General features: G+C 47.6%; 1 protein-coding gene across 1 annotated transcript; it reads left to right on the forward strand.

Annotated features, from left to right (window-relative positions):
- Positions 1-17,532: 17,532 nt before the first annotated feature.
- Positions 17,533-54,133, forward strand: LOC135907149 (tryptase-like). Its single transcript, XM_065438801.1, has 8 exons — positions 17,533-17,704; positions 20,726-20,858; positions 23,690-23,936; positions 26,390-26,811; positions 30,569-30,731; positions 39,626-39,906; positions 46,690-46,847; positions 53,201-54,133. Exons 2-8 carry the CDS (start codon positions 20,756-20,758, stop codon positions 53,354-53,356), a joined length of 1,530 nt encoding a protein of 509 aa, XP_065294873.1. The 5' UTR covers positions 17,533-17,704; positions 20,726-20,755; the 3' UTR covers positions 53,357-54,133.
- Positions 54,134-72,089: the final 17,956 nt, after the last annotated feature.

Genomic DNA, 72,089 nt, shown 5'->3' on the forward strand with positions numbered 1-72,089 from the left:
ATTTACTGGACAGTCGTCACGTGGTTCTTGTTGGCGATTTTAACTGCGTTTTAGACACGCGAGCAGATGCGCAAGGCACGGGCTGGGGTCGCCCTGATTGGAACGCATGGGAGCTACATCGCCTAGTACAGCAGTTTTCGATGCTGGATACATATAGACTTTTTCATGCTTCTTCATTTGTCTGAACGAGGTCATGAGGCGCGTCGTTAAGCAGGTTATACCATGCATATGTGCCAAGGAATTTAGCTATGTCTCCCAATCTGATGTGAAAACTTTACCTTGATCTCCTGTTTACATTTCTAATCACAGACCTGTCATGCTTGAAGTTTTGCTTCCCTGCTTCCTCATCACTAAAAGCATGGCGTCTATACAACCGCCTTCTACATGATGCCCGCTCGCGCTCTTGTTTGTCAAGAGACTTGCACGCCTCTCTTTCTAGATCTAACCCAGAGTCATGGGTGCGCTCAAGGTACAGTGGCGTCTGCATTGTTCAGTTGAAAGTCGTGCACTCAGGCAAACATGCTAAGCAAGATCTACCCCACGCAGTACGAGAGCAAGTGCCCATGGTGTGGAGACAAACCAACCCTATACCATACCACATGGGCTTGCCAGAAAACAGAAGGGCTAGCCATAATAAAAAACCCGAGTGCGGAACAGTGGGAGAGGATGCTATCCAGCGACATCCTGAAAGTCCAAGAAGGACTAGTAAGGCGTGCACGCAGGGCAGCTACCCTCAGCGGAGCCCTGGACTAGGGGAACCGACCCTGGAGAGAAGATGGAAGACTCCATCTGATGCCGCAAACATCACTGCAAAATAGAGCAAATAAACATTTTTTTCATCATCAGACGAAGTATGTCAGAAAAACCAGCGGATACTGCCACGAAGGTCCGTATTGCCCTTCGGGACAATCAACTGATTCCGCTGATCATTCATTGCAGCGTGAGCTACAAAAACGTTTCCAACGCCTCATCGCAGCGTCGTTTTTGTCAGCTGCTGCTTGGCGATGCAGACGTAATCCATGTGCATATCCTGAAGTTTTGCGCTTCGCAAGAAACTCGCGTTTTAGACAGCCGAACGCATTCGGTTCGGCGACTCCAAGAGCACTTCCTGTTCCGTCGCTTCCTGCGTGCGATTATTCGCTCTTTCTAACGCCTTTTGAAAACATGGCGCGTACGACTGTACAAATAGACCCTGGTTCTCGAGGATATCGTACAAAGGTTAGTGGGCTACCTCAGGTTCCACCTGAGGTAGGTGACCATCTTTGTGTACGACCACCAGCTGATGAGGTGAAGGCAGCATTATCTTCCATGAAGCGCGGCTCTACCCCAAGGCCGGACGGGTTACCCGTTGAGTTTCACCTAACGTTCTGGGAAGATATTGGTGCCACGTTCCTATCTCTTATCAGCCGCTGCTTTGAGAACTTTGAATTCCCTGCTAGCTTTCGCGACGGTCGTATTGTGCTGATACCAAAGCAAGATCCATGATCAGTTCGTCAAGAGGAATAGAGGCCAATCAGGCTTCTCAGTGCTGACTACAAAATCTTCACAGTTATTGTCCCTTGAGGCTTGGGAAGCCTGATGCCTTCATTAATAGGACACCACCAGGCATGCTCTGTCCCTGGCAGAGACATACACATTCTCTCGTTCTTTTCGCGTGACATAATGACGTACACGCTGAACAGGTCAGCATGAGGTCTTTTGTTTTCAGTAGATATTTAATGTGCTGACCTCGTTCGGCTTTTCATTCAATTTTGTTGAACTTATTAGGAATGTCTATTCAAATATCCGAAGTACATTATTTCTTGATTGTCATGAAAATGCATCATTTTCAGTCACTCTTGGTGTTCGTCGGGGGTACCGTCTGTCCCCAGTACTCTTTGTGCTCAGCCTGGATCCATTTGCACGCTCGGTACTGAGACCCCCTTACGTGCGCGGTCTCCCATTACTCGGATGCGGCGTTGTGAAGGCGACAGCCTCCGCCGATGACATCACATTGTATCTCAGGAACACCTTATACCGTAGCCTTGGAATTTTCACTGATGACGGAAATAATTTAGGTGCTGCGTAGAACTTTTGAAAATGGCGTTGTTTGTTCATTGGTTCCCCACATACACGCCTAAGTCCTCTGTTCCGTCTTCAAAAGAGCGATTCTATTCGCCTTTTAGGCCTCGATTACACCTGTGCGTGCATATCAAACTCTGTGTGGCTCTTAATTCTTTATGTAAGGCGGAACATTCAGGATCTTCAAGGGTATGATTTACCCTTATTAAAAAGGCGGTACTTGGCACAGTCTGTATTTTGCGGCCGTGTGTGGTACGTTTGTCACGTTTTTACAACCACCATAACTGGTTACTAAGTCATTGCAGACCCTTCTTGGTTCCTTCTTCTGGTCGGGCAGTACAGAATTCGTCAGTCGCGCGGCGCTTGGGCAACCACGTTCTCGCGGTGGGTTCGTGTAGCTATCCGTGTCTGTCTGCTGCCGGCTGCTTGCTCTGCGATTTCTGCTCCGCCTGTTACAGCGTGATCAGTGTCCCGCTCGTGAACTCGCCTACTGTTTGCTTGGCACAAAAATTCGGTACATGCTACCGGGCATACACTTAAAGCGTGGACCACAGGTGTAAAAAGCATTTGCATTTTACTCTACGGCCGTGGTATTTTATCGCCACGTACAACAGGTATGTCTTGATGTAGACGTTCTCGTAAACCGTGTTATGGATATAATGTCAGCCTTACTGCTTCCTGTAGTTCACCCAGCGCGCGGCGCACACTCCAATATTGCGTCATGGGGTGCGATAACGACGTCACTTCTGCCTGGCCACTGTTCCGAAGCCGGTTACTCGAACCTCGACCGGCGTTACTATTGGGTAGCGTGGCGTTGTCGGCAGGCTGCAACCGTCCGGCAAACCATGGCGACCAGACTGGGAAGAGACGATTTCTAGTGCGAAACTTGCACCGTTTATTCAGTGGTTGGGGAAGGATACAGAAGAAGAGAATAGAATGAAGGAAAAATACATTGCGGAGCCGCTTAAGTACGCCCGTTAAAATCGTAGGCTGGATCTTGCTCACGTCAGCGTCACACGACATGCACAGAGTCTGGTCGGGGATGGGCGGCTGATCCTTTCTCCTAGGTGACGTTGCACGTGCTTGCCTCCTCTGGCGGCAACCCGCGGGTCCTGTTTCGTTCGCGGAAAGAGTCTCTCCTAGAGTCGGACAGCTCGCAGAAAGGGTGCTCCCATGAGTTGCACAGTTTGTGAAAAGGGTTCTCTCCTAGAGTCGTACAGTTCGTGAAAAGGGTTCTCCCCTAGAGTCGCACACACACAAAGGGGCGACTGCTAGACCGGCAACCACTCGAGACAACCATAGCAAATTAGGGCTCCATCCTCCATTTTGATTAGGTATGGTCTTTGAGCATCCTCTTTGCACGGAATATTACACGCCAATCGTAACACCCCTACGCGACTTCATGTGGCGTCTAGGGTGGCAAGTGCTCCCAACGCGTGCGAGACTAGAGCGGTGGGGCATCGTCTCATCTTCGCTTTGTCCCAATTGCCCCCTTTTAGAATCCAACAAGCATGTGCTGGTGCAATGCGTCGCTTCTAGGGTATTTTGGAGGGCCGTGCATGCTGGTTTCTGTGGCCTTGGAGTTAACCGCTTTATTACATCTGGTCGCTGCTCACGTGGCCGCTTTGCGCGACTATTAATTGCGGCGGGGGCCTTTTGTCTATGGCGTAACCGGTGCGAGGGAATTGCCGCGGGACATCGTCGCCGCGCAGTGTTTAGGCTCCTGGAGAGACTGAATTTTGAGCTACTGTCGCTTCTGTCAGAGTAGTTGTTCTTTCTTGGGGAACACGAGTTCCTTCGACAGCGGTCATGCCGTTTCCTGTCAGCGGACGATGGACGCGTATGGCTTAATTTTCGACAAGCCTGGTTCTTGTAGCCGGGCCATCAAGAGTAATCAATGAATATACATGCATGCAGGTGCCCGTGATTTCTGTGCGCTCTCAGATGCATGATCATCTTTGTATATACAGCGCGCAAAGCATCACTACAATACTATATAAAGACACATCATCATTGTACGTAACCATTGTGTGCACTGTATATATTGAACATCATTTTGTGTAATGTGACAATTAGTTTATGTGTAGCTGTGCGTTTCCTTTAGTCTATGTAGTTATATGTTAGTGAGTGTAGACTCAGACACTTCTTTCAAAACGTGCCATGCATATAGTGCTTCGTACTTTGTGCATGCTATCTTCCCTGTGGAATTGTACCGTGATTGTGACTCAGTGGTCGTATCCTCTCTTGTTGAAATAAGGTTTTTCTAAACAAATTTAAATAGCATAGAAGGAATCGTGCTGTTACTGCAACTTCGTTTATGTCCGTCAAGAAGGCGTAAAAGGTACTGCAGTTCCCTCCATCAATACCCAGGCGAGAGCAGGAATATAATTATAGAAACTGCGTTGTCATCAGAGACATCACAGAGGACATGTAGTGGTGCGTTCAAACTCCTCAGATGGTGCTAAAACTGTACCCGGTAGGAACACGTTGGCATGACGTAGCAGGCACTGTTTGGCGAAATGATCAGTGCCCGTGGCAGCTACAAAGGACACGGTAAGAAACGCCGGCGGCGGCACTGTAGCCATCGCATCTCGATAGCGTACGAGATGAAACCAACGGCAAGTTAACTGTCGGTATTCCCAGCGAAATTTTAGATAACACTTGCTTGACGTTTACTGTGCGTTCCGCTCAGGGCAGCGTGCATACGCAGCAGCTCACTGAGGCCGCTATAGTGTGGCTAAAGTGTGTCTGTGGCGCACCACGGGTGTGCCAGCAGCGGAAGGCAGGACGCTGCTCTGGCTCGACCATTTTCCCGCGGTCGACGGCGTATGCGCCGGTTAGAGGGTCTCTCAAAGACGCGGTATGCGTTTGGCAGTAAAGAGTACGAATCGAAGTGGACGCACCATCCGTCGATGGTGCTCAAACGGCTCGATGCATGGCTGGTGGCTGGTGAGACACTGTGAACTGGTGCGCGTGCAGGCGATAGTGAGACGGCACGACAACGGCGACGGCGCTAATGCGCCTCAAGACTCCGTGTAATTTAGATCGCAATAAAAGAAGGCAAAGAAAATTTGCAGCCATTCCAGTATATGAATGTGGGCTTCCAGCGGAGCTGTAAAATAGACAAAGCACACGACTGAGTGTAAAAGGTTGCCTATTCTGAAGCTTTTCCCTTCCGCCTCTGTAGAATATGCTGTAGAATATGCTGCTGTACAGAATGCCCCTCCAGGAGTCCTCACTACACGTGACCTTCCCATAGGACTGCCACAACACAACTCAGTTGCTAGGCAGGTTCTTCTTTTACATTTACGTACGAAAGTGCAGTTAGGTCACTCCTTGCTTCGTATGCTACAGTTGCCGCTTCCCGGCCACTGCAGATTATGCAACCGTAATCTCTACCGGGAAACGCTTGCGGCGAACGCTATGCGCGAAGGCGAGCTTTCTGGTTCTCTTTTTTCCCTGTCTGCCGCATGGACGGCACCGCGGCTGCCGCAGATGCGCGAAGGCGAGCGCCATCTGCTGGTCACGACCGAGATAGAGGAGTAGAGGCCTGATTGCCTGTCCTCTCACCTCATATTGCACGTGCTTGATCACGTGAGCTCCGAGATTGAATGCGGTGGAAGACAGCAGGCATCAAGCGACTTTTCTCGGCTCACCGTCGCACCCTCAGGATATAGCGTTGAGGGCACGACCTTATTGCACTTGGACTTTATCCAGTATATCACGGTTACATCAACGCCGACGACAAAAATTCGCCTGCAGTGTAAATGAACTTGCTCTCGCAATAAAAGTTAGGCGCACCCCGGTGAGTGCTATCGCGCGGCGCTTTCAATGTGCTCGCTTCTGCAATGCACGCCACAGTGGGGAGCTTTCGCATTGTCAACTCAGAACTTAATTTTCACACTTCGAGTTGCCTTACAAGGTTGGAGCGTACTTCTTCCCTGAACAAAAGTATGTAGGGTACGTATACCGCGTTAAAGACGATTTTAATGCGTAAGCATTCTTCGGCGAGTGCCTGAGCAAAATCTACCTGTCACGCGAGAAGTGCAGTGCCTTGTATCTGCGAAATTAAAACAGTGAATCGTTATAATAGGGCAAATGTAGATGATTGGCAGCTTTATAAGCGATAAGTAACGATTTAAAAAAAAATGCTGTTCAGATAGAATACCCATATTCTCATATATATATATATATATATATATATATATATATATATATATATATATATATATATATATATATATATTAGGCAAAGAGGGTTTCTTCAGGCTACCTTTCAAACGTAAAGAACTTGAGTGGTGCTACAAGGTAAACAGAACAAGTATTTAATTTCGACAGTTTCGATCCGTGGACCGATCTTCGTCAGGGTTATCAGGGTTTGTAAACCCTGACGAAGATCGGTCCACCGATCGAAACTGTCGAAATTAAATACTTGTTCTGTTTACCTTGTAGCACTACTCAAGTTCTTTATATATATATATATATATATATATATATATATATATATATATATATATATATAGTACATAGAAAATACATGGGGGAGCCTGTAGTAGGGGTGGACCAAATGAAATTGGGGGGTGGGCTAAATGCATTTTGGGGTTGGCCAACTGTAATTTGGGGCTAGGCAAACTTTAAATTTGGAGGTGGGCCAACTTGAAACTTGATGGTTAGCCAACTTCTAGTTTTGCGGTGGGCCAAATTGAAATTTGGGCGCGGGCGAACCGAAATTTGAGGGTTAGCCAACTTGAAATTGGGGGGTATGCTTACGAATACTTAGACAACTGCAGTGGAGTCCCTGCATACTTTCTTTTTCTCCTCTGATGAAGTCACTTATGTGTAACAAGCAAGTTTGTTCGATGGCTTGTGTCAAGTTTTGTGCGTCTGCGCGCTTATAGAGGGTGAATTAAATCCGCTTTAAATTTGCGTAGCAGTTCTTTCGAGCTAAATCATGTTATTTGATCTTGGAACACCGCAGCTAGTGCCTTGATCGCAACGAGAGTGCTATCAGCCTTCCTCCGAGACACTGGCTTAAACCAGACGTTTGTTGCCGGTTAAGGTTTGTGCTTGTTGCTTTTGTATGTTGTGAGCGTGTGTCTTTTTTTAGAGGGCGTAATTTCATGCATCGCCTTTGTCGTCCCGGGTGGAATGGTGGGCGTATGTCCAGACAATGGTCTGCAGCACACATTAAATCATATGTCGCTTTCTCTCTCCTGTGTCTTTAAACAAGCCCGTAAATGATAAGCTCATGTGCACCTTATTCTTCTCTCAATCGTGATTCTCTGATAGAGTCATACACTTATTAAACGATGTACTTTGTAAGAGAAGTAAAGATCATCCAGTGACGAGGAGCTCTTCTCTCCTAATAATAAAGGAAACTTCTTTGTGTATACTTATTACGCGTTATTTTTCTCCGAAGACATAACTGTAGGCAAGTTGTCGGTAGTGGCTGACGAGTCGACAAAGTGACTGTGGTCAAAATGTGCTCTGATCTCACTGAAACAAGCAATTACAATTTTTCTTCTTGTTGTTGCTTTTTTTTCAGTGCTATGAGAGGATGACAGAAGCGGCCAGGTATGGATAGACGTCGCAAATGTCGTGAGTATGCTTTACCATCTCGTTTGCGGAAAGCGTAGAGACCAACGCGTTGTGTGTCATTTACCACGGCCGTATTGAGTATTGCGCCGCAGAAACGCCTCTCCTACGAGCCACTCCATTTAAGCTAGTCAAAGAAAGGGGGAAAAAATATGTAGCGGTCGAGTCCCTTTCGCGAGAGGGTACTTTCTGCCTTTTTTTGCTGTTTCTTGCCGTGTAATCACCTACTGTGTTCAGGCAAAATTTTCACTCACGTCAGGAATGAATATCCCTTTCCCTCGCTGAACTAGGGCAACTTTGTTAGCACGTGTACTGGTCAACCTAAAGAGCCACTGCTTTCTTCACCACATAAAAACGAGATACGTTCCAGAAAAAAAAAAGAGAGAAAACTATGAAGCGCGTAACGCACGGATCTAGAGCAGCGAACGCAGCGTCTCGAAGGCGCCCCTTCCAGGCATTTCTACGCGGCAGCATGTGGTTAGCTCACGTGATCACCGAAATAGAAGCCACGCGAAGCCAGAGTAGGCAAATGGCAAGAACAAATCGCCATGAGGTAACAATGCACGCGCTTAAGCGGCGAAGAGCCGGGAAAGGAAAGCCAACGCGCCGGTGCCGTGCCTTTCCGAGGTTCCCGCGCCGGCCAGCCGGGCGGTCCGGCCGGAGAAAACAGAGCGAATGTTACGCGCTGTTATGAAGCACGTCTTCTCGTTCCGACCGCCCGCCCACATGCGAGCGCGCGCGCGTGTAGTCCGGGGGCCAAAGAAGAGCCGACGTTTCGGATGCATGTTCAGCCACCAGAAGAAGGGGGGCGGTGTCACGCTTGAGATGAACGACCTTGTTTCGGCGACAGAAGGAGCACGCCCCCTCCCCCTCCCCTCCCATGCTCGCAGATGCACGTTTCCGTCTTTCCGCATCACAGACCACAATGGCTTGCTTAACGTCGCGTGAGCACCAGAACGCAAGAATAGCAAAACGAGGGCCAAGTTTTCGGGAGCGCTCCTTTACAGAACGTCCTTTACAAACTCTCCTAACGTTGCGTACGCGCAGCGCGCGCGTGCATGCGAAGGATTGTAGTTACGAAGCGTACACATTGCGGTTGGTGGTTCGCACGAGGCTCTAATTTTTTTCGCAGTGGTTTAGATTGGCGATATGTGCCATAAACAGCAGCAGCAGTGACCTTGATCTGATCGGTGCGAGGCCCGAAATGACTTGTGCGTATCTGCTCTGGTTGCTCGGGTGATCAGATCAGTTTGAGAACAAGAACTGGTATCGCATATAGCCCGGACTGGATCGTACGAGCATGCGCTCTTCGTAGGAGATGAGTTACCAACAAGCCGAGATCTTATCGCTTTCAGACAATCACATCATTCATGAATCTGTAGCTACAGTCAGACAATGCCAAGAATCTAGTTTTCTTTCATCAATTCTAAAAATTTCCCCAGCCCTGTTCCCTTTGCTTTCTGACGCGAAGATAGCCGCGTAACTACTGCTTAACCGAAGTTTCCATCAACCGACTTGCAGGATAATTAACCTGCTAAAATTGCTTCTAGTTGCTCATAATATGTGCATTCGGTCATGCTGGATCATATAACGAGGTGCCGCACACTGTTTGACGCTGTAAGAGTGAAAAACGGGACAGGGTGCTCAGGAATTGTAGGCTCATTTTATTAATACACGGACACTCTCAAGGCTGCACTAGCTACGCCGTAGTCAATCGACGTATATTAACCCCACAACTGCTAAAAACCTAAGTGGCTCAACTAAACGCATTGCATTCATTGGCACAGACAGCTTTAACAGAGCTTTTGTCAACCTACATACCACCGATAAACGATCAGCGCCGAATTTATAATGAATCGCTGCTAAGAAATAACTTCGGAAAAGGACATGCTGGAGATGTTGGCTAAGAAGTACCTGCCGCTCAAAACTGTGGCCGATGAGGCGGCATACCCGGTATACAAAGGGAAGCCGAACTCCGCGCTGGACGAGCCTTTCAAAATCAGTGAAATCCGCCGCGCCCTACACGACCTCAATGGTAGGTCAGCACCCGGCCCGGATCACATTAACAACAAGGCTCTCAGAAACCTAGAGGACTCATCGATCGAGTTTCTTACAGATGAGATAAATCGGATTTGGGAGCAGGGAATTGTACCTGAAGAATGGAAGTTGGCGAAGGTCATACTAATCCCAAAGCCCGGTAAACCGCCGAGCCTGGACAACCTCCGCCCAATCTCACTGACGTCATGTGTAGGGAAGGTGGCCGAGCACGCCATCCATAACAGAATTGCCGAGTATATCGAGACCAACGACCTTTTCCCTCACAACATGATAGGTTTCAGGCCAGGCCTCTCCACTCAGGACGCCATGAAGCTTATCAAGATCCAAATCCTGGAACGCTGCACTCGGGACACGAGAGCCATCCTTGGTTTGGACCTGGAGAAGGCCTTTGATAACATCCGTCACGAGTTCATCCTTGACGCCATCTCCAAGCTCGACCTGGGCTCGTCCTTCCATGCCTTCGTCAGGTCTTTCTTGAGCAAACGATGCGCCATCCTCAAGGCTGGAGATTTGGAATCGGACACAATGGAGCTGAGTAGAAGAGGCACCCCCCAGGGGTCAGTCATCTCACCACTCCTCTTCAACATCGCAATGGTTGACCTCTCAAGGTATCTAGGCAAGGTCCAGGGCATCGGTCACACGATCTACGCGGATGACATCACTGTCTGGTGCGCGGGTGGCAGTGACGGACAAGTCGAAGCCGCTCTCCAGGAAGCTGTCGACACTACAGAGCGCTTTTTAACCAACACGGGACTCCGGTGCTCCCCAAAGAAATCGGAGCTCCTTCTCTACAGCCCAAGTAGAAAGGGCCGCAAGCCACAGAACTGGAAACCCCCCCATGAAATTGACATTAATCTCTGCACCAGTTGCGGAGATCCCATTCCCAAAGTCGCGTCCATTCGAATCTTGGGAATGACACTCGAAGGGACAGGCACAAATAGCATAACCATTCACAAATTAGCAAAGAAGACGGATAGCGTCATCGGTCTAATCAGGCGGGTAGCTAACAGAAGGAGAGGCCTGAGCGAAGAGAATCTGTTAAGGCTAGTCCACGCTTTCTTGTTGTGCCATTTTACGTACGTAGCGGCCATGCACGTCTGGAAGAGGGCCGAGCGAGACAAACTAAATGCCATGATAAGGAGGGGGATCAAGAGCGCGCTCGGACTACCAAACTACACACGCACCGACCGACTCCTGCAGTTGGGTATTCATAATACCCTGGAAGAGATCGCAGAAGCACAAGAAAGGGCACAGATTCTCAGGCTCTCCGGCACCAGGGCGGGCAGACGACTCCTAACTGAGATGGGCGTCCCCCCGGCCACTGTCGAAGACGCCTACCAAGGCCTACCGAAAGAGCAGAAAGATAACATCATCATATCGCCCGCCCCGCGCAACATGCATCCCCAGCGCAACGTAGAAAGAAGGAAGGCCAGAGCGGTGGCGCTCCTACGCCGCGCAACAGAACTCCCTGGCGGCAGCTGCTTCGTTGACGCGGCCCAGTATGGCAACAGCGACAATTTCACCGTAGTGTCAATCAACCACAGGGGTTCGACCGTTAACGCGGCTTCGGTACGAAGCACGTCGTCGCGTGCGGCGGAGCAAGTGGCCATTGCCTTGGCCCTCCTGGATGACGGACATGCCAATATCTTCAGCGACTCCAGGGCAGCCATCCGCGCCTTCAGCGTTGGCGCCGTGTGTAAGGAAGCCTGTCGCATCCTTGACGGCAAAACCATCACCACCCACACTCTCACGTGGTTCCCCGCTCACATGGGATCCATCACGGGAGGCCCCGGAAACCTCAACGAGCTGGCCCACTCCAAGGCGCGAGGTCTCACTTTCCGCGACCATGGAGAACTCCAACGCCGGCCCGCAGCGGTGGAGAATAGAGATCAACCGACTACATATAACGAAATTGCGCAGCACTTTTATCTCGGCAGGAGAGAGTTTCCCCTTCCACACAAGAAGTTAAATAGAGCGCAGGCATTGACCCTCAGATTACTGCAAACAGGCTCATATCCCAGCCCGGCTTTATTACACAAAATTTATCCCGACACCTATGCCACTAGTTCTTGCAGGCATTGCAATGACATCGCTAGCCTAGATCATATGCTCTGGCGTTGCCCCTCGTTACGAGGCACAGAAGAAATCAATGAAGACAAGTGGCTCTCCGCTATCAAGAGCCCTGATGCCGGGGTGCAACTATGGGCTGTCCAGAGGGCCCACGATGCGGCGGTCGGGCAAAGCCTGGCTGTCCCAACGTGGGAGCGGCCCGCAGCGCGCTGAGTCGCGTACCTCAGGACCTTGATTAAAGTTTCGCATCCATCCATCCAAGAAATAACTATGGAGTTTTACGCGCCAAAACCACTTTTTCATGATGATGCACGTCGTAGTGGAGGACTCCGAAAATTTCGACCACCTGGGGTTCTTTAATGTGCACCCAAATCTAAGTACAGGGGTATTTTCGCATTTCGCCCCCATCGAAATGCGGCCGCCGTGGCCGGGATTCCATCCCGCGACCTTGTGCTCAGCTGCCCAACACCATAGCCACTGAGCAACCACGGCGGGTACGAATCGCTGCTAACCACTTCTAATTTACCAGATGGTTGCATCAGCACCACCTTTCTTGCCCCCCTCCCTCCAAACCTGCACCTGGGAGTCAAGTGAATCTTTAACTAGAAAGAACTAAGGCCACACATTTCTTCTTCCACCCCCCACCCCCCCTTAATCTTCTGCCATCTTTGAGTGCATTTCCATTCCCTTGGCACCCTTTCTGTAACTCTAATGGTACACCGGTTATCTGCCTACACATTACATGGCCTGACCAGGTCCATTTCTTTCTCCTAATGTCAACTAGAATATCGGCTATCCCCATTTGCCTTCCAATCCACACCGCTCTCTTCCCGTCTCTTAACGTTACGCCTAACATTTTTCGTTCCATCGCTCTTTGCGTCGCCCATAACTTGTTCTCGAGCTTTTTTCTTGACCTCCAAGTTTCTGCCTCATATGTTAGCACCGGTAGGATGCAATGATTATACAGTTTTCTTTTCAACGACAGTGGTAAACTCCCAGTCAGAATTTTGTAATGCCTGCCGTATGCACTCCAACGCATTTTTATTCTTTAGTAAATTTCGTTCACATGATCGGGGTCCCTTGCGAGTAATTGACCTAGATAAATGGATTCCTCTATAAATTGTAGAGGCGCGCTGGCGATCCTGAATTCTTCTTCTCTTGCCAGGCAATGGAACATTGTCTTTGTCGTCCGCATATAATCTTCAACCCCTTTTACACTTTCTCGATTAATGCCATACATCATTTCGTGCAATTCATTCCCATTGTCGCTGTCATCTGCTAACCGAAAGTTGCTGAGAGATTCGCAGTTTATCCTCACTCCTTAACCTTCCCAGTCTCATAGCTTGAATATTTCTTCTAAGCACACAGTGAATAGCATTGGAGACAGATCGTGCCTGCTTTCCTGACCACTTTCATGAAAATTAACTTTCTGCTGTTCTTGTGGAGAACCAAAGTTGCTGTAGAATTTATAGATATTTCCCAAGATATGCACGTGTTCTTCCTGTTCTCCTTCATTACTCAATGTCTCTATGACTGCTTGTATCTCTGCTGAATCACCTCTTCATGATTAATGAAAGCCATATAGAGAGGTTGAGTATACTCCGCAGATTTCTCGATTTCCTGATTAATTACATGGCTGGGATCCATCGTATACACAGTATTCCTTCCTGAAGCCTGAATATCCCTTCCTGAAGAAATTAGGACATTTGCAGGCGCAACAATAAGCTAGCGCAATACAGAGCTAATTGGTGATCGGCGGGAGAGGCCTTTGTCCTGCAGCGGAAATAAAAATAGGCCGCAGCAGCTGCTGCTGCTTATGATTCTCCTGCTGATGATGATCATGACGACGGGCACACATTGAACGGCGTGGACTGACGAATGACAATGCGAGAAAAACTGCACGCGCGGGGGAAGTTGTGCGTTGCACTCCAGTTCTGTATTTAGTCTGTTTGCACTGTTGAGCATTCACCATAATTTATAACCAAACAAACCCACCAACAAGCTACTGGCTACATGCTAAACAATAAGAATCGTGCCCTAGCTCTATGAACACTTCATTTGTATCGGGCAGGTCGCGTTCCATTTCCTTTAGGCTGTCAGCAACGTTTTGGCCGTCCATAGTAAACTGAAACAAAACAGAGCAGCGTATTATGCAAGGGCTCATTAGTTTCCTGCAGTTAAATTCCAAATTACTGTATCGTCAAAATGAGACAATGAAAAGCTCACGAAGCACACAGTGCAACAAATCTAAAACTTTGTGGCAAGCATGAAAACGGAAGCCCGACCGTGAGCTCGCGAAGTCTCTATCTGACCAGTAGACCATGAAAGAGCGCTTTTCAAAGCTGTGTGTAGAATAAATATAAAGAAAAGAATATAGAATTCTCGGTGCAACAAAGATGCAGAGCGTAACGCAGGGTACAGATGGGAGTGACATTTGTTTTTTTTATTTGTTTTTTGATGGACAGAGCAAAAAATGGCTGTGGCTTAGGTAAGGTTAAGCCCAGGATGCGAAGCATACTAGCCTTTATTTTAGTTGTTGAACCACTGTTTAGCCTGGTGAACTGCTGTTGCTTGGCTATATTTGGTTCGGCTAGACGAAGAAACAACTCATGCATTACTTCTTCGCCTTCAAGAGTGGAACGCGACAGCGTTCCCGTCGACCCGCCAAGGGGTGTAAGACAAAATGGGCTACAGGGCAGCGACTACGCGTCCCGCATTGGACGCGGTGAGCGTCGAGCAAAGCAGCGTTCGGCGCGGCAACGAAATGTGCGCCTGAGCAAGAGACGCACGCCTTAGAAACAGCGCGTTTCTAAGGCAACACCGCATTCACTAGAGGCGCTTTTGTACCGCTTTGAAGCGTTGTACGTTGGTCCAAGTAGTCCAACGTGTTTTTATGTACGTCATTTTGTGAATAAAGAAAAAAAAAAAAAAAAAACTCGTGGCTCAGTGGTAGCGTCTCCGTCCCACACTCCGGAGACCCTGGTTCGATTCCCACCCAGCCCGTCTTGCAAGAGTTGAGCCAAAGCCACTTCTCCTCTGTCGTGACGTCACGGTGTCACGTGATTTCATGGTCACCGCCGCGCCTGAGGAGCTGGGTTGAGCCCTCGTAATATGCTTCGCATAAAAAAAAAACAATCGCAAAGTTCTCGCAAATAAAGACGAGAAATGGTGTGTAACGAGTTCCTCTCGTCTGTAGTCAGACATTGATACAGGCGACAAAAACGCAAAAGACAAAACAAGAAAGTGTAACTTTTTCGAACACAAGGTGCGAAGTGAAGGAGAGTCGTTTGTTCCGCTTGAAAGAAGGCCTGGCGCAGTCGCGTGTGCCGGACGGAGGAAGCTTCGAAGGGATAATACTACGCGGCGTGCACCATTACCGGAGCCAGAAACGTGCAAGTGGTGTTCGTTGTGCCACAAATGATCACGTGTTGTGATAGTCAGCGGTGACACCTCCCTGTATATATATATATATATATATATATATATATATATATATATATATATATATATATATATATATATATATATATATATATATATATAGACAGCCGTCAGGCAGGGAGATCCAATCCCTCCAATGCTATTCATATAAATATATATATATATATATATATATTTCCGGTTTGAAAACCGGATTTTCACCCCTGGTTAACCTCCCTACCCTTCACGTTTTTTCTGTCTTTCTCTCTTGCTCCAATATAGAAACACCGAAATTTCTGGTTATGTCCGTAGTATACCGCAACCTCATTTAGCCATTTCTCAATTGCATGCAACTTCAGAGAGAAGGAAAATTTCCCTATTTATTGTTGCCTGTCGTGAAAATATTCTGCTGTGATTCGGTAGTTTTGGCTTGCTGCTGCGAAAGACGAGGTCGCAGGATCGATACCTGGTCGAGGCAGCCGTATTACCATTAATCGGGGTGCAAAAAAAACGTTAGTGTGCCAGGTTTTGGGTGTGCACTTAAAGGAATTATGTAGCCAAAATTATTAAGGGAGTCTCCCCTATGGCGCCTTTTGATTAACTCTCTGTCGCTCCTCAACGTTAAACGCTACCAATCAAGCCAACAGCGTTACACAGATAGTCGTCCGTTCACATACGGCCGTATTCAAACCACATTAATTTGGCAGCCATACCGCCTGCCTGATTATGCAGATAATGAATACGGATTATCTGTAAGCCAGAAGTGGACTATCTAGGATTATCATAGACTGGTTGTTATGATCGTAGAAATAATACAAACGGTGTGTATATGGAAGTCGCGAGCAAGTCTATTCAGTGCGGTCTTTTATGGTTCACATGCTTGCAAGTTGAATTTCGCTGGAAGTATTTTTGCCGTAGTTGCAAGAAAGTGCAACTCTATATGTCCGTGGGCAGTTTAAAGCATTGTATAAGATTCGGAGTAAAGCCGTCATAAAAGTTTAGCAGACAGTGGAAACTTCGCTCCTATTTACAGGAATACTCTTGAGTGCATTGCCATGGCTGCGCTCGCTCTAAGATTACGTATATTGTTTGAAGAGGCATCGGATACTGAACATACAAAGCGAGCAAGCACGCTGAGCGTTTGTTTCTCGTTTACTAAGGTAGTGTAGTTATATATAAATGGTCGACTTCGGTGAATTCGACCTATCGCATGATTCTAATGCACTCGAAAGTCTCGAGGCGAGACCATATATTACTATAGATGCAAAACTAGCTAAGTTGGATTCTGAAAGTGCGTCGCTTCTCGTGATCTGCCACCCCACCTCCCCCCCCCCCCCGGCGCCCCGTCATAAGCACAGTAGTTACTAAAAGCTTAAACAAAAAATTCAGCAGACAGTTTTACTTGATCTACAGTTATGGCTGTAGATCTGCTGTAGCTTATTAGGATCTGCTACAAAAGTCATAGTCGCCCTTTTGTCGATGCACTAATATGTCCTACATTCAAAGTACACTGATCTCGTACATGAGCACATTACGGATGTTATACCGCGTACCACAATCCAGTAAGCGCGAGAGAAATAGAGACACTGGGGCAAAAATAGAAATGGTGTAATGAAAAACGAAGGAGTCAACCCACCTCAGTGCAGGGCTTGCTACTTCAGATGGAGTTATTCAAGCAATACGAATAGCAAAAAAAACCGGATGCACAAAGAAATAAATCAAACACAGATGACACAACATCCAAGAATGTCTGTAAGTCTTGAGTGACGTAAGCATTACAGCCGCACTTTCGTGGCTTGTATTGCATCACCACTTCTAGGGCTGTATACAAATCACTGGTATTAGCCCTCGTGTACCAAGGTAAATCCCTGCTGCTAACGCTCGTGGTGCGCGAGTGAGTTACAAATAAGCAATAGGCATGTGTTGCACACGTAACATGAAAGTCATGTTTACTCGCTTTTAAGTAGCGGCGAGTGCTTGAATGACAGCCGATCTTGGCAACCATGTTTACTATCATATTGATTGCTAATAAAGACGAGGACAGGGGAAACGAACACAAAACGAAGGCAGTAACTTTCCCTTGATTTATTCACGGCAACGGGTGGCAATATATGGACAAATATAATATGCGCAGAACGCAGAAGCAAGACCACTCACCAGCCTAGCGGGGCAACCCCTTATCAAAAAAAAAAAATCTATGATACGCAGTAAGCACCACCTAGGCCAAACTGAAGTTCTGAAACGTTTACTGACACCTGCGCGCGTCGGAGCAGTTACAAGTTCGCATGCGCGCAAAATCAAGATTACTTGTCACGTGATGTCGGACGAGCTGGTCAAGAAATTGACGCATTGACGCGCTTGCTTCAGTAGTCGGGCGGTAGCCTGTAGTAGGTGCAGCGATGTCGGTGCGGTGAGGAGGCTAACGAGGCTTCTTTCTTTTTTGGGGGGCGGTGCAACGTGGAACGAATGCCCGGCACGATTCCGTTTACCAGCGCTCAAGGTAAGGCTATTTAATGCCTTGGTGGGCCACCCAACAGTGCGCTAAGGCGTTATGGTGCTTGCTTTATAATTGCCGGCAGCGAAGTGTGTCGAGCGCAAGCGAGTAAAGGGCTTCGGGCTCGAGCAGTTTGGGCGCTATGGAGAGAATCGTTTACGTGATCTTCGTGCTTCTGTTTCGCATACCTTCCCCGAGCGCATTCTTCATATACTTTTGCGTGAAGTGCTTCGAACGCGTACGGCGTCGCATCATGCACGTAGAAGCTTGCGCGTTTTTCGCAACGTACGCCCGTCTGTGGACATTACAGCGTATAGATAAGTGGAACACCCGTTTCCGCGTATTAGAACGCACTGTGAAACTTTTTATGTGAACGGAGCGCGCTTCGTAACGTAGAATTCCAAGCGTCGATGCGAAAGCGTTCCATGGAAGGGAGTGCTCAACTACCGTATTTACTGTAATTCTGGCACTTACGACTGCATCCCCTCCCCACCCCCAACCCCCGCCTTCTTTTTTTTTTTGTATGCGTAGAACCTTGAATTATGAAGTTGGCAATTTAAGGATGCTGTCTAATATTCTGTAGGCAACTTAGTTCTTCTGACAAGTAACTTATCAGAGCGGCGGCCTCCAATCATGACACGCTTCGATAATTTGCACGAATGCCGCTCATCGTTCCAACTTTGCTTCTAAAGGCATATGCTAACCTGGCGAGCCACGTAACGAAAAACCTTTATTCACGTGAAAAGTAAAAAAAAAACGAAGCTGACGGAGGGACGTTGTTTTCATTTACACACGTTCATGCTACCCGCAGCTACTTAAGCTAGATGTCGCATGACGGAACCGACTCGGTGATTCATTCAGTGAAATAGACGTGAGTGCTTCTGCGGCCCCGAGTAAGCGCCCGGGGAACCTGGTCATAGGAGTCGCGCGTAAACTCGGGTGGTGTGGAGTTATGCTGCCGAGTACGGCGTCGTGGGTCCAACTCTCCGTCTGTGCCGGCCGCATCACGTTGGGGGTGGAGTCCAGAGCGCTTGCGTACGCCCTTGCAATTGTTTAACCTGACCGCGCGAGTGTGGAGCCCACGGCATGTCAGCGCCTTGAAACGGCAAGTTGGACATCTTTTACCCGAAGTGATTCATGCGGTGCCGGAGAGGTATTATACTACTGCATACAGATTGAGTCGGCACTTTACTACTCGGTGCGAATCAATCCACTTTATTACGTGTTACAAAAAAAAACTGGTTCGCCTACCACCGAACCGTGTCAAGCAATTACCTGTGTTATACAAATTGCCTATATCGATGTTGTAAGCCTTATCCGTTTGTTTGTTCTACTTGCATTTAGCACCGCGTAAGTGGCTGAGCTCAGTATCATGCAGCCTTAATTAGAATACCAAGATTTGGGGGGGGGGGGGGTGAGTGCACTTCGGGAGCACCTGTAATTTTTCAGCGCCGAGACTAATGAGCGACTCTGCGACGATGGTGGAAGTAATGAGCCGGTCCCCACGCCGGCCTTTGTTCTACACCGGCATGATGGAAGAGGCGCCCGTAGCCCATCCGACAGCCGGAGCCGTTTCATTTGTTTCGCCGTCTCGTTAATCGCGGCCCGCTCGGTGTGGCTGGCTTCTCGATAAAAGAACGGCGCCGAGCACGCGTCAGGACGTCCACTTCCTCATCTGCATGAACAGCGCGTGCGGTCGGGCCCGCGTTGATCTCTACGACGAAAATACGCGCGCAGATGTAATGGGATGGAGGGAGGGGGTGAGGTGTAGCTCAAATATTTATCGCGCCCTGCCAAGCATAGCGCACGCCTGTCGAACACGCACGCAACACTGTCGAACGCGGTGGAGAAGGAAGTGTATACCACTGCCAGCGCTCGCGGGCTCCGAGAAGAGCGTTTCGGAGGAGCCTTCCGAGTTCGGGATTCAACCGCGCTGTTCAGGAAGACCGGCGCGCCGGTGGCTCGGAAGTTAACCTTGTCTAAAAACGGCATCACGAGCTCAACCTTCGCGACCTTCTTTCCAGGCAGCGCTATAGGAAAGCCCGCTGTGATGAGTTAAAGCAGGCTTTCCCGACCGATGACGCCGCGTTCCCGATCCGATGCCTCGATCGGGTGGGAGGGGGTTCGTGTCCGCCTGTACAGAGAAAAACTACCTCTTATTTCCGCACTTTTCTTTATTTTCGGTTTTTTAACCGCGCGCAGTCAAATGCATAGGAAATCCTCTTTTCACAACTGCGGAAGACATTGCCAACTTCCATTTCTTTTTCTCTCGTCTATGCTCACAGGGTCAGAAGAGGCGCGTCGCCGCGCATGATGGGACCGATTCGCGAGTGCGGAACCGATTCCGCTTGTCGTTTCGCGAACATCGCCGCGGTTGTCCCCGCCCGGCTCGGTCAAAACCGGGTTGCGTCGCGTTCGCGCTGCCGTATACGTGTTCCGCGTGCCCGCCTGAAAGTGACAGTCAACGACCCGGCGTCCGACGCGCGTGCAAACAGTCGCCCCGTGCTCGCAGTCGCGTATGCAGAAGCACCCGCCCCTCAACGAGCGCACCCGCCGCTGCCGGCGCGTCCTTAGGCGACACAAAACAACCGTTCAACGGTTCACCGGCTATGTGGATCGCGTGCAGCCCCACGGATATGTCTCTATTGAAAGCGACTGCCTTTCAAATTTGCCCCTTTCCTATAGGAGTAATTGGTTGCGTTTAGAGGTTGTCCGGATGGTTGCGATGGAGGACAGCGGCATGAGCTTGCTGCCTGCCTCGCCGCGCGCGAGGCGAGAACGATGAAAAACGAAATGAGAGGAAGCTGAACGCACGCTTGGATGGAGCGCGCGGGCGGTGGTGTGTCCGCATGGCGGGTGGCATGGATGTCCGCGTACGGGGGCGCGTACTGTCGCGTGTCATCGCTGCTGCATGTGACGGCGGCGGCGGATTGATCCGCGATGACAGCGGAGTCGCCGTGTCCGCCGCGATCGTGTCGCTGCTGCTGCTGCTGTTGTCGCCGCTGCCGCTCATGACGATCGTCGCAGGACTGCTGTCGCCCGGCAACTGGTTGCACGATGAACCTCCGAGCATTATGCCTGACCACGATTGTCCACGCTGCCTCCCTAGCCCGGGGTTACACCATCAACATCACCATCAACGCAGTTGACAGCACGCCACGTGAGTAAAAGTTGCGTTGACGAGTTGCTAAGTGGCTAAAGCGTCTCATTTGCACAGCATTGGCACCACGTTGTCTATAGAAAGCAAGAGCCACTCACGTTGCTCTCCTCAATGCCATGTCATGTTCACACTAACCCTCGTAACCAACTCTTTTTCTTGATTGTACCTATTCGCAGGGCTGTGCTTCCTTCTAATGACGTTATCATAAGCTTTCGTCTGATAACTAGGGTCAAAGTCACTGCCAGCAATAGTCGGGAAACTTGGGCGAAATCATGGGATTTAATATTTGACAAGCAGCTAGGCTTAAAAGTTGAGGACGAATAACAGAGAATCACACGGCAAGCACTATGTTGCAATTCTCTTCGTCCTAGTCTTTTTAGCACTGCTGCCTGTCAAATATGCTCTTCCACAACTAGCTCCTAACAATCTTTCAATGCCCGGACATGCTTGGGAGTGTACAATAATGCTCTGATCACTGCGTGCTAAGGTATTCCTTACCAAATCTTCAGCATAAACACCACCTCTCCATCAACAAGCCCCCTAGTAGAGATCAAATCCGCCAGCTTCCTAATCTGTTACCACAGTATTCTAACGTGTCATCCATACCCACAGGTCATGTCGGCTCAGTTTTAATATCGTACCGAAGTGGTCCTCGATAGTCACTTTTCTGAAGTTGGGTACCATGCGCTCCGGTGGCAGTTTTTGTTGGGTTTGGCGAATCTTACCCACGGATAGTTCGTCATTATCATCAGCAGCAGCTTATTTCAATATCCAGTAGGTGACGAACGCTCCTCCCTGCGGTCTCCAATAACCCCTGTCCTGCGCCAACCGATTCCAACTTGCCTCGGCGAATTTCCTCATTCTATCGGCACACCTACTTTTCTGCCGTCCTTGACTGCACTTCCCTTCTCTTGGCACACATTCTGTAACTCTAATGGTCCACCGTTTATCTATCCTAAGCTTTACATGGCCTGCCCAGCTCCATTTCTTTCTGCTAATGTGAATTGCGAAATCTGCTATTCCCGTTTGCTCTGATACACACCGCTCTTTTCCCGTCTCAACTTTACGCCTAACATTCTTCGTCCCATCGTTCTTTGCGCGGTCCTTAACTTGTTCTCAAGCTTCTCTCCAACCTTCAAGTTTCAGCCCCACATGTTAGCACCGGTAGAACGCATCGATTGTACACATTTCATTTCAATGATAATTGTAAGCTTCAAGTCAGGATCTGAAAATGTCTGCCGTATGCACTTCAGTAAATTTTTATTCTTATGTGAATTTTCTTCTCGTGACCAGGGTCCCCTCTGAGTAACTGACCTATGTAAACGTACCCCTTTAGACTCTAGAGGCTGTCTGGCGATCCTGAACCCTTGTTCCCTAACCCGGCTATTGAACATTATCTTTGTCTTCTGCGTATTAATCTTGAATGAAGGGAAAAATCTTCAACCCCACTCTTACAAACTCTCTATTTAGGCCCTCAATCATGTTGTAACTCGTCCACAGTATTGCTGAATACGATAATGTCATCTGCAAATCCAAGGTTGTTGAGATACTCGCCGTTGATCCTCACTCCTAAGCCTTCCCAGCTTAATAGCTTGAATACTTCTTCCAAGCACTCAGTGAATAGCATTGCAAAGATTGTCTCCCTATCTGACCCCTTTCTGTATAGGTATGTTCCTACTTTTCTTGTGTGTAATTAAGGTAGCTGTGAAATTTCTTCAGATACTTTCCAAGATAGTTACATAAGCGCCCTGTACTCCTTGATTACGTAATGCCTCTGACTGCTCGTACTTATACTGAATCAAATGGATTTTGGAAATCTATGAAAGCCACATAGAGAAGCTGATTGTACTCCGCTGATTTCTCGATTACCTGATTTATAACATGGATGTGGTGCATTGCAGAGTCCTTCCTGAAGCCAGCCTGTTCTCTTGGTTGACTGAAGTCAAGCGTTGTCCTTATCCTATTAGAAATTATCTTGCTTAATATTTTTTACAATACTGAAAGTAAGCTAATCAGCCTATAATTTTTCATTTCTTTAACATCTCCCGTCTTGTTGATTACTATGCTGGCGCTCTTCTAGTCCTCTGAAACTTTTGCAGTCGTGAGACATTGCGTATAAAGGGCTGCAAGCTTTTTAAGCATGATATCTCCTCCATATCTGATTAAATCGACTGTTATTTCATCTGCTCCTGACGCTTTTCCCCGGTTCTTGTCCTGCAAGGCCCTTCTAACTTCATCGCTAGTTATAGGAGCCTCTGTATCATGTACATTACTACTTCGAATGGCAGTAGCATGGCTGCTATGAGTACTGTACAGGTCAGTATAGAAATCTATCCCTTCTACTATATCTTGGAAATAACTGATATTACCCTGCTTGTCTTTCAGTGCATACATCTTCGTTTGTCCCATTAGTTTTCTTCTCACTGATTTCATGCTACGTCCATTTTTCACCGCTTCCTCAGTCTTTTTCGCGTTATTAGCTTATTAATAAGAACGAGTACAATGCAGTTTAAGACGTAAAGAAAGCTTCGAAAATTTGTGCGCTGTCCTGCGCAGAAAGCTCCTAGACACCTTACAATACAGAGAAACATGTTACGTCAAAATGACTCTATCGGCAACGCGGTTTGGAAGCGAAATTAAAAAGGGAAAGTGTGGTTTTCATTTTGCTAATGGGTGTACATTGTTGGAAAAAAGGAAATGCGAAGGGTAAATGTCGTTGAAATCTATGGGCGTAGATTGGTTTACTGTTTCGCTATATGGGGCCACACGTATATTTCTGACGCACAGTTGACGCTCGTCCTACGCCGCCGTTTTTGTCTCCCCCTTTCTAGGGTACGTAAACTCTTATTACTCAGCGCCATTCGCCTATCGCCCCATGCACCCCATCTGGCGGCCAAAGCCTCCAACGCGGCCATACTACCACCATCGATCGTACCATCGGCCCCGAGCCCCTTACTATTACAATTCGTACCGGCCTCGGCCAAAGACTCGTTTCTACTACAAGCCTCGTTACCCTCAGCCACCTCTTCGGACGATACCTCGGCCCCCTCGGAGACCGTATGGACCACCAGCGTACAGGTAAGATTACTAAGCGCGCTGCAGGATGAGCTCGTGCATTTTTTGTTATTCAAAAATGAAAATGTTCTAGCGGGTATGAGCAAAGTATAGGTATTCTCGCAGTATATCGTTTCAGAGGTTACGGTCGGCCACTAAAAATTCGCGTGACACTGAATTTGCCAAAACTTGCAGCCTCGGGAAGCCTCAATACAATCGCGAATTAATACTTTCAACCAACAGTGATTCTTGTAACCCACCCAGTGACCCACTAAATTAGAAGCACTACGCCTCAACCGAGCAGAAGTTTTGATTTGTAGTGGAACCAGTGTTCGGTGCACTTTTGTGGCCGAATGTACATATACTACGTTGTCTTGTATTGGAGCGTTAGGAGAACGTTACGAGAATCAGTTACGAGAACGGGCTGCGTGCTCAAATAGAAGGCAAGAGAATTGACATATTTTATGCTACTAATCCTTGCGTGAATTTTTCGTTGATTTCTCATTTTGTACAGTTACCCGTTTTCAATGCATCGTTTTCGCTCGCTTGAACAGTTGTGCGCTCTTCGCATCAAATACATTGTCTTGTGCATTGCATTTTTCACCCGTTCTAGCGACGCTAAGTTCTCGGCGTAGTGGGTACGTGTGCTCTTTTCATATCTGTGCGTTCACTAGATAATGAAATGTATAAGAGCCGATGGAGAAAGTTGCCAACCATCCGTAATATTACCCTAACCATCAGTCAATAGTGGGGAAGAGGTCACACAGTGTCGAATCAGAGGTGGACAGACAAGCAGCCCTTATGCTTCTCCTTTCCCGTTGGCTGATGCTGCCCGCGTACCTTCCGCTGTAGTGCGCGTACTTAGTGTGATAAGAGCTTAGGGGGCGTCTGTATAGTACTTCTCGAAACCGTGAATTTGTGATAGATTTTAACTTCTGTTTGTTCAGCTTGGCGTCGTTAAGTGACAGGATTCCTTGAGCTTTGGAGTTCAAAAGATAATTTAAGAAGAGGGGCTACAAACGTCTTGGGGTACCCCTACGGTAACACCGTCTTCACCATTGCCCATGCGTTAGACGCGTAAGGCGCTTGGGTTTAGCATTGAACGCGCTATTTCTCAGATATAGCGCGCCACGCCAAACGTGCCCCAAAAGCTTTGTGTCAACAAATATGGCGGCACCCATCGAAGTTACGGCTACCACTTTAAAACAACTTTAATTCGATTCTTTGTAACTCGTGAAGCTTCTATGCTACAAGTGGGGATTTAGGCTATCGCTTTGTCTCAACTGTAAATGTCGATCTCATCTGTCAATGTCTCGTCAATGACAGATCGATCGATGAAACACCGCAACTAGTACTAATACTATCACGCTTTGCAATTTCAGGTTTCTCTAATGTTGCTTAAGTAAATTCGAATATTCGCGGAATCTCGTTTGGTTAGGTCCTGCAAACCATGCTAAAAGAAGCATGAAATTGGCAATAGTGATATTCCTGGAATTTAGTGCGAGACATCTAAACGGTACGCTGGGACATTAAGTGGTCGCCATCATTTAAATTACGCAGCCACCGGTCTTTTGCCAACATTCGTAGTGAAATAGAACTATTGCACATGTGGTAGCTGAGCAATTGATTTTTTGTTCGCTGTTTTTTTTTCTTCCCTATTATTTTCTCACTTATGTATGGTCACGTGCGACAGTTGATAATCTCACGAAAGTAACATCACCTTGTTTCTGTCGTAGACTTGTTTTCACGGCCTTATATTTTTCACGCTTTTAAGCTAGCTCCAACTTAACCGGTTCCATTCCATCAGATATTCGCCGCGGCAGCTTAGTAGATATGGCATTGCACTGCAGAGCTTGAGCTCATGAGTGCAATTTTGGACACAGCGGCCGCGTTTCATAGGGGGCGACTCGTTATTGCTCACCAGTAGGAACGGGTCTCCCCACTTCGAGTTTCGTTTAACACACTCGAGGACAGAGTTTATCAAGCGGGCGACATGCAGTAAACGCTCGTTTACTAAGATTTAGTTGTACGTTGAAGAACCACAGGTAGTGAAAGTTAACCCCGAGTCCCCTGCTACGGCGTGCCCCATAACCAGATCGCGATGAAGCACGCAAACTCCTAAAGTCTCGTATTTTTCTGTTCGTTGAAATATCAAAGCACGATATCATCGTTACACACACGCGAAGATAAGCAAATAAACGTAATGTACCGGAATTCCATCGTTAGCAAGGTTCTTCCTTGGAATGCGTTTGGAAGCTACAAACTACTCAGTTGGGCTGCAAAACATTCCACGGCAACGCCGCGAAACACCCACGACGCGCCTTCGCACACCCACATGGCCGCTTCCGCGCGCGCCACCACTTCCGCGAAGTTCGTACCGTGCGCGCGTGATTGAGGTCTGGCGGCGCGCGAAGTCCAGCGCTGCGTGCCGTGTTTGGCGAGCGCGCGCACTCACGACACTCGGTCGCCTTCCGCAGGCCACCCTACGAGACGGCGCCCTTCGTGGCGAAGCCCGCTCAGCACCTGGAAGCGGCGGCGCAGCTGAGGCCCCCCGCGGCGGCAGCGCCGTCTTCCGCGAGGCCCCTGGTGGAGACCGGCGACGTGACCGAGGTGAGCGGCGCGGAGGCGGCCCCGAAGCCCTCCTCGTCGGCCTACCAGCCGGCGGCGTCGTCGGGCGGCCTCACCAAGTTCCTTCGGCGGCCCCCCTTCGCACGCCCGGGAAGGACGGGCAGCGGCTCGGACGCCTGCTTCGGCGGCTCCCGGTGCACGTTCTTCCTGCACTGCTGGATGGCCGGCGGGTCGCTGGGCTCCTCCTGCGGGCCGCTCCTCTCGTGCTGCATCACGCCCTCGGACGCGGTGATCAAGCCGCGCTACTACGGACCCGTCAAGAACGACCCCTGTAAGCAGCTCGGGCTTTGTCGACTTCCGCAGTCTGTGTGGCTAACTTGAGCTCAGTACAAAGACCTCTGAGAGTTCTATGGTTACACTTGTCCTTGCGTGAATCCTACCCTGCACCATCCACAGCAGCTCAGCGGCTGTTGCTTTAAACTGCTGAGCAAAAGGTCGCGGATTCAATCCCTGGATTCAAGCACAGCGGTCGCCTTCCGAAGGAGGCGGAATTGGAAAGCGCTCGCATACTGCGCCTTAAATGTACAGGAACTGACAAAATAAGGGATGCGCGTGCCAAGCTGCATTCTTGAGCCCTTTAACAAAGCAAGGGCCTTCTGTCAAGACATGGCACTGCGCATGTGCGCCCTTTTATGCTCGTACTCCGGTCCCTACGCTCATTTCTTGCCAGCATGCTGTGGTAATTGCAAAGGTTGCACAATATTACGCTAGGAGAGCGTTGTCTGTTTCTGCCGTTGTGGCGTGCAACAATGCACTCCACACTATCCCGGCTGAAAAGGAGGGCAGGCTCTCCTAATGTAATGTTCTGCAATCATCACGACTCCGACAGCACGCCGGCAAGAAATGGGCGTAGGCACACGCGCTGGAGCATTGCAGGGAGCGCATGCGCACTGTCATGTCCTGACAGAAGGCACTTGCTTCTTTAAAGCACGCAAGAATGCAGTTTGGCTCGCGCTCGCAGGTCCCGCTCTATTTTGGCCCAGTTGCCTGTACGTTAGACTCAGCGGCCCAACTGCGGCAGCTCTCCGGGATAGTCGTAATTTTGGACATAAATTCAAGTAATTTAATTTTTGCCGAACCCAAACTAACTGCACATTTTCTGACCTGACGCGATCTACTTCTCTACCTCCCGCCTTTTCCTTAATCTTTCTTTTTTTCATTGGCACCCACTATATTATTCGAATACATGCGACCACTCAAGATAGCCCTCCTTCTAATCTAATCTTCCTTCCGCGTTCGAACCATAATTCATAGTGTTGTATTTCCATTTCTTAATCATCATAAACTCGCTCTCCACTGCTCGCATTGCAGTTCTTGGTTCACTTACAATTTCTTTGTATGTTTCTGCGGTATAACTGCGTTATTCGATCTCGATGTAAGATTTGATAACGGGAATAGACTCCAGAAAGTACCTCCTTACTTTTCTGCACCCGTACATAGCGTTTTCAAGCAGACATAAAATCTAAATCAACAAATGAGAATTACGTGCATCTGTTTCAATATTTTGTAAAAACGTAATGAAACGTTATTGTCAGCGAGGAAGTGAAGTCACAGTAAAACTGCTGCTGGGAACGTTTTTTGGAAAACATTCGGGTCGTAAGTAACGATGTCGAGTTGCTCACTCCAATGAGTGACATGTGGTGGCGTATAAGGTGGTCAGTATTTTAATTGTGCCCCATTTCTGTTCAATATTTTTACGACAAACATGCCCGAATAGTACCTCGTCATTCCATATGTGGGTGTATCCTTCGGCCACATAAAAGCAGACATGTGGATGTGCTTTTCCATGTTTTCCATGCTGTCTTCCATGTGCATCGGCAGTACGATAAAGAGCCCCAGGTGGTCGAAATTATACCGGAGCCCACCCCCCTTTTCCATTACGGCGTGCCTCACAATCAGGTCAATGGTTCTGGCACCTAGAATTCGAGTTATTTTTTTTAATTAGTTTGTCTCTCATACATTTACCATCGTGTCACGATCCACCCCGGGTTTGTGAACAAGGGAGGGCTCGAGGCACCCTCCGATAGACGGACGCTCCGCTGCTTAGTGGTGCTGAACGATGACCGACCGGCGAGCAGCCGTGCTCGTCGGTGTTTATTGTGGTGCAGTGACCAATGTTGCCTGCCGAGCTTGGCAGGCCACCGAGCCTAGCGGCGAACAAATATTATGCCTGAGGGGGCGTCACATGCTTGCTACACATCGTTTTGCGGTTGTCTGCAGATAAATGGCGCCTCCCAAATCGCGCACTGCTACAGTTCATAACATCGCTGCTGGCTAACACGTATCTTGCTGTGTGAATATCCTAAATTTCAATAAGCCATCGTGCTCCATTCAGCGCCTACCTTCCTGAAAACCTCAGCGCTACAATAAAGAAACTTAGAGCGCAGCAAAAGACTAAGAACACAACAGCTCGTCTCTTTCTGTGCTCAAATTTTCATTACTGCAATGCGTAACGAACCAGCCCACCAATCCTTCCGTAGTTTAGCATTATGCTTGGTTCCAGTCTCCACGCGCAAAGCCTGATGTGAGTATTCTTGTGGAACATAATCCGAAGCCAGCTTTTATTGACGGGGCCGAAATAGCGAGCATTGTTGGGGAATTGCGGTACGAGATTATAACACGAGAAAATTTCGTATAATAGACTGGCAGTTTTGGCCCGAAGTACTCACAAAAAAGAAACGGCAAATATTCAACTTATCTTAAGGCAGCATAAAACGGGTCCTGAGCACCAATAGCTGTACAAAAGATTACTGAACACTAAGCAACGTAGTTAAGCCACTAAGATGGCCGCTGGTTGAGGCCATGTTGCACGGGCTCCGACACTGACCCACGCACCTTTGAGCGTGGTCCTTGACAGATGCAGGGGACGGTCTTGCCTTGTGTTTAGGGAGCGTTAGGTGTCTGCGCCGCGCACTCTTTTTCCGTGTGGAGGGCTGTGTCGCAAGGGAACCGGAGAGAGAGAAACAGCGCGCTTGCTCTCCCCAAACACCTTGCATCGGGAATCGTGAAGCTGCGCGTGTCGTTCTTTACGTGACAGTGAGTGGAATAAGTGTATATAGTCGCATAGTGTTGCGTGCATCTGATTAGCGTTCTGGTTAGTTGAGTAGCGTTGCAAATACTAGCATTCCCATATAGTTAAGAGGCGTCGACCGGCGCCATCGATGCAAATGGTTCGCGAGTGGCATGAACAAGAACGCATTTTTTTTCTTAAGGGTATATAATCTCAAAAAAAAATATTCGCTAAAAGAGCAGTCGATATGCAACTGCCAGAAGTTGCCGTCACGTGACGATGAATCCGTCATACTCCTTCTTCCGCACAATATGAATGTTTCATCTTGGAGTGCTTTAAATTAATTTACCCTAGTGCCTTATCAATTCCTCACTTTCGGAGTCCGGCCGTGGTTGCTTAGTGGCTGTGGTGTTGGCCTGCCAAGCACGAGGTCACAGGATCAAACCCCGGCCACGGTGGTTGCATTTCGATGGGGGAGAAATGCGCAAACACCCGTGTAGTTAGATATACGTGCACGTTAAAGAACGCCAGGTGCTCCAAATTTCTGGAGTCCCCCACTACGGCATCCCTCATAATCATGTCGTGATTTTGGCACGTGAAACCCCATGTATGGTATGACGAACTTTATTCAGTTCCTGAAGGTCAACCCTTACGTTGACGCTGGCGACTCCCACGTCGGGACAGTAAGGTTTATTCTTACTGCCGTATCGTGGGCCTTCGGACGTAAAACCCCATAATTTAACTATTTTTTTCACTTTCGTACACTACCACTTTGAAGGAACAATGATCGGCTGAAGCGAGCCAAAAAGGACGTGACAAAATCAATGACTCACTTCCCACGTTTCCGCGCCCCATAGATGCCGCATGCATCGTCGCATCAGCGGCGGACGTCACGCCACCGAGTACTGAACGTATAACCTCTAGTATGAAAGACAGTTATCGATCTTGAATGCGGTCTCCGGTGTCAACGCGTGGGTTGTGCAGTGTGCTTGCCGCGTCTTACTGCGTCTCCTTGCAGACTGCGGCCGCAGTGGCGGTCGTATCAGCCGCATCGTGGGAGGCAAGGAGGCCGAGTTCGGCCAGTTTCCCTGGCAGGCGTTCATCCAGGTGGCCGGCAGCCGGTGCGGTGGAACGCTCGTCTCCCGGCAGCACGTGGTCACTGCCGGACACTGCGTTGCCAAGTGAGTCGGCGCAGCCTTCTTTCTCGCCTGTTTGCGACTCTGTTGGATTGTAACGAAAAGCGCTGCAATGTCAAGAACACACACACACACGCGCGCGCGAAAGGAAAAGCGTGGCAATGGCCAAAACACGCGCGCTCAACGCGTCCCATCGGTGCTCTTCTCTGCTTCTGAGCCAGGACTGCCCACGTGCACAAGAGGTATAAGGTTCATGCAGAGGGCGATTTACTCGACCATTTGTCATTCAATATTACCATATCCTATTACGTAAAGTAATGAGTTAATAGAACGACGGAAAGCTGAGCTAGTTGGCAAGGATTCCTAATGCAAAAAAAGGGGGGGTGGGGGGTAAGGCGTGCAGACATGGGCACAACAGAAGAGGGGTGGAAAACACGAACGATAATGAGATGATGAGATCTCTTGGAACATAATCCGAAGCGCAAGCTTGCCACCGAATCGCAAAGCGTATGTGTACTACAGTGAAGGCAACACAAAGGGGAGTCATTAACTAACGCAAATATATTTCCAGGTAAACATTATAGAACCAGGAAGAAATTATTCTTCACAGATGAGACGCCAAACACGTGTAATCACTACTAAAGAGCACTCAAAAGCTTCTCTCAATTAAACCCCGTCGACCGTTCACCCTCGTACGATTGCTCGGCTTTTGGCCATCAAAAACGGTACACTGAAAAGCGTTTCACGCTCTGGAACATCTATTTCGAGAAAAATGCTGAGTAATCGCATACTGAGCACCACATTTGGCGTACTATCACGAGCCAACCAACTTTCAGCATATGTATTCATGTGCAATTGTTGTCTAATATGTGTATCATACTCGTCTTTACTACGTATGCCATGTGGGATGAAGCCGAGTTTACGGTTTTCTGTGCGTGACTGTCATTTATGGATTTTCATCTGTACGCCTTTGTAATCTTGGACCAAATCATGGCTTTGTGTACAGTGTCGTCCACTGTTGTGTAGAGCGCGCGAATGGCCTGTGATAATTCATTGGCATCCCCTTTAAAATGGAGCGGTGGTAGCCACCTAGCCTGCTTGGAATAATCAAGTACACTGTGCACGTTTTTCGTCCTAGCCTTTCTTTTACGCACCTCCATAAGCTCTTTTTAATCAAAACTTATATCTTCCTTGTATCGCTACCTATGTCTGCAACAGATCCGGTCATAACAATTTCTTTCCTCTGTGGTGAAGTCTGGCCACGGGGCGCATGGTTTCGGCAAAAAAATAGGAGATAGGAGAGGCGCGAGCTCTTCGTCCGAAACAAAATCGGTATGAAGTGTTAGCTTTGCAAGGAGGTCGCGCTTTAGGACTTTCCTGTCTCCGCGACAATGGTGACCTCGGACAATGGACTCAGCTGCACCTTCCAAAGACACCGCGATGGCTCAGCTGGGCATCGCTGCTCGTCTTTCTATCCCTGTGGTAGACTACGCTTTCAAGATGCCGCCGTGCAGCCACCGGCATTCTGACAACTGGTTCCTTCAGGTGGAGGCAAGCTTACAAGTCGCACACGTAACCTCTCAGCAGATCCGCTCCGCCCATGGACCTACTAGCTGCTCTCCCTGGTGACGTCGCCCTAGGACACCCTCAAGACCGCTATCCTGGAGCGCACGGTGCTTTCTCAGAGACCCTGCCTGTAAAAGTTCCTATCCCCCACAGAGCTCGACGATCATCAGCCATCCCAGCTTTTTTGACATGTGCAGCATCTACTTAATTCACAAGCCGCCACCTTCGATGAGTCACTTAAGCACCCATTCCACAAGCGCCTCCCACTTGCTGTCCAAATGGTGCTACTAGGCGCATCGGATTGTAGCCTTTCTGCTCTGGCCTCTTTGGCCGACAAACTCTGCAAGGTGTCATCTCCAAATCTCGTCGCTTCCCCAAGTTACCATGGCCGAAACCGACAACGCCAAGGTTCATCCACCTACTTCGCGATCGTTTCCAAATCGGCATACCACTGCCGATCCCTCGGTCCTACAGCACGGTGAGTTTTCGACGCTTCACAAGAATATTGATCACCCCTCGGATCTCGTCGCTACTGCACCTAACATGTCCACCAACTAACGTGTTCGCCGTACGTAGGTCACCGTCGCCGACTCGTCGCTGCTCTCACGAGCAATCCCCTGACCAGGTCCCATCCCTATGCTGGTACCATCGACGTTTTGGCCTTTCGGCATGGGGGAGCAGACGACCTTGTTCTTGGACGGGAAACTATCTTCGGTTGCACTAGCGATGACAAGTGAACCCCGGAAACTGCAGCCGCCTTTTGTTCGTCTCTGACTGGAATTTCTCGTTGACACATATGCTAAGGTGAGCGTGTTGCCGGCAAAAGCGGAGGACAAACGCTGCACATTCATTATGCAGTTGTGAGTCGTGAATAGTTCGAGCACTCCCGTTTCCCGCTGTAAATCGCTCACCCTCGGCCTCGGTAAAGCTTTCCGGTGGCTATTCTGTTTATTCTCTTAGCCATGTGCCGACTTCTCCCATTTCGGCCTCCTCGTTGACATGGCCAACAAGAGGATTCTAGATTACACTACTGCATCCAGCATGGCAAACCTTCTCTGGTCGCTCCATTAGCCTTGACGGTGCAACGTGCGGTAGTGTAGCCATTTGTCGCCCTCCTTCACAAGCCCACGTCTTTAACTGTGCCCCTCGACTGGACTAAACCAGTGCTTCAGTGTTCATCATATATTTATCGAAAGCCCACCATGCCACGCATCGCTACGTCGGCTCGCACCAGAAAAGTTGCGCATTGCCAGGAACGAGTTCGAGCTTGTTAGGAATCGGCTTGGCTCGTCCCTCCAGCAGCTCCTGGTGCTCCCTTCACATGGTGCCCAAAAAGACCGGGGATTGGCGCCCTTGCGTACATTATCGCGCGCTGAGCGCTGCAACAATTCCTGATCGGTACCCTCTACCAAGCATTCAGGGCTTCACTGTCAATCTCCACAGTGCCCAGATCGACCTAGCCAAAGTGTACCAACAGATTCCTATGGCTCCAAAGGATATCGCAGACACAGCGATCGCGACGTCGTTCGGCCTCCGAGTTCCTGCGGTTGCCTTTCGTCCTGAAGAATGCCACGCAGACATTTCAGCGCCTCATTGATGACGGTTCGCGGGCTGCCGTTTGTTTTTTGCCTCAGTCGATGACATCTTCATGGCTAGTATACTTCATTAGATAAGCTTGTTAAGCACCTACGACTTCGCTTCCATCGCCTTCATTCTCACGGTCTTGTCATAGACAACCAAGCGCGACTGTGGTGCTTCTCCTATCAAATACTCGGTGATCTCCTGACCGACGAAGGCATCAGACCAATTCCTTAGTCTAGGCTATCACCAACTTTCCTGGCCCCACTTCAATGCGGCAGTTACGTTTTCTTGGTTTTGTGAGCTTTTAGAGGTTTTATTCCATCTTGCGCTGCTACAATCAAACCTTTCGACTCAACACCACCAAGCCCACATCTCAAGTGGTCAGAGCAGAACACAAAGCCTTCACGCAGATTAAAGCGCAGCTGGCGGACGCGACTTTGCTTGTACACCCAGCTACGGAGGCCCCCACTGCCTGCATGGTGGATGCTTTTGACATTGCCGTCGGTGCAGTGTCTCAGCAGTACATGGCTGGCGCTTGGCATCCACTCGCTTTCTTCTAGAAAAATTGTCAGAAGCAAAGACAATGTACAGCGCTTCCAGACGCAAACATTTAGCAGCTTAGCTATCCGTCAAGCACTTCCGCTGCTTCCTCGAAGGCCACCATTTCACCCTGTTTACAGACCACAAGTCCCTCATCCGTGTTTTCGACTCTGCAAGGGTGACATACTCCCTCAGCGAAATAAGACAACTAGCTTATTTCGCAGAGTTCTCGGTGAAATTTCAACCCGTCAAAGGAGCATTAAATATTCTAGCAGACGCGCTCAGCCGAGTCGAAGTCATTGCAACGACGGGTGTTTCGCAAGTATTGGCCATCGCGCAGCAAAACGAACTTCAGCACCCAAGATTAACAACAAACAGCTTGGAGCTGCGACATTTTCAGTGCAAGGGCGATGCGCTCCTCACTTGTTACGTATTCACTCTCTATCGCCCCCTTCGTTCCGCATCATCTCAGACGCCACATCTTTGAACATTTACGTTCTCTCGCTCAACCTGGAATTAGAGCTTCCCAAAGACTCGTCGCTGAGCGCTACGTCTGGCCAGGCATCAATATCGACGTGCGGGCATGACCGGGCACGCTCTTGTATGGCTTGTCAATGAGATAAGGTACATCGCCACATTCAAAGTCACCTGCGGTCATTCCGCCCGCCCACTCAACGTTTCCAGAACGTTCACATTGATATCTTCGGACATTTCTCCATCAAGACAAAATCCCTACGCCTTAGCCACGGTCGATCGTTTTACTCGATGGCCTGAAGTCACGCCACTGCCAGATATCACGGCAGAAACTGTCGCAGATGCTCTTATAAGCCCATGGATATCCCAATTCGGCGTCCCATCCGAGATTGCAATTCATAAAGGTCGACATTTCGAGAGCGCACTCTTCCCAAAACTGACTAACCGCTTCGGTATTCATTACGCAAGCCAACGAACTTACCGAGTGTCTACACAGACAACTGAAGGCGACACTCATGGCCCATCATGACGACTCTGCAAAATGGGTTGATGTCCTTCCAGTAGTACTTTAGGGTCTCCGTGCTACTTTTAAGGAAGACTCTGAGTTCCCCAGCCCAGCTCGTTTATGGTACGATCCTGCGACTTCCATCCGAATTCGTCCAGCCCATCTCTCTCTCCACGACCTGGGACACTCCCTCATTTCTCCTGCGACTGCAACACTCGTTCACCGCGCTTTGACCTGTCCAGCCTCGCCGCGTACAAGACCCCAGCAACACCCTTCACCTTCAAGGACATATACGACATCCCATGTATTTCTGCAGACCGGCGCTACTCGACGGACGCTGGGGCCTCCGTGCACAGGGCCGTATTTTTTTTTTTTTAGACCGCAAGCCCAAACCCTTCACAGTTAACGTCGGTGACGTGCAAACAATTGTTTCCGTTGACACTCAAACTTGCTTTCATCGACAACACTGCAATGTAGTTTTGACATTGCCCCGTCTTATCCATTTCCACTTCCTCACCATCTTCTTCAGCCCCTCGACGCTACAAGCGTGTTCATTGGCAAACAGACTGTCTCTCTAGGCGGGGGCCCCTGTAGCGATATCTAGCCATGGAGCGCGCGGTGCCGGCAAAGGAAGAGGCAGGAGAGGCGCGAGCTCTGGTGTTCGAAAGAAAACAAACAGTCTGAAAGATCACCCGCCGTGGTTGCTCAGTGGCTATGGTGTTAGGCTGCTGAGCACGAGGTCGCGGGATCGAATCCCGGCCATGGCGGCCGCATTTCGATGGGGGCGAAATGCGAAAACACCCGTGTACTTAGATTTAGGTGCACGTTAAAGAACCCCTGGTGGTCAAAATATCCGGAGTCCCCCACTACACTGTAAACGAAAATAAACCCACCTGGGAGTTTTTAAGAGGTGATGTGCCCTAAAACCTCCCCTCTCAAATATTTACTCCGATGTATGGGAGCAAAACAGCGCCATCCCCTCGTTTCACTCCGCTGGCTAGCTGCGGGAGTATTAAGGCGACATGACGCGATTTTACTCCGCTTAAAAATCTTGTTCTCCCGTGAAACTCCGACAGGGAGTTTTAAAAAACTCCCCTCCGCCATACAGGTTGGTCACGTGGCGCTTCCCATGAGGCTGTGCGCCTCGCCAGCGACCGGGCGCGTTCGGCGGAGCGGGCAGTGCTCATGGCTGACGGTTTGTTTACGTCTGTGAAGTGTCGTTCCGTGACAGCGTTTCGTCAATTTGTTTCCCGTATTTCCTTCCAGAAAGTGTTATAGGCATGCCTGAAGCTCACTGTATCTCAGCATCAAGTACATTAGCTGTGATCGCTTTGCTGACAACGATGATTGCAAGAACCACGTTTTCAAGTGCGGAAAAAGGCTTAGGTATACCTCGAAGCTGCTCAGTGGCTCGTGATGTCGGCTCACGTTCTGGCTGTGTTTTCGTGCTGCGTCACCCTGTCTTGTGTTCTTCAGTACGTGAAATGCGACTTCTATGTCCTTTTGAGTACATGCTGACAACGTCCAGTGTAGTGTTTGAAAGGACCGCGTAGCGATGGTAACAGTAGCCACTGTTCGAGCGACGACATCCGTTCTAGTCGCGCATGAATGGCGTAACCCAAGTTCGTTTCGGTGCTGTGTTGCCAGTGAGAAAGACCGGAGTGCAAGCAACTGTTTTTATGTATCTGTGAACGGATATCCTCACCCGAAGAAAAACGGTAGGACATAAGTAAGCGTACTGAAAATAAAGCTTCTTATTGGGCGATGTGAATCAAATTGTTATCGCGCATATATGTTTTGGTCACGTCGTTGCTTCCTATATTGCATTAACATTACGCTCTATCCGAGACACTGATTTAGACGCATGCCTGCTGGCTCCGAGTTTAGGGATTCACTCGACAGATCAGCGATGTAGCTCCTTTTCGCAACCGAGACAGATTGCTCGGACGCAGAGCAAGTAGTGCGGTGTGTAAAATGTATGACTGCGCATTTCTCGGTGTTAATTATGTCGGCTGCTGCGGGTCATGCTCAAACGTAATAATTTCTTGCTACGCTACCACTATATCGCAAAAATTTAATTTTGCTATGCAACACATGCACTTACATTTTTCTTGCTTACTGTAACTAACGCACTATTTTTTGGCCGCGAACGCCGGCAGTGTGCGAAGTCGCTTCAGCACTCACAGAATGGCATGATAATTTTGAAAAATTACGCCATTAACTTTTTTCTCTCACTATTTTGAATTAACAGTTTTGTGTTGCTTAAGGTATGCTGTTAATTTCAGAGAGAGAGATCTCGTATGAACGAGCATGTGAGTCGTAATTCTGAAAACAGCACAGCTGCTCCCTAGGTGGTTTCGAGGCGCACAATAACGTGGCTATTTATACTGGCACCGTTGCTTCTTGAGTATCGCGTGTACGTGTGATGTCTTTCAAATTTCTGCATTGGGCGTTATTGAAATGTTTATGTATGTCATGATATATGTGCTTTCATTGACTTGTTCCGTGGAATTCGACGCGGTCTCGTGTGCGTATTTCGAAATTTGACCAGCAGCCTCTGCATGTAAACATGTTCGCGCAAACTGACGCGATGGCTCTTTTTATACTTCCGTTGCACCTCGAAAAAACTCCGTCAATAGCAAAGCAAAAAATAAAGAAAAGACAGAAAAAACTCCCATAATTCCACGCGAAAATTCCGCTCGTACGGAGTAAAAATTCTACTCCGATCATACGGAGCAAAAAAAACTCCGAACCGGGGGGTCGCTATAGGACAAGCAGTATACTCCCACCTCGGAGTTATTTCCGTTTACAGTGTACGGTGTGCCTCATAATCAGAAAGTGGTTTTGGCACGTAAAACCCCATATATTATTATTATTATTAGTCTGAAAGATCAGCCTTGCAAGAAGGTCGCGTCTTAGGTCTTTCCTGTTCCCGCGACACGTGCTTTCTTGCTCAGCGGGGCGACACCTGGAGGCAGTTGCTGAGTCCGAGATATTGTGCCCAGGAGCACGCGTGGCCTAGTAGACATGCAGAACTGCTTTTGACTAGTGGCGGCATTGAAAAACACCTTTTACCTTAATCTACGCTCGACTTGAATGCGCTTGCGGCACCGCGAATGCCACAGTATTAACGTATGGGTTGATAACGCGCGCCGGTGCGCTCACGCACTGTTCCTATTCACGGACCTCTGCTAAAATGCAACACGCTCAAGCTTGCATGTTTATTAGGCCGCGCACGCTCCTGGGCATGCTATCTCGGAGCCAGCAACCAGCTGCTGCAAGGTGCTACCCCGCAAAGCGAAGCCGGCGCAAATATTCTCAAGATAAGGCATGTGTATGCTGCAGCAAAAATCCGGAGACCACTAGCATACATCGCAATTCAATGCGAAGGTATTCACCCAGTGTGACGCGGAGGTAACGTACACCTTGGAGTTAAAGTAGTCTGAAGGATCGACCGTCAAGCAGTCTAGTTAAGCAAGAGACGTTTAGAGTAAAGGTGGAATAAAAGCAGGGAAGAAATTAATGCGACTGGATCTGTTACAGGCATAGGTAGCGATATGAGGTAGATACAGAAGTTCTGAGAAAAAATGATTATGGAGATGCATACAGAAAGGCTACAATAAAAAAACAGGTACAGTAGACGTGACTAAATCAAGCAGGCTAGGTGACAATTCGTCACCGCCCCGTTTCAAAGGGGTTGCCAATAAATCATCGCCAACCGTTCGCACGCTCTACACAGTAGTGGACGGCACTGCACGTGCTCGAAACTCGGTATACGAATGTGTGCCCGGACTCGGTATAGCACGTGTGATGCAACTTACCTGCGCCTTTTGTCTGTATGTTATAGTGTACCTGTAGAAAACGAAATGGAAGCGAACTTCACTACCTTCCTTAAGCCAACTCTTCTGTAGGATTTTCAAACCTGCGCCGTTTATTCTTTGTCTTACAATATTTCTTTATATTTCTATTACGTGAAAAGCAGCAGCCGTCGCCATGTGCGTCCAAATCGCAACCACTTTTCATTTAAAAAGTGATTCATTTGAATAAATGACTAAAATGCGAGAAAGAACTCGCTTGAGCAACACGTTCTGGCGAAGCAGGTGACTCTAAACAGCATGTCCGAGATTCTTTTTTATATTTACATGGAAAGTTTAGACACAAGCCACGTTTCCGAGGAGAATGTTTAACCGGACTCCTAATAAATCTGTTCCCGCAGTGACTATATCCGGAGACCTTAACTGGCGAGACTGCTGTCTTCATTCGATCATCGCAGGTACCAGTACACTCCGTCCAGCATCCGCGTGACGCTAGGCGACTACGTGCTCAACTCTGACGTCGAGAGCCTGCCCAGCGAGACGTTCGGCGTGCGCCAGATCCGGGTGCACCCGGACTTCAGGTTTACGCCCCAGGCGGACCGCTACGACGTGGCCGTGCTGGTGCTGGACAGGCCGGTCACCTACCGGGCCAACGTGATGCCCATATGCTTACCGCCAAAGGACGCCCAATTCGTGGCTCGAGTCGCCGAGGCCGCCGGTTGGGGAGCCCTCGAACCTGGCACGTATATCTTTCCTATTTGCCCGCTTCTCATATATCGCGCTCGTTTGCCGTTTGCAGCGTGTCTGTGCCTCGTAACTTGTAGAACTGCCCCAGCGACCCGCACAAGCTTTTCTATTCTGCTTCAAGACGAGACTCGGGTGCTCAACTGTAGAAGCACTGGGCCTCGTGCAGTGTATGCATGTATTTGGGGCCGCCAGTCGTTTCTTTCTCTTTCACAGCCAAGCTGTCATCCTCTAGTGCGGGATTTTTCGCGTCCGAGTGCACGGTTTTGCTCTCACAAAAGCAAACGACATATCCTCATAATTTATTGGCCCTTAAAGGCCTTTGTTGGGATTTTACATAAGGAGGGAGCATACATAAGAAAAAGAAATGTTGAAACAGTCATGACTGAAGAAAGAAAACAATAACATTAAGAAGGATAAAGGTGTAATGAAATAAGTCACTTTGTTAGAGGCTTTGTTTGGAAGACGTTGTTTGTGTTTCCGCGTAACAGAATTGCTTTTCGTATATTCGAATTTCAATTCGATGCTATCATACATGTAAGTTGTGCGTAAGTTGCATTTTACGAATTTCCTGGCGAATTTTCTTATGCAAAACGCTCGCTTCCTTAGATTTTACCTGTTCTTTAAAGCACCGCAAGTGGTAAGAATGTATTCCTAGCGTTCGAATACAGCGTCCCTCAGGACCGACTGCCGAGCTTTGGGAAGGTGTTAAAACTCCAGAATCATCTGCTTTTGTTATAATGAAGCAAGTTAGGGAATATGGCAGTCGCTGCTTACACCGCAGAATAAATGACAATTGCGGTCTCGATATTGATAATCACGAGCATACGCAGTGCTGGACGCATACAGCCTCCTGCACGCAGTCCTCACGCTTTCGGGAGTCGGAACATGAAATAATTATTATTAAAATTAATAAACGTATGACTGAGGCTGTCATTTAGGTTCAAGAATTCGGCGAGCATATTTGAAAAACAACCAAAATTAATATATATGCAGTGCAAGCACAAGTTTTATTGGCCGCCACAACGGGTATGCTTAGCGTTGGGCTGTTCGCATTACGAGCAGCCCAACCTCCGATTTCAGCCTGATTTTTTTTTTCAACCTCGGCACGACCTCTGATTTGAGGGGTGCCGTTTTTCCTAAAATCGGTGCTTAGTGTTGTGAAGCACGGTTGGCCTAAAAGCGCAAGTAAAACGGAAACAAAAGATTGGAGAACCAGAATATCGCTGGCTCTAAACTAAAGCTATAAGGGAAGAAAATTACGCTTGCAACCGTTGTCACAAAACAAAACATCATAGCAAAGCAAGTTGCAGCGCATACATGCGTACTAAGGCATGGACAATACCAAAGTGATACAAGAAACGACTTTTCAAATAACGCTAGTTCGCTGCTTAACAAACTCGTGGTGGATGCATACCAGACGTGGCCCTATTTTTCTGAACATGAAAATGACTCGATTGACTTCTCTCGGTGGTTGAACTCAACTGAAGTGTCCTGCGATTGCGGTTTCATTCGCAACAATGTAAAGCAAGGTGCGAACAAGAGGCCCCTTTAGGCATCTGTGGTGCTCCGAGAGCCTGGACCGGCTACGACTTCTTTTGCTATATTTCGCCTTTTTTTTTTCGAGGCGTTTATTCACGGCTTACGTTAATTCGAATCGGAGCTCGTTTGCTTGCCGTTTCCTGTGTTTGCCTTACTTGCGCTGCTAGGCGAACCCCGCATTCGTTCAAGCTTTGGAGCTCTTCCCGGCTTATGGACCCGACGCACGCAAGAACTGTACTTCACCATGCCAGCTCTAAACCGAACCGCCACTTATGAATTTGCCCGCTTGAAGGGGCCCATAATGGCGAGTTACTTAGCAGTGCACCGTGGCATTCAAGTGAAAATCAATTTTGCGGGTCTGCCTGGGTTTGCTAGGTGCATCTGAAGGGGTGTTTAGCAGTGGAGCTGCTTAGCGCGAGTCACGCAACGACTTGGGGCTGACACGCCGCGTTAACTAAGTGTCTATCGCGTCGCACACTGCTGAACACGAGATTGCCGGCTCGGTTCCGGCCACACTAGCCGCATTTCTTTGGGCGCGAAATGCAAGAAACGCTTCTGTACTTAGATCGAGGAGCACGATAGAGCACCAGCTTTGTTAGAGTTAAATCGAAGTGACACACTATGGCGTGCATCATAATTAGGTCGTTATTTTAGCTCTTGGAACCCCATAATTTAATTTTAACCGACTCGGGGCTGCCGCGTCTCTCATCTTTTGTTCTTGTAGGTTGGAATGATTTTGAGAACGCAGATGTGAGTGCGAGAGAACTCTTTTGTAAACCTGGAAAACAAGCCGGTGGAATTTGTGCCAAGCGAATGGCCAACGCTCATTCGTTGCGTTGCTCGTGGCAGCATCTGGAAATTCAAACGCAGTAAACCACTTCATAGTGTGTTGAGTGCCACGGCGCTATACAAGGTGTCCCAGCTAATTTTAGCCAGTTCAAAAATACGCAAATGCCCCGTAGCTGGACAGAACAAAGGTAATGTTTGCAGTCACTTGTAGATACATTATTCATCCAGCTTAATAAGATAATCAGTCTTAATTAATTAATGAACTTCTCAAATATTATTAGTTGAAAAGTGCCAATTATAAAATTGTAGAGCATGTACTGGTTGGGGTCGGGCATGACATAGATGGTAGCTGGCCCATGCCGTCGTCCAACTTATCCACGCTGAGGACGTTGTTGAAGGGAGACTTCTCTTCGAGGACGAGGAATATGAGACTTATTTACAGTATCTACATGAGAACGTTACAGTTCATCAGTCTAACATGACTGAATGAAGAATGCACACCCAGCAGCCGTGCAACAGCTGCTTGCAAACTCTGTCCTTCCTAGGTGAGGGAAAATGGCCGTTCGATCGTCGACCAATTCGGAGCGTTCAAAGTCATCTTAGCCGACCCGCCTTTGAGGGGGAGGGTTTACACTCACTTCTGCACAGGTTTCACTGACAAAACCGAGGTGAGAGGGATAGAGCAGGCGCCTCTTGATCTAGCAGACAGTGCCCGCCGCGTCTGTCCATTGACTGCCTTCTAAGGCCCGTGAGACGGCGTCGCAAAACACCTTATTCCAGGAGTTCCACCCCTTCAAACAAAGCGTGATGGTGACGGCGAATCCACTAATACCTGGTCCGCCAACTGCGTGTAGGCATATCGGCGTCGCTCACTTGGCACAATGCGACGCGATGCATTGTGGTCTTTAGAAAGCGAGTCATCGCAGCAGACATGGTGGCGCCGAGAGGCTGCTGACTCGGCGCTTTCTTTTCCCAAGGCGAGTCGTCGCTGCGGGCCAGGCAGGATTCGACGGTCCCTTCTCCCCTAGTTCGCCAGCCCCACAGCTGCGGTGGGCTTGGGAAAATTTTGCAGTTCGGCACCCCTGCAGGCCGTTCGTAACAAGCGACATCAAAAACTCCGAATACAGCTTTCTGTTCCTTAATACGTGCTGCATAAAAGTATTTTTCCGAGCATTAAAGAAGCCTGCAAATACACGCGATGTGCCTCTAGAGGCCAGTCGCGCGGCAATTTTGTGTGCATTAGCGGGCTGCTTTCACGCTCGGAAAAAAAGCTTTTAAGTAGCACGTATTAAGGAACAGAAAGCTGTATTGGGAGTTTTTCATGCCGCTCTAAAATTTTTTCATTGACGCTTTTCATATATTTGAAAGCTTGTTAATTTCGACTAATTATGTAATTAGGCGGAATGAATAAGGATAGTTCGAGTACCTCAAAGCGACGGCAAACATTACCTTGGTTGTGTTCAATTACGTAGCATTTGCATGTTTTTAAACTCTGGCTAAAGTTAGCTGGGACCGGCAAGTTGCTGATTTACCGGCAGGACAGTCCCTATGCTGCACAACGTATTCATAAGTTTTATAGCATTTAAATAACCACTTCACGACAGCTTCACCTAATAGATTCCGAGATATGCACTGAATCTGCATTGTGCAGTGAAGAGATCTAGGCACCACTTGCTACATTACGTCACAGATCCGTTCACTGTCACATCTGTAGCAACAGTACGCAGATGTGTACTATATAAACACGTTAATTATATGCTTGCTTAATTGCATGTGGGCTATTGTGCAAGATAAATAGCAGGCACGGCAGGAGCCACTGTCAGCTAGTCCTGGAGTTTTCTCTAAGGTAGCTTTGGTTTAAAAACCCGACTTAAGACGGGCGCTGACAAACTTCTTGTAACAGCTACGTATGCCCACAGAATAGTCAGTGGGAATCGAGGCGCAATCCGATATGTGGGGACCATTAGTACCAATAGCCCGACAATCGTTCCACCTCTAAATCAAGCAGCATAGGTATTTCCTTTAAACAACCTTATTTGGAAGATTCGGGAATTTGAAACATCAAACAAAAAATGCGGCTCATCGTTTTTTTGGAAACAACCTCCACGTGTAAACGCATGTGAAAGTAAAGGAAGCGACTGAGTTCTTCGTCAGGCTAAATACGATTAAATGGACAAATCTTCGCGATGCATGAAGGTTGCCTTTTTCAGCATATCTGTACCAAACTAAATAAATGAATACATGGTCGTATAGTGAACAGAGACTCTTCTTGAAGCTCCCCTGATGCATCGTTTTTTTGGCGTAAGTTCGTGTGAACAGGCTAAAACTACCGTTTCCTTCAAATTTGCGGTCACAATCCACCCGTTAACAATACAGTACGAGTTCCAGGACACGCACAGGATCACGTTTTTCACGAAGAGGCTGTGCACCTGGAACTTCATAGAGGCCAGTAATTACGAACAATGTTCTTTGCGAATTTATTTTTGGCAGAAGCAACACTGTGAACCACATGATGGTCCAGGGCTACCAATCTCGGTCAGAGCTGACAGTCTTGCTCTCACACAGCGGCAATATTATTGCATGGTTTTTTTTAGACTTCGCACACAGGGCTCCGAAAGTGCTTTTGGCTTTTCTAAAGAGGTACTACCTTATGGCGATCGCATTTGAGCACCTGGCTTTTACCTTCTGTGCGCATCTGTTCAGGAAACATTTTTCTCTCTCGTCTTAATTCCTATTTCATCCTTCTCCTGTGTAACGTAGCCAAGTAGGCGGTTTATTGCTTAACCTCCCTGGCTTTCCCTCTTTTTGTTGTCTCTCTCGGAGAACTTATTGCAGCGCGATTCCTTCGCGAATCTACGAAAATTACACGTTTAGCAGAAAAGAATGCTCAGAATAATATACAATGTAGCATATGACCACCCATCTAAACCGCTCTTTATGAAAGACAACATAATGCCGATTCATGATCTGTACGCATACCGCCTAATCACTAAATACATTACCGAGGTCAAAAATAACGTCTCGTTCATTGCACAACTGGCATCACTGCAGAAAAGAAATTTCGCCTACGCAACCAGAAACACCGATATTTCGCACATACATTCATTCAGAACAGGTTACGGACAACATATGCTCAGAAACACTCTTCCACATCTCTTAAACCTGTGCCAACATTACAATTTAAATCTCCGACGCACCCGGTCAAAAGATTTGCGTCATTTTGTTTCACTTATAAGTGAAAGGGCGGCACTTTCTGTTTGAAATGTACGACATGATATTATGCACATCACTTTGTTTTTTTGGAATTGTACATTTTTGTAAAAATTGTCATTTGTAATATTCCTTTTGGTCTGTACTCGTATGCTTGTACTGTTTGACTTTTTTTTTCTAAACATCATGTATTGTATCGAGGAGGCGAGAGCCCGTCAAGCTGGATATGCAGCTTTTTCTCTCCCCCTCCCACATCCTTGGGATGGAAAATAAAGGCATTATTGTTATTATTATTATTATTTGCACTCGCCAGTGATTACCGAGTAAGCGAATAAACTGCCTGTTCACTGTTAATGCTCCATTTGTACTTCGAATAAGAACACTACACAACGCGCATTGTACTGGCAGAAACTCGCCATCTTTGTTGATAAACTTGGATGCGAAATTCAATGGCCTTAATGTCTGTTCATTTTTCGAGAACTTTTCGGAAAGTATTTGTTTAGATTCGCTTCGGGTGAGTTTCGATTCGAATTCGATTCGGTCTCGAAAATTACTATTAGCCCTTGCTCAGTGTTTCAAACGCGATTTCAAATTGTACTCCCTTGAACCGAGGCTGTCGTGAAGTCGTTGCCCTTGATGCCACTCCGCCGTGTACCGTGTTTAACAGGACGCTAGCCGCGGTCGATCGACTGCCTAAAAAAAACGTCAACTGCTTCAGTGCAGTCACATTTGTTGCTGACACCGAGGAGAGGGCAATGATTACGCACTTTTATGCGAAGCATACTAGCCGCACAACCACGCTCTTCCTTGCTGCGCCGTGCGCGGCCGCGTAGCTACCATTGAGGGTATGAGCCATTGTTCATTGCTGCGCGTCTCATATGTGGGTCTATTCTCTTAAGTTTGCTATGTTTGTTACTAAGTTGCTTCTATTATGCGAAGCATACTAGCCGCACAATCACGCGGCCGCGTAGCTACCATATGACGTCATAACAGCTGCAAAAGCGGAGGCTCAACTCGTGCGCTCGCTTGCGGCCGCGTAGCTACATAGCCGAGTCTCGGCTCGTGCGCTCGCCTGCATGAGTTGTTTCTTCGTCTAGCCGAACCAAATATAGCCAAGCAACAGCAGTTCACCAGGCTAAACAGTGGTTCAACAACTAAAATAAAGGCTAGTATGCTTCGCATCCTGGGCTTAACCTTAGCTAAGCCACAGCCATTTTTTCTTCACCCATTCCTTTAGGCTCCAAGGTGCGACCCCGCGTCCTGCAGCACGTCCACGTTCCAGTGCTGCCCAACGAGGTCTGCGAGAACTGGCACCGGCGACAGGGCATCAACATTCGCATCCACGACGAAATGCTGTGTGCCGGCTACGAGCGAGGCGGCAAGGACTCCTGTCAGGCAAGGACTCCTAACGTGTGCTTTCATTCTCGCCGGCACGCTGTTTATTTCCCCGCGCGCGGGCATGCAGCGCGGGTGGGGACTGTCGCGAACTGCGTCACGCTCGGCCGGTCCCCCCGAAACGAGCGCCGTTCCCTATCGGTCCTACACATCGACAGCCGCGCCGTAAGCGCGACGTGAGCTATCCTTACCCGCCATCGTGTCCAGTTGGCGCCTGTCCTGTGCCTCTCCGTATATAGTCGTTACCGCTTATGGGTCGCCGCGAGGGCATGTAGGAGGGCGACGTCTCCGAGGTGCGTATGGGAACCCTCAGTCTCTTACGGCGGAGGTTTCTCATTATGTGGTATTCAACGCGCTCGGCGAGACAAAATTGGGTGCCTGCGGCGTGAAACGGCGCGATGAAAATAACGGCGGTGTGTGTGGAGAGACGGAAAAGAAAAAGGGGTACTGCGCGCGACCCGGTTATATAAGCTCCGTGTTTTTTCGGCGCCCCGACAAAGGCGCCTTGCGGGAGAATGGCGGTGCCTTGAAAGGGTCGTCGCTTTCGGCGGCACTCTCTCCCTCTTATCGCGTAGCGCTATGCGGCGTTCGCGTTGGGTCGTGCGATATATAGCGCCACTGACCTCGTCCCTGCATTCCTCTTTCGGTTCTTGGGGCCGTGGCCGGTTGTGACACGGCGCGCGCAGGTGTTTGGGTGGTCATCAGCGCTTCGTCCGTCACTCCCCCCCTCCCTCCTCCCCACGCCCTCCCCCTCTTGCTTTCATATGCACTGAATTTTCACTCGTAGGTATCCTGCAGCCGTTGAACGCTGCCCCCCCCCCCTTTTTTTTTCTCCTTTTGATGGCGACCTAGTTTGGGAGAAAAGCGCTTGCAGCTAGGCTGCGGTACTTGGGCCAATATAGCGAACTGCTCAACTGGCATTTCCCAATGACTGCCATTTTATCTTCGCTACATTTCCTTTTTCTGATCTATTCTTTTTTTCATCCCCAAATGTACGGTATCCAACCAGGCTCTGCCTTACTTAGCCTCATTGCATTTACTTCCTCGTCTGTCCCTCTTAACTGCACGGTGTCTCCAGGCGTTTGTCGTTCTCATTTCTTTCTGACAAATACATGTATAACAAGATAATCGGCTGACACTTCTCGAGTAAGAAAAGATTAACAGAATAAACGTCACCATCTTCGTTAGTTAGCTCAGTGGGGAAAATATTTATACAGGGTGTCCCAGCTATCATGCACCAATATTTAAAAAAAACATGCACATGCCACGTATCTGGTACAGAACCAAGGTAATATTGCTTGCCGTCGCTTGGAGATACTAAGATTATTTCTTGCATTCCACCTAATTGCAGAATTAGTATTAATGAAATGTTCAACTTCTCAAATATTATACTTGGATGAAAACTGTCAATGACAAAATTGTAGAGCAACATGAAAAACTCCCGATACAGCTTTCTGTTGCCCAATACGTCCTACGTAAGGGTTTTTCTGAACGTGCAAGAAGCCCGCAAATGCACGCAAAATTGCCGTGCAACCGGCCGCTCGAGGCACTTTGCATGTGTTGCGCGTACTGAGCAACAGGGAGCTGCATAGGGAAGTTTTCGTGTATCTGCAAGTTCCTCATTGACACTTTTCATCTAACTACAGTGTTTGATAACCCGATTAATTAAGACTGATTATGTAAATAGGCCTAAGGCAAGGAAATACTCCCCCAAGCGACGGCAAACATTACCTTGTTTTGATGCAGCCACGAGCATTCGCATATTTTTAAATCTTGGTGCATGATATTTGGGGCTCCCTGTTTATAGAACTGTATGAAGCCACGGCGTGGCATACGCTAATCAGATTCTCGCTATAGGCTGAGGCCGTCAGGCAGCTGATCTCCAAGTTCGGAGACGTAGCACACTGCAGGGCGTCGCTTCGCGGATATCCTGATGCAATTTCGTCTCGTCACTCAGTCGGCGGCGAAGCTATCGAGAGCATTTTACGTAGTAACTTAGGAAAGTTCAGTATGAACTGCTCATACTTAAGCTGGAGAACAGGTAGCTGCTATTTATATCGTGATGCATCGTGAGCATGCGCCAACTATCAGGCTTTTCTTTCTTTGCTTTTTTTTCATCAAAGTCCATCCCGCGAAGGACTTTGCTGAAGCAAGCATTGTCTGCACTTGCTATCAAGGCACGCGTCGATTCTGTAAAGGGCGTGAACCTACTGGGATTCAACGGAGTTGTAATCTATGAGAAGAACGATTTACTCGAATCATCCATCAAGTGTATTGAACTTTGTAGAATTAACGCACCTCGGTTGCCCAGTGGATATATGGCGTTGCGCTGCTGAGCGCGAGGGCGTGCGTTCGATTCCCGCATCGGCGGACGCATTCTGAAGGGTTCTGAATTCAAAGAAACGCCCGTGTACTAAAATTTACGCGCACAATAAACAACCCTAGGTTGTCAAAAAATCACTCCGGAGTTCCCCACTACTGCATTCCTAATGGCCACATCGTCGTTTTCGCAGGTATACGTAATACCTCACTATCTACCATTGTAGGCTTTGCTTGAGTTACAATACGCAAACAATCCAAAGAGGCTCCGAATGAGTTCAACGTGGTTGCAGGCACGCTCCATTCGAGGAATGTATAATGACGTTCGATATCGTCAAGGTTTTGCTAGAAAATAACAAAACTGACCTGCATGTACAAAAAAAAAGCACTGGCTAAATCGAGAGCATGTGCCTGGCAAGTAGCACTAAAGTTTGGAGGAGCTGAAGACGGGATCTCGTGGCCACTACCGCTCCCGCTCTTCGTTAATAATGCGAAAGCGTTATATGGCGTATGAAGCGGAAAATCTGGTGGCGTGGCCGGAGATTGGCCGCAGCCAATCAACGTTTACCGCGTCCTGCGTGGCCCGTCAAGTTCCTTGAAACATCACCAGATGGCACTCCGCTCCGCGCATCCGCGGCAGCGGCGTCGTCGCCCGTGCGGGGGAAGGAAAAACACTGGAGGACGCTTAAGCTTCGCTTTTAAGAGTGCAATGCGATAGCATTCAGACCCTTTGCTTCTTTTCATGCTTTCCGGGAACTGCAGCTTATGTAACTGTAACGTTAACCGGCAAACGCTGGCTGCAAGCGCTATACACGAAGGCGAGCTTTCTGGTAAAAACGCGGTCTCTTTCGTAGATCCATCTCCTGCTACTGTTTCGCACTTTTAATATTTGTCTGAGAAAAGCTAACATAAAGGGCATGCGCTGTCGATGTTTTTTTTTTTCATTACATTTGTTTGTGGGCTGTCGTTCTCAAAATTCCGAGAAATAACTTTGTAAAGATTGAAGGGCAAGGTATGAGCAACTTTGGTGGCAGAGAAGTGGTTGAGCATGCATGGTTCAGGAATATCGTTTTTTTTTCGTTTTTTTTTTTTTTTTTTTTTGCCGAAGCGACCTCCTACGCGGATGTGGGACGCCGACGCCGGATAATCTGCGACACGGGCTCGTTAACGCCGGTGCGTTAGAAAAATGAACCAGGAAGCTCGCCTTCACGCATAGAGTTCGCCGCAAGCCTTTCCCGGTAACGACAACGGTAGCATAAGCTGTGGTGGCCGGGAAGCGGAAACTGTGCGTCGGGTCTGTACATAGCGCCGCACGTCGCGGTGTTGCCTGTGGGGGCGGTGGTTTCGGTGACTTCTGTCGTGCGCTCCGATGGACCAATCTTGGACTTGAACTTTTCAGTCAGTAGCTGCACCCAGCTCCTTTGGACGCCCACGCAAGTATGCGAACGAAGCCGAGTTGTCATCGGACAGATGCCACAATGCTTCCGCATTCATCCACGTAGGATACCTAAGTGCCCATGAATTTTCGATCAGTGTAGCCATTCAAATTAATGGCCTGCGACCACCGATTGGGCTGTCGGAGAGGTGACACATTTGAAAGTCAAACATCGCGTTTAAATGTAAGTTCGCAGTGAAATTCAAGGAACTATGAAGTGCGTGCGCGAAATTGCATGCATGGCGTAGCATGCTGACAGCGAGTGCGCATGCCTTCGTTTTTCTTTTTCTATGCTGGAGCAGCACAAAGGAGTAAAATGGAACAGCTGGAAGTGCGTTGTTTCCAACCTCTTTATCTAGCACGCACAGTCACACATGCACAACTACCCAAGGTGGTGCCATTAGATTTAGCTGTGCGTTATGCATGGTAATTTAGGCCCAATGTACATATGCGTTTTATGCTGCTGAGTACGGCAGGAGGTTAGTATACTTGCGTAACAGGCAGCGTCCAGACGATCCTAGGCCACTCGCTTCAATTCGAATTCGCACTTTCTACTTTCCTTTTACTACAGAAAGAGAAGCAAAATCAGCTATCAGTTTGACACGTCTCAAGGTCAAGACAAAGTATTAGAGATGTTTTGTCTTAATGAGATTAGCTGCTTGTTTTCACGCTGATAACCTTAGAGAGATGGCACCAAGCCAGGAAAACGTTGATTTCCACGTAGCAGGTGACGCCACAGCATTAGCGTTGGTGATGCAGAACGCTCTATCGTGCTTGTTCACTGCTCCCATTAATTTGATTCTACACTTTATCACGCTACTCGAGCACGGCATGCTACAAACATTGATCTCTCGGCACGTTTAACGTGGTTCCGCGGTTCGGCAGCCCAGGCGCAGAGAGCCTAACGTATCACGTTGGCGTGTCACTTGACTTCTATTGAAGACAACGAAATACGCGGTTGGTCTTGTGACGCCAACAACGGGAATAAAATGTGGCAAAAATCAACCATGCGTTGTTCCGAACGACTGCTCGGCCACATATGCGTAACTACGCAATTCATAAGCTTTACAGGTTCATTCCACGATTGTTTTCACTTGGAATTTACGATATGACGCAGTCGTCGGATTTCACGCTTGCCGCTTTTCCGTCAGCGCGACTTGGCATCGCGCTGTAATCGCTGCCGCGCAGGCAGAGCGAAACCGATGTAATGTCGTTAGTGTACCAAACTTCCTCAGAGCATTTCTGTACCGTCTGGTACATTTGTTCTAGTATTGAGTCTAATTGTTTTAAAGCAGATGCGGCGTTATACTCAGTCACACTGGCAAATTTCGCTTAGTGTGAGCGAGCGTACTTCGCTGTTTGTGCCTGCTGAGGACACTGTGTCCTCAACGGTGTCACAAGGGAAATTTTAGTGACACGCGCTGAAGAACACACTCGTCAGTGAGTGCGTTCGTCGAACTCGTTTCACTGCGTCGAAGTGTTCAGCCTCAATAGGAGTGATTCACAAATAAAAAAATATTGCCCATTGCGATTGGCCAAATAATTCTACAACCAGTCCTGCTATGTGTGCGTTTCCTAATGTTATCTCTGCGACCTCTGCCAACCGTCGTACTTCCTTTACCAACGAGAGTCGTCTCGTGCGCAGTGACAAGAAGCAAGTTTGCGCACAATTTTCCTCAGTTTCGATGCGACAACGTGGGCAGTGCGATTGCGGATAATGCTCGCTATCTGGAAAAGACTGGCATTTTATCGCGATACTGCCATCTTTCTTCACTGAAAGTCGTCACTTACGGTGCCGGTCGCCAGTGTAACCCGTAGTAGTAAGTAGTGCTGTGACTCGTTTCTCGAAAATGAAAAAAAAAAATGGGTGCTGTGTAGCAGCTCATACTTAACGCGAGTGTGCGTTGGCAGGCGTTGCTGCTGTACACTACGGAGCGAAACGCGTCCGCGAGTTTCATTTGCCACCGCCTGCGGCCATTCAAGCTGGTGCGGTTTTGAGAGATACCCCGATAATCCTCAAGACTCTGGGTTCGGCGCTTTTGCGCTTACGTGCTTTTATCTTGGCAGCGATTCATTCATTCATTCATTCATTCATTCATTCATTCATTCATTCATTCATTCATTCATTCATTCATTCATTCATTCATTCATTCATTCATTCATTATCGATTGGAAGGGTCGACAAGCGCGAATAGTCACCGGCTTCGCATTCCTGATATCTAGATTATAAGAAAGGAGTTAACGTTCCCATATATTTCACCTGCACTTACCACGGGATACCACGCGGAAAACGTGATACGTTGATGCCGCTATTTCGGGACTTACCGCCTGGCCGTGCTGACAATTAGGCTTCCTAGTGTACCCGATGGCAGACTGCGCTGTCGTGAAACAAAATTACGTTCACGCGGAAACTATAGCTCTGGCACGTGATTTCAGGTTGGATTGCGAGTAAAAAGTACATCAACAAGCATTACGGACATTTAGGCCCTTCAGGGAAACGCAGTCAGTTGACGCGTCCCTTGATGTACGCCCACTATGCGATCGAGCAGATCTACTAAAACACTGTTGCTGTTTCCTTGTAACCTCTTTTTCTTTGCAGGGCGACTCGGGTGGTCCGCTGATGCTGAACGACTACGGCGTCTACTACCTGATCGGCATCGTGTCGGCGGGCTACTCCTGCGCCAAAAACTACCAGCCCGGCATTTACCACAGGGTCAGCAGCTCGTCCGATTGGATATCGTCCAACATCTACTAGACTCGACGTTCCAGACGGCACGCGCCCCTCAAAGCGGCGCATGCGCGGTCGTGTCGAAAGAAAAAAAAAACAAATACAAGAACAAGGAAAAAGGCAGGCTGCTGCTGTGCGTGCGGCTTGAACGACGACGATGAACCCGTGCGTTGTGGACCAATCTGCGTCACGTTCCAGACGTGAAGACGGTTTCGAAGGAGCAACGACTGAGCCGTGGTGTGCGAGTGGTTTATCGTTTTTTTTTCTTTATTGCGCGAAGACATTTTGGTGCGCGGCGCTGGTGAGCCGATAGAGGGCGCCACTCTACGTGACGCGTGCGTGATCTTCGAGACCTTCCTTGTGAGCAGTCGCGGCGTTCGAGGAAAGTTGGCGTTGTTGTTTCGTTTTAACTGTTTTTTAAGTGTTTCGTCTCGCTCTAATGTTGTTCGAAATTTTTAGGCTTTAAAACAGAGGACTTGTCGAGAGTGTAATTTTTTTTTTCCTCCCCTAGGTCACAATTTACTTTTTCTTCGCCACAACAAACCTGAGCTGCTGCTGCACATCTCAGTCGCTCGCTTTTCTTGGCACAAGGATGTAAAGGTCGCCCATTTCAGGATGCCGTACACTTTTTTTTAACCCTGAAATTTGCCGCTCAGAGTCCTGTTTCTATTGCTGGCCAAGCAGCGTCGTCACTCTGCTTCCCCGACCCGTTATATAATTCCTTCTCAAAAATGAACGACTTCGAGGTTTTACAAACATGGCATGCTTTTCATGCATTTCTGAAATAAAACGTGTTTAAGTAAATGTGCTTTCTGGAATCCGTGGCATGGCCATGTGTCTGAATTTAAAGGTGAGTGCAAAAGTGACGCTAACGATGAATACTAAAGTATGTCGAGTCAGTTCGTTAATTCAGCTGTGTTGTGTCGATTAATCAAGGAGAAAAAGGGTGGTCAAAGGCCGAGCCACACCGCCGGCACATCAGTGTCTCTTCACGCATTTCGAAGCATTTTCTAGTACTTGTAATGTGCCCTTGAGGTGCAGTGAATGTTCCGCGATCTCAGAGTTCCGTGGTTCGGTTCTTCAGTGCAAGAGGTGGGCAGTGTTTCAATGCTTCCCCATAGACGGCGAAGTGTGTTGCTAAGCGGACAGCAGCCATCTTAAGCCTCGTTACAATTCTGACGAGGACCTAAACACCGGCAGCTGCGCGAAGACAGCGCCGTAGTCGGAAACTATCTCGGCTACGGTGTTGCCCAGGCAATATTGCAGCTCGGTAAGAAGCTTACTCGGCTCTACGGGAAGGTCTTCTGCGTAGAAAACGCAGCCAGGCTTTCCTACCTGCTTTTACTCGTGGTGGCGCATAAAGACTAATATAAGTGTTGCACTGCTAAGCGTTCTTCATTGGTTAGCACTAGCAAAGATTTAAAAATGCAGGATTAATGTGCGCTCTTAACTTTCTCTCTAGTCGCCGCGAAATGGCGTCAGGTCACCGAGGCGCCGCGCCAGTCTTCCAGACTCATTCCATTACTTGGGCTGCATGGCTGTCTACGTAGACTGTCTCCGATGCTCGCCATAACTGGCACACGCCAAAAGTCCAACTTTACGCATAAAAAAATACTATGACGAGAAGAGATGCCGTCAAGATACCTAAGGCGACTGAGCAGGTGCAGGTACTTCAAGGTGGCGTTGCTGACCCGTCTCTAATTTTAGGCGTTTTCTCTACAATTAACCCTAATCTCCCGGTAAAGCAACTTCTTCGGTATTGTAGATATGCAAGTTAGTATTACAGCTCAAGTTATTATTTACCTCTAAAATAACTTGATGTGAACATAGAGCTTCAGCAGCGGTAAGCTGGCGACTTTCATTTTTGGTTACTGCGCTGCTTTCCTCGCAGTGAAGGCAAAATTATGCAAGGGGCACTGTCAACACTATTACCAGGCGGAAGACGTGCCAATATAGCCGAGGGCGGCCAGTTCATGGAACAAGACGCCCTCCGGTTTTTGTAGGTGAACGTGTTTCTCGACATGTGGCCGGGCTACAAACATTGTTCACGTATGTTAATAAAGAAGTAATGCAGAGCATGCGTTGCAGCATTACGCATAATATTGCATTCCAGCAACGATTAGCGGCGTCAAAGTTGCTAAATCTGCGTATAATGCAACTGAATAAAAAACAGCCAACCCCTTGCCTACACTCTTCCGAGATGCACACAGATGAAGGCACTTAAATTCAATATAGCGACGCGCGAATGCCACGCAGCAGTGCTCCGCATCCGATGCATGCACTGTAAAATATTTTACACCCCTTACAATGAAAAAGGGTGTAAATGTGTCTATAACTCACACCCTTAGGGTGTAATTTATATAACGCACACCATAAGGGTGTGAGTTATAGACATTTACACCCTTTTTCACTTTTAAAGGTGTAAATTATTTTAGTGTGCGCTGCGATTTGTCGTTTGCATCGTTGATTCCGCGCGAACGAATAACGCGCACAGCGTAAGCATTTTCTTGGCAAAGCGACCCTCTCATTCAGGCATCGAAGCCGCTGCTATGTTCACTGGGAAAACGGGGGCAGTGCATACAGAAATGAGTAGACAGCGCAGCCAAACAATTTATTGTCCCTGCAACAAAAGAAGTTTTTAAAATGATGCGTAGAGTGCACATGCGTAAAGAAGATGCACTTATGCGTTTCAAGCGCATGTCAGAAAGTGTGCTTGTTGAAAAAGCGATTTTTCTTCTTGCTTGCTGGTAGTAGGCACTTGCAAGAAGCGCGGTCTTTCATTGTGGCCAGAGTTACTGCATCTCCATGCATTGCAATACGAGTGGTATTGGATGACTTTTCTCATGCATACACCTAAATTAAATGAAGAATTTTGTCCCCAGACTGCTTCAGCGCTTCACTGTCGCCCGCGCGCCAGCCTGTGCGCAGTGTCCTGGGATACCAGCTTCGTTGAAGTACGCGATAACAAAAATATGTCCACTTGAATGCTCTTTGTTGCCATTCGCGTCAACTGCTGCCGTTCCGGAAGCGGAGCACAGCGAGTGCTATATTGACGTTTCTAATGATTTCGTTTCTAAGGATGTTTTTTTAATGACTTCGTGATCTAATAATGTTTCTAGCCACGTAACATTTAAACATTGTAACACCTTCAATGCTAGGGCAGTGCTACCATCGCACGACAGAAGTGGCACTGGCGGCGTTGACGGAAAACTCGCACCTTGACCGGGGCCTGCTAGCGCTGTCATCCACTAGAGCGTAGTGTCCTCGTTGAAAAAAATGAATAAGCTGACATCACTTTCACAGCATATACCAATGAGTAAGCTATTGAAGGCTAGCACCATGTCGATTATTAAAAAAAAAAAACTGTCGAAATTGCCGAGTCAAAGCAACGGGCAGTGACCGAGGCATGTTTAGCACTGCACGGGCCGTGATTCTCGGACTGGTCTAATGAACGGAAAGAAAGGGTTCAACGAAGGGCCCGATCTTTATTAATCATATAAGAAGCCAAAAAACAAGGACAACACAGGGGAGATTACTTGAACTTGCTAACTGAAATTAAGAAATTATAAATTAATGGCATTTAAGGTGGATGAAAAAACAACTTGCCGCAGGCGCGAAACAATCCCACGTCTTAGCATTACGCGTGCGATGCTCTACCAACTGAGGTACCGCCAGCGTCGTCTTCCCATCCACTCTCTGGGGTATTTGTGTGTTACTACTAGAACTAGTTTAACAGTCTCGGGAGAGAACAGCAGTTTACGATAGGTAGCGAGGCACTGGAAGTGGTAAGGGAATACATCTACTTAGGGCAGGTAGTGACCGCGGATCCGGATCATGAGACTGAAATAATCATAAGAATAAGAATGGGCTGGGGTGCGTTTGACAGGCTTTCTGAGATCATGAACAGCAGGTTGCCATTATCCCTCAAAAGAAAAATGTGTAACAGCTGTGTCTTACCAGTACTCACGTAGAGGGCATAAATCTGGAGGCTTACGCAAAGGGTTCTTCTTAAATTGAGGACGACGCAACGAGCCTTGGAAAGAATGATGATAGGTGTAACGTTAAAGGTCAAGAAAAGTGCAGATTGGGTGAGGGAACAAACGCGAGGAAATGACATCTTAGTTGAAATCAAGAAAAAGAAATGGGCATGGGCAGAACATGTAATGAGGAGGGAAGATAACCGATGGTCATTAAGGGTTACGTACTGGATTCGAAGAGAAGGGAAGTGTAGCAGGGGGCGGCAGAAAGTTTAAGTTTAAGATTTAAGATTAACATTAATAAGTTTGCAGGGACAACATGGCCAAAATTAGCATATGGCCGGGGTGGTTGGAGAAGTATGGAAGAGGCCTTTGCCCTGCAGAGGGCGTAGCCAGGCTGATGATGATGATGATGATGACTAGAACTAAACCGGGGCCTGTTAGCCAGCGCCACCACTCACAAGCCTCGGTGGTGGATGTGGGACATCCTTTCTGCCGCAGACGTCGCGAGTATGTGGACTTGGTGTCTTTCTTTATTGGCTTTTAATGATCGGCCTGGTTCAGGCATATGTAAAGCTATATTCACCCGAGCCTGTCCCGCTAGCTCAAAACGAGACCTCGGCGCGGTCCGAGACTAAAAAAAAAAAAAAGTTCAACCTACCTGATTCGACTAAACCCGGCTCGACCCGACAACAAACGAGGCCCGACCGAGGCCCGAACGCGCCCTAGAGAGCAAAGTGTTTCAAATAGCAATAATCACTGTTTGATTGACACGTGCTTCATTAGAAAGTACGATAACCTTCAGTGTGGAACTACAGAAACGATTGAACACAGGTCTCTGTCCCCAATGCGGCGTCGAGCGTGAAGCTCTCCGGACAGCATTGAACCGGCCGGACTCTGGACCATTTTCGGAAATAAAGATCCTTGGATCATGGCCGCACGCATCGATGGCACAGAAAGTGACGAAATGGTTATTGCAGTACCTTAAGTCGACAGGTCTTAGCGACCCCTCTTCTCTCTCTCTCTCCTGCCACCTCTCTCTACCCTTCAGTAATTAATCTTACAAGAGGGCCTCAGGGTGGAGAAAGAGGACCACACATACAGGATACGAGGAGCGTTTTTCAGCTGCGGTGTATATTGTACTTATTTTTCTGCAAATACAGCGCTGGGAATCTTCGCGAACATTTTTGCAGATGTTGTAGCGGGCAAAATGATTTGAGCATCGGTCCTCACTGAAGTAGCAGGTATATCGCCACCGCAAGCGTTCCTCAAGGACAACAACCCGACGCTTTGGCAGGCTGCGCCATAATTGCGCCGAGTATGTGCCGTTTTTCAATGAATGTATTTCCCGCCAACGCATTACATAGCGAGCTGCGCCATAAATACCCTAGTTATGTGCCGCTCTTAAATGAACTTCTCGCCAAATGGGATCACTGAGTATGGGCCACTTGGTGTGCGGCCAAACCAGTGAACAATTTTCAGCGTTCGCAAACATCAGCGCGCCATGCTCGGAGGCCACGCGTGGACTACTAAGCAGCGCCACTAGATGGCGCAGCGCGTCCAGAAATTAGCATGAGAAAGGAACGCGTTTGCCATATGACGCGTTTTTCAGCGTTCGCACGCGCGGGAGCACCACGCATTTCGGAGGCCACACGTGGACTAGATGGCGCCGAGTGTTCCTAGGGAAGCGCGAAAGAGGAGTCCCGCTGCAGTACACGCCTTATAGATAACTCGTTTCTACGGTGGCAATATGTTTGGTTGCGCTGCTATATTCACATAATGCTCAACGCATTAGCGTTTACAGTGATCGTAAGGTGGGCTGTGCCGAAATTTGGAATAGAGAAGTGTATGTTATGGAACAGGCATAGTCGAGGAACCTTTATTTTATGGGCTAAGTCAGGGAGGTCAAGGGAATTTACGTCTGTGACACAGTTCGGGAGAGTTGGGAACGATAAATCTTGCGGAGCTGTTTTGAATGGTCTCGATGGAATAAGAAGGTAATGCCAAATGAGGATTCCATATAGATGAAGGGTGTTCCAGCTTGTGTCTAACGAGCGTTTTGTAAAGCACCAGTTTCAGAGACCTAGGAGCAGAGAAAAAAATTCGGCATATGAGACAGAGTGCGCCATTAGCATTGGTAATTATGTAATCAATATGTACATGTCATGAAAGATAACCGGTTGATGTAAATACCATGGCGCTTATAAGAACTCTCGGTAGTTAAGGCGGCCTTCTATAGTTAGTAAGGAAGAGGGGGTTAGATTTACAGCCTCATGGTGAAATTCTCACATTCTTACACTTGTTAATGTTCACTCGCATTAGTCAATCAGTGCACCTATATGAAACGTAGTTAAAATCAACCTAAATAACAGCAGTGTCACAATAGTTTATTATTTCACGGAAAATAGCACAATCATCGGCAAAGTCATATAGTTGCAGAAACACGGTTTGGGAGGTGATTGACGTCAGTGAGAAAGAGTAAGGGGCCCTAATACTGAGCCTCGAAGTGCACCAGATGTCATTAAACGAGGGAGGGGGAGGAGTCGCAGTCATTAGCTGATACATATTATGTTCTAAAAGGCAAAAAAGCACTGCATTCATTTTAGCACATTAGGGTTAAGGTTAAGTTTACTAAGTTCGAAAAGAAGACAGTGTCAAAGCTTTCTGAAAGTAAAGAGAAACAGACTGAATAACAGAACCACGGTAAATAGTAGAAAACAAGTCATCAGCAAAAAATAGAAGCTGCGTTTCACATGAGTTGTGCGTTCGGAAGCCATGCGGCTGCTATGTAAAAAGGTTGTTGGATTCAAATAACAATACTAGGTTGGAGCAAATCATGTGCTCCATAAGTTTACATGGAATGCTAGTGAGTGTAATGGGTTTGTAGATGTGAGGGCTGTGGGATCTACCTTGCTTCGGCACTGACGCCATACACCTTCCCCTCCTTCCAGTCACTGGGGAGCTCCGAGCAATGTAATGATCGCACGAAAAGGATACCATATCTGCTTCGAACAGGCCACGTCCTTCAACGTGCACAAGCATACATGCGTCTATTACCCCGTCGAAATGCGGCCGTTGCGACCGGGACATTTTGTTTAGTTTAGTTACTTTTGTTTAGTTACTTTTAGTTAATTTTGTGCATGCATTAAAAAGTACATTCGTGAGGTTACAGGAAGAGGTCCTTGAGCACAAGGCTTTATGGGGACCTCCTGTGAGGTAGTTATTTGAAAAATAAGTGAAATAAGACAGCAGCTCGACATGAAGACAAATAATACATTTCTTATATTAATCAGAGGAAAGAACAGAAGAAACATAACAGCAATCCAGAGAATAAAATATAAAGCAGATAACCCAATGCAAGGTGAAATGCAAGGTGAAGTGCGGCTAATGAAGACGTGTTTTTAAACTGTGATGGTAGGTTATTTAATATTAACGGTACAGTAAAGGAAGCTGTCTGCCTTCAATGATTAGTGCATTTTGGAAACACCACATTTTTATTACAAGAGAATCTAGTCGGCTTTGTGTTTACTGGAAAAATTTTCCCTAAAATTTTAGTTGGATTCAGATTATGTACGATTCTGAAGAAAAAAATCACAAAATAAACTTTACAAGTATTGATATTGAAAGAAAGTTGTGCGTGATGAGAAGGTATGACACATCGCAACGGTAAGGACTAAATGAATTATTCGGATAACTTGATTTTGAATGTGTTCTGGTGGCACTGGGTGGGTTGGATAGGTGTTTCCGCATGTCGAGATGCTATAACTGAAATGACAGTGCATGAAATCAAAGTACAATATCATCAAAGATAACTGGGTGAAATAATGCCGAGATTTCAGCAATATACTCATGCCAAGAATAGACGTCTAAGGAAAGCAATGTGGGCCTTCAAGTCACAATCCGATTTTACTCCAAGAAATGAACATTTGGTTACTGCAACAGTGAAATTTTTGCTACGCGTTATTTCCTGCTTGTACGGCGGAGTTTTGTGACTGGAATGGAATAGCAAGTAGTTTGTTTTAGAAAGACTGATGTTAAGGCCACTTAAACAGCACTATGCTAAGATGTTGTTGAGGTCGGGATTAGGTTTATCTGTAACAAGAGAAACTGAGTGGTCAAAAACTAGAACGGTGGTATCATCTGCATAAAAATATAGATTCCGTGTTAGCAAGGTTGTTAGGGTGATCATTGATGCAAATTAAGAACAGAAGAGGCTCCAGGATTGATCCGTAAGGCACACCCTTGTTAAGAGCTAAATAGGCGGATAAAGTACGTTGAATATAAACAGCTCGTTGCCGACGAGGTAAATAACGTTTAATTAGTGATGCGGGTGCAGCAGTACTAATGGGGACACGATTGTTAATTAAAGTATTGTGAACTTTTTCTGTGCTTGAATCCGTCCTTCTCTTCATTAGTAATGGGTACATGGATCATTGCGTTATTCCCGACGATTTAAAAGTGGCTGTGGTTAAGCCGCTCTATAAGAGTGGTTCTCATAGCAAAGTAGAGAACTACAGACCGATTTCCATTCTTCCTGCAATCAGTCAAATAATTGAAAAACACCTGCTCGTAACGATGACCAATTTCCTGAATAAAAATAATGTTTTGTCATAAGCACGGTTTGGTTTCATCCAGGGAAAAAGCACTGTTTCACTGCTAGAAGAATTTACGGACGCTATCTATTCAGCTTTTGATAATAATGAATTCGTATGTGCTCTTTTTTTAGATGCAAGTAAGGCTTTCGATTCCGTTATTCACACATTACTTCTTGATAAGCTAGAAAGAATTGGCTTCAGGGGCCCATTTATAAAGTTATTGTCTAGTAATTTTAGCAACCGCTCTCAGGTGGTGCGCATAGGTGACTATTCCAGTACAAAATAATGTTAAAATCGGGTGTTCCCCAGGGGTCTGTTTTGTCTCCACTTTTATTTCACCTATACGTCAATTATTTGCCTCAAATTGTATCAAAATGCCGCATATTCGAGTACGCCGACTACACTGTCCTTCTATCAACTTATGCATCATTTAATACATGCGTTTATAACCTTCAAGCAGATGCCACGTCTGTAATGGATTGGTGTACAAGTAACGGAATTGGAATTAATAGACAAAAGACAAAACTAGTTTGCTTTCATAATCCCCATAAAAAAATTGATCATCCTGTGCCATTTTTTGTTCACAACTCTAATTCTATAAACTGCAAATGCATACCATTAGAGTTCGCAACTAATGTAAAATATTTAGGCATCATGTTTGATTCTCATATGACATGGAACACTCATTTTACAGGTATTAGCAGAAAGCTACGTTCAGTATCCTGTCTTCTGTATAACTCGAGATACCTGTTCCCGTTTTCTGTCCGGAAAGTCACTGTTAACGCACTTGTGTACAGCTATCTTAGACACGGAATTACCACATTTTATCACTGTTCATTTGCATGGCGCGCAAAATTGAATTCTATTCTGAAATCTATTCTTCGCAACGTTGCATACAATGAGAGCATTCCTACTAATACTAACCTATTTTCCTTTTTGCAGTTACCCTCATTCGAAGCTTTATTTTTTCAAACTGCGGTGATAAAACATTTCTGGAACAGTGATTTTCTTTTTCCGTTGATTCCTGCCAGACCACTGAGGCACCATAATACGTTCACTACCCCGCGGTGATATACCCGTTTTGGTCGTTATACCAGAAAATATTATGTTCCTAACGTTTTTAATTCTTTACCCACTGAACTGTACTCTATCTCATCAAAACGGACACTCAAGCTGTACCTCAAAACTAATTATTCTTCTGTTTAGTTGTCATTCACTAGAGCCCGTCCTATAGTTTTGATTAGTCTCGTTTGGTCTAGATTGGTGTGTATCCTTGTCTGTTTCACTTTGTATCTTTTCTAGCTTGCGTTTGCTCGTAGCTAACGTTTTGTTTGTGGTACTTTGCTTTTGTGTTGTAGCCTCCTTTTTCGTTGTAGTTTGCTTTTTGTAAATTGCTTCAGTTGATAGCTTGCTAACAATGCTTTATTTTCATTTTTTTTTTTAGTACCTGTCGCTGACTGCCGAGTACAGCCCCACAAGCCTCCATGGCTTGGGCTGACCGGTTTTTTGAATGTGTACTATTTTCATGAAATAAAGGATATTATTATTATTAATATTATTATTATTATTATTATTAAGTATGTAGCCAAGAAGAGGAACGCTATAGCGGGCCATCGTCTCTAGTGCCCTTGCCCGGGGAACGCGGCTCGTGCTGAGAGTCCGCGCCCTGCTCTGACGGTTGGCCCAAACACTGGTGATCTATGAACACCTTTACAAGTCGAATGCTTTTGAATCCAAACGCGAGATCGGAGAAATTATTTTTTGTCCATGGCATTTTTTATTTTGCCTGTGAAGGAGAGTAGGCCAGTCGAATATCGCGTTCTGATTACGAGTTGGTGATTTTATAGAATATTGATTTTTTTAAGTAGCTGTAACTGGTTTTCAATGCACTTTTCTATTAGTTTACTAAATAATGATAAAAATGGCATTGGCCGATAACTTAAGGCAGATAATTGGTCTCCTTTTTTATTTACTGGAATAGCTTTAGATATCCTGACTGAATGTGGAAATGAGGTGGAATGTGGAAACATGAGGTCAATGATATGCGAGAGAGGGTAACCTATAATATGGGTGACCAATTTTATGGTACCAGGATGGAGTTTATCAGGCCCTGTCCAAGTTAAGTTTGGCTGTCGTATAATGTCGATGACTTCGGTAGAATCGGCGGAGAATAAGTAGAATGATTGTGGTGAGCGTTGTACGGAATTTTCGATTATGACGGCAGGTATATCACTATCGGCTGAAAAGACTTTGTTGAATGGGTTTGCAATGTCGAGGGGATGATTATAGAGGGTGCCATGTGATTTTTATTTCTGTAATACCGGTTTGACGAGAATTTCTATTTAAGAAGTATTAATTATTTTTCATTGCTGGTTGGTATCGTTACCAGATTGTTTCATTTGATCTCGTAGTAACTTCTTGTGGCCTCGTTCAAGACTTTGTTAAGAATGTGCCATTAAGTAGTGTAGCGAGATTTCAATCGAAAATTAAACGGGCGTTTTTTTTTAACATTTTATACAGGTTGTCTTTTTAAAGCATACTTCTTCGTAAGGTACCAGACAGCCATAGACTACGTGGAGCTGCCGTTCTTTTCTGGCAGAATGCCGACGCGACGTGACTGCTTCGTCAGGTACCGGCCCGAGGAAAAGAAATTGCCCACCGAGTCAAGCTGACAGCGAGGACACTGCGCTGTACTCCTACTCAAGTGATGACGCCTCAGATGACGAAGGCTTCGAAATAGTGGTACACCGGAAGGCCAAGAGAAGAAACATCAGCGGACGGTCTTCGTCAAGTAAGTCTACCGTCATTCCACAGCGCAGGCCATCGGCGCACACAATTCTTTTTGTGCCGGACGCACCTGCCGACAACCTCAACCCGACAACCTCAACCGACAATCTCAATCGACAAGCGATTTCCGTTTCTCTGGAGGCTCTTGTCCCAGAAGAAATCAAAGACATCAGAATTAATACTCGAAAGAACGTCCTGGCTATTGACGTCCACAACCGAAGCGCAATCAATGCTTTGATGGTAGTAAAGCTCCTGGGCAACATCACTGTCCACTACCTCATTCCGCAAGACAACGAAACAACGGCCGGTGTTGTTTATGACATTGACACGTCCATTAACGACAGCGACCTGCCAATTTTAATCAAACCTGCGACAGATGGTGTTGCCTTACTACAAGCTCGGCGCCTTGGCAAGTCGACCTCTGTAAGGCTCGTGTTTAAAGGTGACTGCCTACCATCACATGTAAAGGTCGGCCACTTTCGTCATATGGTACGACCTTTCGTACCAAAACCACTTCAGTGCAGAAGGTGTCAAAGAATTGGACATGTGAGTGCTGTCTACCGCAATACAACGATATGCCCACGAAGTTCCGAACACCACGACACCGACACTTGCCGTGCAACAGAGCTCAAGTGCCCAAATTGTCAAGGATCGCACGCTGCGTCCTCAAAAGACTGTCCACGCCTAAAGAAAGAGCAGAAAATCTTGAGAAAAATGGCCAGAGACGGATCGTCACACAGAGATGCTTCTGAAGCGATAAGGCGACATCGTTCCCGGAAACGAAAGTCCATGAAACCCTCTTCCGGTTCAAGGGAAATGTCTCGTCCGGCAACGCCACCTGCTGTTCCATCTGTCTCGAGTAAGAGCACGAATGTCAACGAAAGAAGTGGCCATGCTTCATCAAGTGATGCGTGGCCGGCACTGCCGAGAACATGCCACGCGCCAGAGCCACAGCAAATGACTCGCCATTTACAGTCAAATGTCACTACAGCTGACCAAATGCAAGACAAGGACTCACATGTGATTGCTATGCTCAAATCGCTCACGAATGTCATGCGTCTGCTACTGACGAACATGGACACTCCAGCTGCTCGTAGCGCACTGCAAGTATTGGACGCGCTGACTCCAGTACTTGAAAGCATCGCATAGCACCATGGCCCGCCCCTCGCTGCCCTTCCACAAGGAAGTCAAGAAAGCATCTTTACTGCAGTGGATGCCCGTGGTCTCAAATCAAGAATTTCAGATTTTAGACATTTTGTCTTCGAAAATCGTTTTCCCATCCTCGTAATTTGCGAACCAAACGTGCAGAATGTTATACGTATTTCTGGCTATGAGGCATTCATGTCCTCTACCTGTGGTGATGTAAGCAAGGTAATTGTATATATTAGATGTGATCTGACTTACGTGTTGCACCCAGTTCCGCCTCACGACGACAACCAGTACGTTTGTTTAATCGTGAAATCGAATAAGCTTACGTTCACACTCGTTGCTGTGTACATTGCTCCTTGAAGTGGCTTCGACTCCAAACGACTGCACGACGTGCTATCAGCGACACCCGGCCCTACGATTCTCACAGGAGATTTTAATGCTCACCATCCGCTTTGGGGGAGCCTGAAGATGGACTCCAGGGGAAGGCGAATAGCATCCTTTGCCACACAGCACGACCTTTACTGCCTCAACGATGGTAGTCCGACATATTTACGCGGGCCTACCTACAGCAGCTGCCTAGACTTGACCCTGGTTTCTCGGCTTCTTGAAAGAAACGTGCAATGGTTTACAGACATCGAAACACATGGAAGCGACCATATTCCGACGTACCTGAAGATCAAGGGACTATCGAAATGCTCCTCCATGACGCTCCGGCGAATTGACTGGTCGGCGTTTCGGTCACACATGGAGAGTGTATGTCAACAAGGGAACCCTTCAAGTCCGGAACACGAAATTCAAAAAGCCATGCAAGAGGCTACGCGTAGTTTCCAGCCTTTCCCGAAATACGCAGAATTTGAAGCATAGCTGCAGCGACTACGAGCAATTTGCCGGCGGGCTGAACGAAGATACAGGAGAACTAAATCCATCCATGATCTCCGAGAGGCAAGGCGGATGCAAAAGAAGATTCAACGTCGCATCGATGCACTACAATCTCAAAGATGGAAACGTTTCTGTGAGTCCTTGGATCCACGTCAGCGACTATTTCAGATATGGAGAACCGTGCGTGGGCTTCGCGTATCACCACAACAGCGTCTCCCTTTCAAAGCCCTCGCTTTGCACCATGGTCGCAGCGAAATTGACATTGCCGAAGAATTTTGCTCAAGACTTTCCAGCTTGCAGTTCCAATGCGCAATTACACCATGTGCTACTCCTGTGCCCCGGGATTCCCACAAGGATGTCATTTTTTCGCTGGAGGAGCTTGAAGCGGCACTGGCGACTTGCAGGCGCTCTTCGTCACCTGGCCCGGACGGGGTTACCTTTGCGGCGCTCGCCAATCTTGGACAGAAAGCACGACTCATGCTACTAAACCATTACAACGAGTCTTGGCGCAACGGTTTGGTTCCACGTGACTGGAAATGCAGCCGCTTGGTTCCACTTCTCAAACCTGGCAAATCACCGTTACATTTGTCATCGTACCGCCCCATCGCTCTGGCCAGCTGCATAGGGAAAATAATGGAACGAATGACTTTGACTCGCCTGGAATGGTACCTGGAAAGTTACAACGTGTACCCAGATGCTATGGCTGGCTTCCGGCGTGGGCGCTCATCCATAGATAATGTCATCGATTTGGTTACATTCGTTCAGCATCAAAAACGCCGGAAACGACTCACTGCTGGCGCCACGACTCAACACCAAACGTGCCGTGGAGTACCACAAGGCGGAGTGTTAAGCCCGACGCTTTTCAACCTAGTGCTCGTTGGCCTAGTCCGATCCTTGCCCAACACAGTTCAGGTATCAATATATGCCGACGATATCTGCATTCGGGCGTCTGCCGTAACACGGCTGCAGGTACGAGCACGGCTGCAAAAGGCAGCTACGATAACATCTCTGTACTTGCGAAAACAGAACTTAGAGCTGTCTTCAGAGAAATGCTGCCTTGTTACATTCACTCGGAAGGAAATGAAGCGTTACAGTGTAAGGGTCATAGGGCAAGCAGTAGCAAATGCACGAAAACACCGCTTCTTAGGGGTAACTATTGACCGAGACCTATCATGGAGCCCGCATGTTTCATACCTGAAGAAGAGATTATTGACAATAATACATCTCCTCAAATTTCTCGGCGGAAAGTCATGGGGCACTTCGGTGCGGTCAATGCTGCAGCTGTATAACGCCTTGTTCCTCGGCTTCGCAAGATACAGCCTCCCTGTGATTGGGAACACCTGCAAAACAAACCTGCGTGTACTCCAGGGACTACAAGCTCAGGCCCTAAGGACGTGTCTCGGTCTTCCGAGGTGTGCGTCTACAGCGGCAACGATTGTCATAGCTCGAGATCACCCAATATCAACGTACTTGGCAACCGACGCTCTCAGGGCGCATATTCGGCACGTTGCCCGATTACCTTCTCACCACCTTGCCGCTCTACCCACAGAAAGGCCACACACAACTTTCAGTCGTTTAATTGATGCCAATCGTACCTCATTGCCATCGAACTACATGCCTGCAGCAAGACCATCCTTACCTTTATGGTCCCTGCACAGACCTGACATACGCCTCACCATACCAGGAATCATGAAGAAAGCCAACATGCCATCGTTTGCCCTTAAGCAGGCCACGTTAGAACATTTCCATGAGGTGCACAGTGGCCGCGTACACGTTTACATCAACGGTTCAGTCACATCTGCAAGCGCAGCTGCCGCTGTGCTGATACCAAGAAGATCCGTCAAGATACAGCTAAAGACGTCACATGTATCATCAATGACAGCTGCTGAACTCGTAGCCCTGCGTGCGGCTCTTCATTTTGTTAGGGAGGAACCATCCCAGGCATGGTCAATCTTCTGTGATTCCAAGGCAGCCCTACAGAGTGTACTCTCAGCACTGCGCCATGGATCACATGAGCAGCTCGCCGCAGAGATCAGAGAAGTCCACCATCGACTTGTTGACGAAAGACACGATATAATATATCAGTGGTTGCCTAGTCACTGTGGCATACATGGCAATGATCGAGCAGACGCAGCTGCCCGATCTGCCCATGACGGCGTCAACTGCGTTGCCATTCCTCTTTCGAGAGCCGACGCAGCGAAAAAACTTGCCGCACTTGCGCGTGACCTGACATTAGCCCAGTGGAATTCATCCGATTTCACAAGTGCACGCCTCCATACCCTGGACCCTAATTTACAGCTCCATATTCCGCCCGAGCTTCCACGACGTGACTGCACCCTTCTTATCCGTCTATGGCTTGGAGTAGCATTTTCAAATGCCTACTCTTTCCTTATCGGAATGGCCAACAGCCTACTGTGTGACTTCTGCGGGTGCAACGAAACGATCGAGCATCTTCTTTGTCAGTGCTCTCGTTTTAACCCACAAAGAACTGTCCTCTCAGCCACCTTAGACAAACTGGACAAGCGCCCAATGACAGAAAACAAGATCCTTGGAACCTGGCCTACTCGAACATCAGCGCGATCCGCTATGAAGGCGCTGCTGCGATACTTGAAAGACACGGGACTTTCTGACAAATTGTGACAGTACACTGTGTGGCGCAGGACTGTACAGTGACACTGCGTGAGACTAGAAATGCCTTTGCGGGTTGCGTGACAGTGCCCACAGAAATAGTTCGTGTGTACGTGCGCGTGTGTGCTTAGGTTTTTTTTCCCTTTTTTATCCTTCTTTCTTTCTCACCTATTGCATCCCCTTTCGCCCCCACCAGTACAGGGTAGCCAACCGGAGATAATCTGTGGTTAACCTCCCTGTCTTTCCTTTGCCTTTCTCTCTCTCTCTCTCTTGACACCGATGGAGACAGGTTTACGCATTGTTTTATAGCAAAAGAAAACTTCGTAAATGCTTCCTGATCGAGACTCATTCCTGAGACGTAAATGCTTCCTCAGACTCAGCTACATAAGTGTTAGGTTGTTTAGGCAAGCGACTCGGAAAATGGAAGAACATGGGATAATGGCCTGTTAAGCTGATTCCAACAACACAAAAATTTTCAGAAGAAATAAAGTTGGAAGGAATGTGGTCAAAGAAGGTACTGTAGCTCATCCTGGTACGCATCTGGTAGGCAGGGTAATCAATTGTTCCCAATTACATACTGAAAAATAATTTGTGTATGCAATGCAACAAGGCGGCGCGTCATCCAAGGTATTTACATTGATGTCACCCACAACCATTATATATTTCCTTTCCATTGTTAAAGCGCATGGGATCGAATTAGGTTGGCTACAAAATTGGCTACAGAACTATCACGAGGGCGGTGAGCGATAAATGCAGCCAAGAATGAAGGATGGATTATTGACGTTTAGCCACACAAACTCCCAACCATACGAAGAAATGCTTAAGCCGCGCCTTCGCTTGTAAGGAAACTGTGAGGAAATGAAAATGGCCTCTCCAGTGTGGTTACTCGATCAGCAAGAGCAGTACTCCTGCGCAAGCAGAGAAACAAGGTCATGGTGCATCGTGTGCTAATAACCGCCGCTCGGAAATAGCAACGAAGTTGAAACGGGAGTTTAATGAAAGCTAAAAAGAGTCGGTGTTGTAGTTTTGTTTTTTTCGATAGCTTCGGGCATTGAAATGAATTACCGATAGGCAATGCACAGGTAATGAGCTAAGTACCTCTGACGCAATATAAGACGCCATGCGGAACACTGGCTATGAGGAGTGGCGTGTTCTGACGTGGCAGGGCCCAACCAAACACTCACAGGTCATCCTCAGAAGAAATGCGATAGACGCAGCTATCACTAGTTGTCCTCGCTTTGATCTGGCATTTATCCGTCCAAAGATACTGCGACTTCTTTGCTTTCTTCAAAGCAAGCTAAAGCTTTGGCAAAGATCCTCTTGCTATCGGGGGTCAAATGATCATTCACAATGACTGGACTACTTTTCTGTCCAGTGAAGCCGAGGTCTGTCGTGTTCAGTTTAGCTTTGCGTATCTTGGATAAGAATTCCTGTTTCTTTTGACGAGAGTAACAGCGGAAGGCGATGCGTTTCTGATAGACACCTTTGGTTGGGACGCGACGTCAATGTCAGCATCAGTGACGCTACATCTTTAGCCTGGTACCAACGGCCTTCACAATGGCAGGGCAGTATTCCCCTTGCGTGCATGGTATCCTTTTCCGCTCTAAATTATTAATTCGCGATTACTGTTCGAGCTCATTAACATGTTTTGTTAACGTAGCATCCTGTTTGGTTAGTTCCTTGTTGGTAGACACCAAACATGCATTCTATGCACGCAGTCCCAAGTAACCACGGATATCCGGGCGACGTCCGACGGACGTCCTTTCTGGATATTCGGGATGTCCGTGGGACGTCCATGAATATCCGACGTACGTCCGAGGGACGTCCCTGGGGAATCCAAAGGTAATCGCTTTGGCGTCCGTAGTACGTCCGACGCGGACATCCATCATGGACATTCAGGGGACGTTCAGGATATATATATATATATGTGTGTGTGTGTGTGTGTGTGTGTGTGTGTGTCTTCCCGGGGATATTCCAGATATACACATGCCTTGAAGCGACAATAGTGGCCGGGACACATTCAAGCACCGGACCATTATATATATTACATTGGTCTAATGCTTGAATGCATTCTTGTTCTAAATAAACGAGAAATGAACTTACACCAACTTCCAAATACAATTAAACGTTTATTGTGACCTCATACATATACATAAAAAGACCAATAAGCAGATATATGCGTACTGTTCAAAGAACAAATAAATACACGGATAAAGAAGAAAACTTGCAATTTCAATAGCACAACAACAAGGTAGAGAACAGCAGAACAAAAATACTTATTGCCCACCCTGCTTTGACATTTGAGTTTGCAGCATGGAATAAAAAGAAAGAGCAAAAACACATCAATTAGCATTATTAAGCAGCGAAAGCAACAGAAATGACATGAAGGAATTAATCTTGACTACATCACTTCACTAGCACTCTGCGACACGAGCACAAAAAATGACATTAACTGGCTAATGCCTTAAACTTTAATGTCATTCGCGGGGTGCCACACGGACATGCTTAATGGTATTGCAGCTTAAATGTTATTCGCGACGTAGTGCGTTCTCGTAAGTCAACTTGCCGTCAAATGCGTACTCTCGTTCCCAATGTCTCCACATTCTGACGTGGCTAAACGAACTATTCGTGAAGAACAATCAATATATTCTTCACTTTCTTTAAACAATAGCTCTTTCTCGTGGCGTAGTGCGTTCTTACAATTATTAAAACTCACTTGGCCATCGAATGCATACTCTCGTTTAC

Source organism: Dermacentor albipictus, chromosome 4 (assembly GCF_038994185.2).
Source record: "Dermacentor albipictus isolate Rhodes 1998 colony chromosome 4, USDA_Dalb.pri_finalv2, whole genome shotgun sequence".
Lineage (NCBI taxonomy): Eukaryota > Metazoa > Arthropoda > Arachnida > Ixodida > Ixodidae > Dermacentor > Dermacentor albipictus.

Bases quoted from the DNA above. Each gene is read 5' to 3' on its own strand.
- LOC135907149 (XM_065438801.1), top strand. From the start codon at position 20,756: ATGAACCTCCGAGCATTATGCCTGACCACGATTGTCCACGCTGCCTCC. The intron at 20,859-23,689 runs GTGAGTAAAAGT...CCCCCTTTCTAG, and splicing joins CGCAGTTGACAGCACGCCAC to GGTACGTAAACTCTTATTAC. The intron at 39,907-46,689 runs GCACGTATATCT...CCATTCCTTTAG, and splicing joins TTGGGGAGCCCTCGAACCTG to GCTCCAAGGTGCGACCCCGC.